Source organism: Acomys russatus, chromosome 16 (assembly GCF_903995435.1).
Source record: "Acomys russatus chromosome 16, mAcoRus1.1, whole genome shotgun sequence".
In the NCBI taxonomy this organism is placed as follows: domain Eukaryota; kingdom Metazoa; phylum Chordata; class Mammalia; order Rodentia; family Muridae; genus Acomys; species Acomys russatus.
In genome coordinates, this window is record NC_067152.1 from 24,801,543 (window position 1) to 24,862,795 (window position 61,253).

At 52.1% G+C, this 61,253-nt stretch overlaps 3 protein-coding genes across 3 annotated transcripts; 2 read left to right on the plus strand and 1 right to left on the minus strand.

The window, feature by feature from the left end:
- Positions 1–11,040: 11,040 nt before the first annotated feature.
- Erbb2 (erb-b2 receptor tyrosine kinase 2) lies at positions 11,041–35,759 on the plus strand. The gene is made up of 27 exons (XM_051158487.1): positions 11,041–11,312; positions 18,146–18,297; positions 19,425–19,638; positions 20,624–20,758; positions 21,169–21,237; positions 21,391–21,506; positions 21,649–21,790; positions 24,368–24,487; positions 24,723–24,849; positions 26,144–26,217; positions 26,326–26,416; positions 26,609–26,808; positions 27,283–27,415; positions 27,505–27,595; positions 28,196–28,356; positions 30,712–30,759; positions 31,804–31,942; positions 32,072–32,194; positions 32,379–32,477; positions 32,714–32,899; positions 33,041–33,196; positions 33,318–33,393; positions 33,578–33,724; positions 34,075–34,172; positions 34,349–34,537; positions 34,775–35,027; positions 35,133–35,759. The coding sequence occupies exons 1-27, from the start codon at positions 11,240–11,242 to the stop codon at positions 35,477–35,479; spliced, it is 3,759 nt and encodes a 1,252-aa protein (XP_051014444.1). The 5' UTR covers positions 11,041–11,239; the 3' UTR covers positions 35,480–35,759.
- Positions 35,760–36,736: 977 nt separating this feature from the next.
- Positions 36,737–37,853, minus strand: Mien1 (migration and invasion enhancer 1). The gene is made up of 4 exons (XM_051157834.1): positions 37,703–37,853; positions 37,492–37,589; positions 37,051–37,127; positions 36,737–36,966 (listed from the first exon to the last, which is right to left on the minus strand). The coding sequence occupies exons 1-4, from the start codon at positions 37,789–37,791 to the stop codon at positions 36,883–36,885; spliced, it is 348 nt and encodes a 115-aa protein (XP_051013791.1). The 5' UTR covers positions 37,792–37,853; the 3' UTR covers positions 36,737–36,882.
- A 9,583-nt stretch (positions 37,854–47,436) lies between these two features.
- On the plus strand, positions 47,437–56,104 carry Grb7 (growth factor receptor bound protein 7). The gene is made up of 15 exons (XM_051158489.1): positions 47,437–47,528; positions 51,545–51,701; positions 51,795–51,945; positions 52,077–52,233; positions 52,351–52,472; positions 52,813–52,890; positions 53,055–53,204; positions 54,238–54,348; positions 54,558–54,656; positions 54,831–54,911; positions 55,006–55,122; positions 55,260–55,320; positions 55,440–55,527; positions 55,631–55,724; positions 55,881–56,104. Exons 2-15 carry the CDS (start codon positions 51,550–51,552, stop codon positions 56,025–56,027), a joined length of 1,608 nt encoding a protein of 535 aa, XP_051014446.1. The 5' UTR covers positions 47,437–47,528; positions 51,545–51,549; the 3' UTR covers positions 56,028–56,104.
- The last annotated feature ends 5,149 nt before the right edge of the window (positions 56,105–61,253 follow it).

Below are 61,253 nucleotides of genomic sequence, written 5' to 3' on the forward strand. Positions count from 1 at the left end.
GAGTGCAGGCATTAAAGGCGTGCGCCACCACGCCCAGCTGGGGTTTATTTTCTTAACTGAGGTATCTGTATCCCAGATGACCCTAGCTTGTGTCAGTCTGACAAGAAACAAACAAAAACTAACCGCATCTCGATTTTCTAAAATTCAGAATTGACCCATGAGGTTCATTCTGAAAAAATTCTTTACTATAACCTCTCAACTCTGCAAGACCTGGCCGGCTGCTCTCTACGCCGGTGCCCAGATCCACGTCAAAAGCCCGTGTCTTCAGATCCTCCTGTTCTTGTCTGGCTTAGATCACCGGCCCTCTCGCTTTGCTTGTTTTTCTGTTATCAATTAAAGGCCATCTTTTGAGGGTGGCTGTTAACACTGGCAGGCTAATGTGCAGCGGCGTGTTTTTTCCCATAACGGATGGAGTCTTTCTTTCCTGTTGACCTTTGGCACTAAAGTAGAACTTTGGCTTTTTTTTTTTTTTTTTTTTTTTTTTTTTTTTGGTTTTTTGAGACAGGGTTTCTCTGTGTAGCCTTGGCTGTCCTGGACTCACTTTGTAGACCAGGCTGGCCTCGAACTCACAGTGATCCACTGCCTCTGCCTCCCGAGTGCTGGGATTAAAGGCGTGTGCCACCATGCCTGGCAAACTTTGCCTTTCTTGTAAGACACTTTGAGAGCCTTTCTCCTCCTCTTTTATTATTATTATTATTATTATTATTATTATTATTATTATTATTATTATTATTATTATCATCATTATATGAACAACTTAAAACTGTCTGGCATGAAGGCTCTTCCCTCACAATCCTGGTAACCTGGGTTGTATTCTCAGTACTCAGGGAGGAGAGAACCAACTCCACAGATTTGCCCTCCGACATCTACATGTAAGCTGTGGCACACACACAATGAACACATATGCACAACAATAAGAATACATAAAAACAGCCTGGCGGTGGTGGCACATGCCTGTAATCCCAGCACTCGGGAGGCAGAGGCAGGTGGATCACTGTGAATTCGAGGCCAGCCTGCTCTACAAAATGAGTCCTGGATAGTCAAGGATACACAGAGAAACCCTGTCTTCAAAAACCAAAATAAATAAATAAATTAATTAATTAAATTAAAAAAAAAAAAGAATACATAAAAACACTCTCAGGGATTGGAAAGAAAGAAAAAAATTCCAGTGGAGACTTCTGGTCTCTATCCAGCTGTTAAACCACTTATGGAGGCCATCCTTAGGACTGAGCTCCTGCATGAGGCCCTGAGAAACCAGAGCAAGGCAACATGGAGTTTGATTTTATGTAGCATTTAGCCTGAGGGACTCCAGCTGCTACTAAAAACAGACAGTCCCGGTGTACTTGAATCATCTTAGTAAAGAATTCTCTACTTTGATCCTTACAAAAAGGAAAGGGAAACCGTTGGGAGTACAGGTGAGTGGCAGAGCACTTGCTGAGAGTGTGTGAGGCCCTGAGTTCAACCCTAGGACCAGAAGGAAGGAGAGTGATCCCGCGCTGCTTTTCTCTTGTCCTGTTGCATTGTGCCGACTTCAGTCCGTGTTTTTTCTCTTGTTTTGTTTCTTTGTTTCCACTTTACAAGAGCCAAGGTTCACTAGTACCAGTGTGAGCCTGCGCTCTAGTTAAAAGAATGGGCCAGTCCGCTTATGAATCACGAAGGAAAGCAAGTTAGGTCTATGAGTGACTTCATTGTTATTTCGTATGTATGTATGTATGTATGTGTGTATGTGTGTGTGTATGTATGGTTTCTTTGTTGGTGACGGGGCTGGAGTGCACATGCTACAGTATGCTGAGGTCAGGGGACAACCCGTGGGACGTCCCTCCTTCCATCATATGAGTCTCAGAGATCAAACTCAAATGGTCAGTCTTGGCAACAAGTCCCTTTACCCACTGAGCTGTCTCTCCCTGTTTTGTTTTTGTCTTCTGGCAAGGTGCTGTCTCCTGGGACAGGTCTAGAATGTTGTCCCTGATAACGATGACCAGGTGTGCCCCAGGTGCTGTCTCCTGGGACAGGTCTAGAATGTTGTCCCTGATAACGATGACCAGGTGTGCCCCAGGTGCTGTCTCCTGGGACAGGTCTAGAATGTTGTCCCTGATAACGATGACCAGGTGTGCCCCTTTCTCGGGTCTTCAGCCTGGAGCGGCTTTTCATATCGCATCCTATTTACTTAACCCCCTTTCAAATTCATATTTGGTTTTCTGTGTGAGTCATAGGCTGAAAAGTTGCGGGCACATTCTTTCAGTCTGGCTTTATTGATCCCTACCGTGTGGCTGTCATTGCAGTAGTGATGGGAGAAAACAGATGAAGTGGCTCAGGGGAGGCCAGGAAGCCCCGGGTGAACGTGTAAGGGGCGGATGAAGCCAAAGAGGTTCTGGGTAAATATGTGTTGTCGACATGGCACAATAATGCCTCAGACCCACGGAAACTGGCAACCCTTTTCCTCTCCATGAGGCTCAGAAGAATGGCAAAGCTTCTCTGTGGCGGAAATACTACTGACCCTGCTGCCCTAGGAAGGCTTCCTACTGAGGCTGAGTAGGTCGTCCTTCTGCTGTACATACTAGACACATGGACATGTACAGTTCATGCCCAGCAGTGAGCAAGCGCAGCCCATCCCCCCTCCCAGATTTGCTGTAAGTGTGTCTGAGGGTCTGTTTTTTCTTCATTCCCTTATTACCTTAGTCAGGTTTCCAGGACTAAGCCATGCAGGACAGAGGGAGGTTCCCGGCACTCATTCAAGGTCCTGTGTTCAATCCCCAGAACTTTGCTTTGCCCTTAAAGAGAACGGTTCTGAGTCCTGGGAGGAGAGAGGGGAAGCCGACTGCGTGGTGTGACGAGGGCTCATAGCATGCTGGCCGCATTCTTAGAGCAAACACTGGGAAGCAGTGCACAGGAAGGGCTCCTGCTGCCGGCTCTACAAGGTGGTGGGAAGTGTGCTGAGCATTGAAAGGAACAAGTGACCAAAGAGAACGCTGAGGTAACAGCACAGCTAGGTCAATAGCATGCTGTGCTCTGTAGAGTAATTTGACTGCCATGCACATTTGCCATCTAACCAAGCTTTCTCTTCTGTGCATACCCACCCAAGTGTAACGTGCTAGAAGGCTAGGCTTGGTGGTGCTCACCTTTAACCTCAGGACTCTGGAGGGAAGCAGAGGCAGGTAAGTATCTGTAAGTTCAGAGGCAGCCTGGCTTATGTAGCAGGTTCCAGAGCAGATCCTGTCTCAAAAAGAAGGGGGGGGGGCAGTAAAAACTGAGTATCTGGCTAGGCATGGTGGTGCATGCCTTTAATCCCAGCACTCGGAAGGCAGAGGCAGGCGGATCTCTGTGAGTTCAAGGCCAGCCTGGTCTACAGAGTGAGTCCAGGACAGCCAAGGCTACACAGAGAAACCCTGTCTCAAAAAAACAAAACAAAACAAAACTGAGTATCTGTCACCAGACAATGAATTTTATAAATTGAGGCGATGTCTACAATGGAATGCGGACTAGAAATTCATAACAATAGGCTATAGGAGTCATGATCTGACATGTAAAAAATCTTCACAATGGTTTTGTTAAGTATAAAATGCAAAATGTACACGCACACACTTATACATTACTCAAGTGAAGAAAAAGAAGAGTACCTATTGTGCGTGTTAGTTTAAAGAGTATTATGTCAGGCAAGGTGTAGGGGCTCAAGGAGGAGGGTAGAGGTGTGTTCAAAGCCAACCTGGTTTACATAGTGAATTCTAGACCAGCCACAGCTACATAGTAAAACCATCTCAAAAAACTAAATTAATTATAAGTAAAGAATATATATATGTGTATGTATGTATGTATGTATGTAGAAATAATTACTGGCTTTGTGGAGAAGAAGGAAAACATAGAAGCAAAAGAAAATGCCACCTTTCCCCCCCACCCCTGCTTTTTTTCCCCCATTTTGAGACAAGGTTCCCTGTATAGCCCTGGCTGACTTAGAACTCGCTCTGTAGACCAGGCTGGCCTTGAACTCAAAGATCTACTTGCCTCTGCCTTTCAAGGATGAACGGTGTCCACCATTCCACCTAGCATAAAGGAAAATCTTCATTCTTGCACTTTTATACTTTTTAAACCATCTTCAGAAACCGCCTCTGAAGCTGGAGAGGTGGCTCAGTGGTTAAGAGCCATGGCCACTCTTCCAGGGGACTTGGGTTCAATTCCCAGCACCCACATGGCACAAAATGCTCCTGTCTCTGCCTCCCGAGTGCTGGCATTAAAGGCATGCGCCACCACGCCCGGCGAAATTGTGATTTTTTAAAAATATTATTTTCTTCTTCTTCTTCTTCTTTTTTTTTTTTTTTGTTTTTTTGTTTTTTTTGTTTTTTTGAGACAGGGTTTCTCTGTGTAGCCTTGGCTGTCCTGGACTCGCTTTGTAGACCAGGCTGGCCTTGAACTCACAGTGATCCGCCTGCCTCTGCCTCCCGAGTGCTGGGATTAAAGGCATGCGCCACCACGCCCGGCTTATATTATTTTCTTTTGCTTTAATTTAAGACAGGTCCCGGCTCCTCTGGAACCTGTGGCAGGGGGAAATCACATGTTCAAGGCCTGCCTGGGCTATAGAGTGAGTTCAAGGCTATTTTAGGCAATTTTGTGAGATTCTGTCTCAAAGTTAAATCAGTGAGTGGGCATAGAGCTCAGCAGTGAAGTGTTCAGCTAGCTTGTGAGGCTCTGGGTTCTGTCCTCAGAACTGAAAGAGGGAGGCGAGTGGTTGGTCGTAAGGGGCAAAGGGAAGATACCGCCACCTGAAACCAAAGCATCCAGGCAGGACTTCACGATTGCTAGAGGAAGCTCTAGAAGTTTCCTCACCTTCTCTTACAAAGCCAGAGACAGAATCCTCATTCACACCCACCCTGTAATCCAGTGCTTGGGGCCTCAAAGGGCTAAGCGGCACAGTGGAAGGGAGGGGTGGGGGGAACGGGACACACCACTCAGCTTATGAAACAAGGAATCCCAAAGCTGAGGAAGGGATGCCTCAGCAGGGCTCTCAGGAGACAAGCATGGGAGTTTCAAGGGTCATCATCTCCATGCCAAATCCTAAAATACCGATGAGAAGCCAGGTGTCAGCTGGCTACGGGGGTGGGCGGGGAGGGGGGGCTCGGAGGGTTGGGAGGGGTGGGGGGGGGGGGGGGGCGGAGATTGTAGCGTGGCTTGAGTTTAGGAGTTCAAAATCAGATTGGATGACATGTCAAAATCCTATTGCCACAGACACGGGAGCATTCTGTGCAAGTCTCTCATACTCCAGATGTGAAGTAGAGCCCGATTCAAGATTACAGGCTAAGTGGCTGAGGAAAGACTCTGAAAAGGGCTAAGGACGATTGCAAAGCAGCACAAACAGCCTCACAGACCAGTGCCTAGCACAGCCTTGCACACGTGGGTAAGGATGGATGTTACACACCTAACATACACATAAAATCCTAGTGAGTCCTTGAAGTTTGTTTGTTTGTTTGTTTTTTGTTTTGTTTGTTTGTTTGTTTTTAACGACTTGGTTTTGCTGTCAGGGCTTCATTTTTGTTCTAAAGCAGGTTTGAGTGACAAACGGAATTCCAGGACCTTGGGCCTGCATTCCTGAATGTAGCTGAGAGGGACTAAGGAGATACCAACAGGCCCAGGGTCCACCTAGTTGGAAACTGAGCACTGTCCTTGAGGTTAGAGGTTAGCTTGGGTTAAGAATCAGTCGTAGTGCTTAGGTGACCCCTATTCCAAAAAGGTCATCTTGCTGGGCACAGTGTGAAAACCAAAAACAAAAACCTTTTTAATTTTTTGATTTTTTTTTTTTTTTTTTTTTTTTTTTTTTTTTTTTTGAGACAGGGTTTCTCCGTGTAGCCTTGGCTGTCTTGGACATGCTTTGTAGACCAGACTGGCCTCGAACTCACAGAGATGTGACTGCTTCTGTTTCCCAAGTGCTGGGATTAAAGGCCTATATCACCACCTCAGGGATAAAAAAAGCCCATCTTTAGGGAAAAAATATTTTTCCCATCAGAAGCTTCTGAGTTATTTTCCTCTGGCACCAGAGGCTTTGTGCCTACCATGGGGACTCCTTCCCAGTAACTAATCCATACACACACTTTGCAAGTGGCACCTCAGTCCCAAGACTCCTCCGTAGTAGACCCTAGATTGTGGCATGGACCTCGGACTGTGGACCAGACTGTCCCCTCCCTTTCTCTGTTTGTTTTCAAGGCTCTGACCTGAGGGCTAACTGGTGAGGTAGGCAGAAGGAAGCATGCAAGCACACACCACACACACACACACACACACACACACACACACACACACACCACTTTCTGTGCCCCCTAGACTGGTCAATGATTGACTGGTACTTCACAGGCCACTGGTTTTAGACCCTGCCTTGGTGACCTTTAGAGGTCACCTCCAGAATCCAGAGCCCCTTCCTGTCGCTCCCACCCCACGTCAATGACCCCCTCTTTTCTGCTGCCCAGGATCTTCTCAGAAGCACCTTGCTTCAGGCCGCGTGTATAGTCTCGGTCTTCCAGCTCTCTCCCTGGCCTTGTCTCGCAAACGCTCAGCCTTCAATGGCCCTGCCTTTCCCCCCAGCCCTCCCCTTTTAGCCTTTGTCCCCAGACATCCTCTTTTCCTTGGCTTTCCTGCCAGGCCTTGCTAAAGCGACAGTTGAGCAGAGAATCAAATCGGCATCGCCCACCCGGCCCCCCTTCCTCTCCCCTTGTCAAACACCAGAGGTTTTTCCTTTTCCTTCTAGGCTCTGAATGCACTCTTTCTCTTGGAAAGGCTCAGCCCTCAGGAGCCTCCTCCCTAGGGCGTGAGTTCTGACCCCAGCTCCTCCTCCACCCTTTCTCCCTCCCCCCCCCACCCCCCCCCCCCCCCGCCCACCCCCCCCCCCCCGCCGCCTCCCCCCATCCCCTTGCCGGCTCAGCACCCAGGCCCCGCCCTCTCTGCTGCCCACTAGGGCTGAGCATTGTCTGTACTGCTGGACTTCTTCCAGGGGTCTGGGATGCACAGAACGTGGGCTTGCTTGCTGGAAGGAGGGGCATGGAGGTGTTACTGCAGATGGAGGGACCACTTCTGCTCCCCTACAGTGATCTAGGGAGAAGGATAGCCGAAGGGTCTCTTTTTTGAAGATAATGTTGAAGCCAGAGCTTCCTTGGCTCAGTTCTAAGCTCATCTATGTGACCTTGGAAAGTTGCTTTTACCTCCTTCGATCGATGCTTCTCGACCTGTGGGTCTCGACCCCTTTGACAAACTTCTATCTCCAAAAATATTTGCATTACAATTCATAGCAGTAACAAAAGTACAGTTATGAAGTAGCAACTAAAATAACTTTATGTTTGGGGGGGTCACTACGATGTGAAGGGCTATACTAAAGGGTCGCAGCGTTAGGAAAGTTGAGAACCACACTGGCTTAGAATCTCAGGGTGCTTTGTCTGCAAAATGATGAATAGTGATACAATCCCTGGAACCTCAGGGACTCCTGAGAGAAGAAATGTGTCTGCAGAGTGATACAGAGTTGGGGTCCAATCCCTAGCAGTTCGCTAAGGTGAGGGGGGTGTGTCTGGAAGATGAGGCCAGGGTTAAACACTCGATTTCACTGTGGCTGGGCTATTCTCCATTGCCTTAAGATGTCCTGGCTGGGGTTGGGGATTTAGCTCAGTGGTACAGCACTTGTCTAGCAAGTGCCCTGGGTTGGGTCCTCAGCTCTGGATGTCCTAGCCAAATTTCTTAATATTTTTGACCCTTGATTTTCCACCATCCTCAAATAGGGAAGTGTGTGTGTGCTTGTGTGTATTTCATTGTGTTATTAAGATCTTCGGCATCAAACTCCCAATCCTCGTGCCTCAGCTTCCCAAATGCCGGAATTCTAAGCGTAAGCCACCATAACAGCTGAAAATAGGATGGCTAATTTGAGGGGCCGCTATGGCATATACATGTATTTCTTGAACATTGCTGACAACAATCCAAGGAGTAAATCATTTGACACACCATCACCTAACACACACACACACACACACACACACACACACACACACACACACATCACTGCGCCAGTGATTTTCAACTTTTTTTTTCCAAGACAGAGTTTCTCTGTGTAATAGCCCTGGCTGTCCTGGACTTGCTTTGTAGACCAGGCTGACCTCGAACTCACAGAGATCTACCTGCCTCTGCCTCCCAAGTGCTGGGATTCAAGGCGTGCACCACCATGCCCAGCGCCTGGCTGGTTTTCAACCTTTCTAATGCTGTGCTGCAACTCTTGAATATAGTTTCTGTTTTTTAAAGATTTGTTTATTTATTGTGTATACAGTCAGTGCACATCAGATCTCATTATAGATGGTCATGAGCCACCCTGTGGTTGCTGGGAATTGAACTCAGGACCTCTGGAAGAGCAGTTGGTGTTCTTAAACACTGAGCCATCTCTCCAGCCCCTAAGATAGTTTCTTATTTTGTGGTGATCACAACCATAAAATTGTGTGTGTGTGTGTGTGTGTGTATCCCCACATGTGATTCACATGCATATTTTCTCTCTATTCAGTTTCTTTCTGCCCTTTTTCCTCATCCCCTGCTACCCATCCCATGCATGCCAGGCAAGTACAGTATCACCAAGCCACAGGTCCAGCCCTCTTGTTCTACTTCTTAAAAAAACAAAAATAGGCTGGGTGTGGTGGTGTGCATCTGTTATTCCAGCACTCAGGAGGCAGAGGCAGGAGAGTCTCTACAGGTTGGAGGCCACTCATTTCTTCATACTGAGTTCCAAGCTAGTCTACCAATTGAGACTTTTCTCATGCAAAACCAAGGCAAACCAAACCTTTGTCTCTGGCTTGCTGTTCTACTTTGGTAAAGACAGTAAGCTTCAGGCTCTTCGTTTTCGTAAATGTGCCTAACTTTGATTTAATAATGCTGTAATTCTTTCTCTTAGAGTAACTTCTAATTGATCCCCACAAACAGCACATCTGCCCTGAATTGCTAAATCTGAGATCATTTATTGAGCAATTATTATGTGCCAAGCACTACACTGCTGAGTGTCTTTAGAGTGTTTTCTCCTTTCTTTTTCCAAGTCAGGGTCTTTTTGTGTGTATCCCTGGCTGTCCCAGACTCATTTTGTAGACCAGGCTGGCCTCCACCTCTCAGAGATCCACCTGTCTCTGCCACCCAGAGTGCTGGGATTACAGGTGTGCGCCACTGCGCCTGGCCAGTGTTCTCTCCTTTGGCCCCTAGTGCAGTATGCCAGATCTTACAGATTTGCAAACTGAGACCCAGAGACGGCTAGTCACTTGCCCAAGGTCACGCAACTAGTATGTGATAGAACTCAGGTCATTTCCACACCAGAGCCTCATGTCCTCTGGCCCCTACTGTGGTAGTTCCTGCCTGGAACTGTGTTCAGAGATGACAGTCTGTTAAGCGAGGCCACTTCCTTTCATCACTCACCCCCAACAGATGCCTCTGATTGCATCTCGACCAGCACAGGTGTGTTCTGGACTGGAACATTCCAACCGATGCCACCAGGTTTAACAAATAAAAAAGGATGCAGGCTCAATTTGAATTTCAGATTAAACAACAGGTAATTGGTTGGTTAGCGTAAACACGTCTCCTGCAATGTGTTCTTGGAATTTCCGACACGGGGCATACCTTTCTTTCTCTTTGCCGCCTGTCACAAGGCTTCTAGGCAGTCAGGGTAAAAGCAACCAAGACAGAGGAGACATTGAACGAACTGAGTACCGGGGCAAACTCAAAGAAATAAGGATGGTGTAAAAACAATAGTATGCGCTTTCCTTTTCTTTCTGGCTTTTCCAGTCAGGGTTTCTCTGTGTTGTAGCCTTGGCTGTCCTGGATTCACTTTGTAGACCAGGCTGGCCTCGAACTCACAGCGATCCGCCTGCCTCTGCCTCCTTGTACTGCAGTATGGGCTTTTCTGCACTTGCTCTACCTTCCAAATAATGACACAGAGACCTATTACATTTAATCATAAGCTTTAAGCACCATAGCTGGGCAGATGTTCATCAATTCTAACCGGTCCACACTGGTCTGGACTCTTTCCCAGCCATGTGCCCTGTTATCTGTCGTCTAGTCTCACCCTGACCGATCCTGCTGCATCCGTGTCCTCATGGCCACGTCTTCATGGCAACTTTCTCTGTTCCACCTCAAACTCCCTAATGGCCTTGAAAGTCCTGCCTCAACTCTCCTACCCAGCTATCGGCTGTCTAGCCCTTAGGAATTAAGATGATGGAGAACATTTTTTTCCCATAACATCGAGACAGGAGATTCTTCAATAACAGTGACAGTGCCCACGTCCACAGGCTCTTGCCGAGGACCCAAGTTCAGTTCCCAGCACACAACTGCCCGTAACGGATTGAGTCCCACTCCCTCTTCTGAACTCCGTGGGCAACTACACTTATGCGAGCCACCCCAAACACACACACACACACACACACACACACACACACACACACACACACAAACACACACACACACAAAACCACAGGTAAACTCGCATAAAATGAAGTAAAAGTAAAGTCTTTTAAAAAACGAAAAAATTAAAAAACAAACAGGGGAAGCTGTTCTTCCAAGGATTAACAGAGTCCCCCTGCGCCGCCCCCCCCCCCCCCCCGCGACTGTCTCCTCCTAGTTCTATGGATTCCTCTAAAGAGCAGGCTGGAGATACCCAAAAGGATAAAAATGACATCTCAGAGCGTCCTCGAAGTCATTAGTTAGACATACTGCATCTTCTTCCCAGGCTGTCGATTTTACCTGAGGATGTGGCAGCCGACCTATTATTTGATATTAAGAGTGTGATGGAGTCAGATGCAAACGTCCCGGGAATGTTCAAGATAAAACCGGAGACTGCAAAGAGGGGCTCAAGGGACGCTCTGCTTTTAGGAAATGGGTGAGAACTGCAGCAAGTAAGCCAGGCGTCGGGGCACTGGGCAGGGCGCACCCAGGCCTGGGCCGGGAGGGAGAAAGTGAAGCTGGGAGCAGCCACTCCCAGCCTTGCTGGAATGCAGTTGGAGGAGTGGGGGGGCGAGCCGGGAGCGCGCGGCTCCCAATCACTGGCGGCGGAGGAGGTGGAGGAGGAGGGCTGCTCGAGGAAGTGCGGCGTGAAGTTGTGGAGCTGAGATTGCCCGCCGCCGCCGGGGACCCAGAGCCTAGGAGCGCCCCTTCCCAGGCGGCCCCTTCCGGCGCTGGTCTGTGCCTGGCCTCGCCGCGCCCCGCGCCCGCAGCCTGGTCCAGCCTGAGCCATGGGGCCGGAGCCGCAGTGAGCACCATGGAGCTGGCGGCCTGGTGCCGCTGGGGGCTCCTCCTCGCCCTCCTGCCCCCCGGAACCACGGGCACCCAAGGTGGGTCTGGCTTGGGGAGGGTGCGGGCCGCTGCGGCTGCGCCCACGGGCGGCCGGAGCAGCGGGGGCCCCGTGAGCGCTACAGCCAGGCGGTCCTGGGCGATGGGGCGATTCAGGCTGCCGGCGCCGCGGGCCCGGAGGGGATCAGAGCAGCTGGGGATGGGGCAGTCACCCAGAGGACCACACTGGAGGTCGGGACCGTTTCCCTCTGGCCACACTGCGGCTTACCCGGCTCAGAGAAGCTCGGGGAACTCCTGGGGAAAGTTCTCTGAAACTAGCCCGAAAGTTTTCCTCCGGAGGGTGTGTGGAGCGCTGTGCGTGCGTGCGTGCGCCTGTTTTCCCCCCTCTTCCGAGCCCCCTCATAGTTCTTCCAGTTGGCAGCCTCCGCCTCCGGACTGGACTGGGCAAGATGCCTTCGGGGTCCCCTCTGCCCTGCCCCTCCCCCTCCCCACCCCCTCCGGCCCTTTGGGTTTAGTTAGTTACTCCCGCTTCCAGCGGGGTCGCCGAGGAGGGGGCGGTGGGGAAAGTAACCCGTCCTGTGGAGCAGGGAGGACGGAGTGGCGGAGTCCGCAGTTGAGTTGCCTCCGGTACACGTCTGGGGTTTGGGGGGGGGGCGCAGCGGGGGGAGGGGCAGACATTTGTTTTGAACAAGTTTTTTTGTTGTTTTGTTTTGTTTTCCCCCTGTGCTGGGGATGCAACACTCCCACCCTACATCCCCCGTCTCGCGCGTGCTAGGCAAGCGCTCTACCACTGGGCTGCACACCCCACAATCCTGTTTTGAACAACTTTCCTCAGAGCCAGGTTAGGTACTGTGTGCTTTGAGACTCTGGGAACGCTTAGATCTTGAAGGGTGGACCGTGTGTTTTTCCTGCTCCCAGATAGTAAAATGGGAACGGTTCCTGGCCATTTGAGGGGAGGGCATCGAAAAGAAATAAGGTCAGCTAGGGGGTAGACCAGCTAGAGGGCCGGGTGGTTTTCTTGCCTGTATCTTCGTGTTGGGGGCTAGGAGTGTAACCCGGCAGTGTGTAGACTGACCCATATGTCCATTTTCTACTATAAGCGTAAAAGCTGATATACACGCTCCGTGTGGGTCAGCTCTGCCAGACTCCGTGGGTGGCGGTTTGCATGCATTCCTTCTTCGGTACTAAGAACAACTAACTCCACAGTAGAAATGTTAGTAGCCTTCTCACTGTCCCAGGGTGAAAACCTGGGCTGGAGAAATAAAGTCTCGAATCGAATAAGTGGTGGACCCCAGGTAGTGTGACTCTCAGCCATATATTTAAAATCATAATAATGATTCCACCTGGAACAATGTGGACACTGCTTCCTGAATCAGTGGGCTGTATAGAAGACACAGAAAGCGGGTTCTGGGAGCCGTGGATGCTGTTCTCCAGAGGCCAGGGAGCCAGGGCAGTTGGGGTAGCACCATCTGTGTGTCTCCCAGGGTTCATTCAGTACACCCCTGACCTTTCTGTGGAGGTACCCCTGTATGTCTGAGGTGTTTATGATGGTTGTATGTGTGTCTGGCTTTGTGTTGCCAAACAGCAATCTCTCTGCTGACTTGGGGACACAAGATGAACTCTGCCCTCTCTGGGAACTCCCTCAAGGTACTTGGGCTATATCTGCTTAATAAACACTGGGATTTGCCTTGCTGAGGAGGACGGCTCCTTTCTGTTTCTCAGGAGGACAGCCTCCTGACTTTCTTGCTGGGCAGAAGTTCACGCCAGGCCCCTTCACCTGAGTCTGGGTGTGCGGTTGGCCAGGGGTGGTCTTGTGCTCTAGAGCTAGAGTCTCGGGGGTCCGCTCTCCAGTCTTCATCTCTCCGGGTGCACTGCTGGGTGCAGAGGGACAAGACTGGAGTTTGTCCCAGCAGGAATGGCTAAAGAAGGCAGTGTGTCATCCAGCTGCCTTTAGCTCCACATCATGCCCCTGAACCGGTCTGGGGCAGCTGTGTTGGGGAAAGGAGAGCTGGGAAAGCCCAGAGAGTCAAGCTGTTGCTGGGATCCTCTGCACTCAGGGTTTTCCAAAGTGCAGTGAACACAGGTCTCTAAGCTTGCAGGGATCATCCACATTTCATTCTAGTGTGAGTCTCTCTAGACCCTTCCCTCTTTTTGCTATATGGGGGCTGCATAGAGTTCTTTTGCGGAGGACTCAGGGGTTCAGTTCCCAGTTCCCACCTGGTGGCTCACAAGCATCGGTAAACTCCACTTCTAGGGCACCTGATGCCTAATTTTGACCTCCACTGGCACCAGGCATGGGTGTAGTGCACTCATAAAGGCGGGCAAAATACCCATACACATCAAATAAAGTAAATCCTAACGAGGAAAAGGAAAAAAAAATATATTGCATTTCAAAGTCAAGTGGAAAGTCTTTCTCTTTTCCCCTGGTCTGTAATTACCCAGATACTGCTATATGCTTCTCGCTTGTCTTTTAAAAACTTCTGTGTGCTTCCCACATGGCAGATTCTTTTCCACAGGTGCCTTTGTCCCCTCTCTTCACTGTCCTCTGAAACAGGTGTACCGATGGAAAAAGCAAAGCAAAACAAACAAACAAACAAAAATGGAACCTCAGAGAAATGAAGAGACTTATCAGGGACCACTTAAGAGGAGGTCAGAGTTTTAGTCATCAAACAGGAATGGGCTAGAAAAGCCTTGGGGCTGCCTGGCTGTCACAAAGGGAAGTGCTATTTTGTAACTCAGTGTGGCCTTCCTAGCCCCTATCCCAGGCTGGAGAGGGTGCCAGGAGATGGGGGCCTGAGATCCCTTCCTGGCTTCAGAGTTAGTGGCCAGCCCATGCTAGCCTTTCTCTTTGGCCCCTCAGCAGTGTCAGGGATGGGGGTCAGGAAGCCGCCAGAGACCACTAGGACACACAGGCCTGTGGGAGTGATGTGGGGAGCTGAAGTGGAAGGGAACCCAGAGCCTGGGCTGAGAGGCAGAGAAGGGCCCAGGGAAGGTATGTTTGCACTTGAGTGATGGACTGGATGAGGAAGGAGAATCCCTCTCCTGTCCCAGTGGAGAGCTCTCCTGGTCTCCTGGGGAGACAGTTCTGCTATTTGCTAGGGCACCAGTCAGGCAGAAGATACGCCGGAGACTACATCCTTAGCAGTGGTAGACAGACAGTGAATCAATCGTTAAAGCTGCTGTTTGGGTTGCTGCAGGTCTGTTTACAAAGCTCCCTGTGTTTACAGAGTGCCTCTCTCTTCCTCCTGTCCTTTAACTCTCAGGGCCCTCAGAAGGGAGTAAGAGTTTTTACTGTCAAGTTGAGGTCAGTAAAATTTTACTGAGGGGTCAACTAAGTCGCAGTTGCTGTTGGCCTTAGAGATGAGTCTCTTCTGCACTGGAGGTCTGATCATATGCTCCCTATAGCTCAGGGGCAGCTAAGCTAGGCTTGTGGACAAAAGGCCCTGAGCCTAGTAGACTCTGCTCTGGCATCAGCTGCTGCTTCTTCTTCTTCTTCTTCTTCTTCTTCTTCTTCTTCTTCTTCTTCTTCTTCTTCTTCTTCTTCTTCCTTTTTTTCCTTCCCGAGGCAGGGTTTCTCTGTGTAGTCTTGCCTGTCCTGGACTCACTCTGTAGACCAGGCTGGCCTGGAACTCACAGCCATCCACCTGCCTCTGCCTCCCGAGTGCTGGGACCAAAGGCGTGAGCCACCACGCCCGGCCCTGACATCAGCTTCTTAGAGCAGGTGTGTGTGGCAAGGGAAGCCTGGTGTCACTTGACTGAGCTCTGGCCTCTGGCCTGGTTGGGGAGCTTTGGGCATGTAGGTAGTTTGCTGGCAGGGTTTATGAAAACCAAAGGAACTGTTGGCTTTCATACTGTGAGCCGGATAGCAGCTGGGGGGCCCAGCATACAGGAGGCCCTGGGTTCTAGCCTCAACACTGCAAATGAAGAAAAGAAAGAACACAGCTGGGGCCGAGGACCAGCTGGAAGGCGAGAACGCACAGGAGAAGTTCTAAGCTGGGGCTCAACCTGATGCACAGTGTTCAACAGGAGGGACCTGAAGGGCTGTGGCCAGCTCTGAGCAGAGGGATGGAATCTTGTCCCTCTTGACTAGATGTAATTCCCACACTCATTCATTCATTCACTCATTCATTCATTCACTCACACACTTCATTCATCCGTTCCATTCAGTAGATACTTGTCCGGAGCCCACCACAGTAAGCCCTGCCCTTGCTCTGAGATGGTCCTGCTTTCTACTGCTTTTGTCTCTGAGAATTGGAAGATGAGACTTCTGAAGGGGCACCTGTTCTGGAGGCAGGGAGCATCTCCAGGTAGATTTAGAGCCTTTTTGCCTCACCTGGAAGTTCATGGGACAGGACAGCTATGGGGACCGTGGGCAGAGCTGGTGGGGAGAGCGTGGTAAATAGTGGGGAGTGGATCGGAGACTTGGAAGGGGACCAAAGGTGGCTTTTGTGGCCGTAGGTCAGCAGTGTGTGTGTGGTCAGCTGGCAGCTTCTATCTTCCCTGGAGGGAGATCTCAGGGTACCAGTTTTCCCACCTGTCTGCAAACACTTTAAGACTCTTACTCAAATCAGATAAACAAGGTGGCTAGTGGGGCGTGGCTGCCACTCTTTCTGACCTTCTGCCTAGCCCCGCCACCCTGCCCTGCCTGAGCCTCTGTGTTTATTGGCCACACTGGAGAATTAGTGTGTTTTTATGTTTGTGTGTGGGGTGTGGCCTTGGAGTGTGTGTGTGTGTGTGTGTGTGTGTGTGTGTGTGTGTGTGTGTGTGTTAATGGAAGGAACAGGGCATCTGAGACAGACCTGGATTCAAATCGTTGCCCCATTGCTCTTGGTTTGGTTGGTTGGTTGGTTGGTTTTGTGGTGCTGGGATTGGAACTCGGGGAGGTTACGCATGCTCTGTGCATGATTTACCGCCAAACCAGCCTTTTGACCTTGGAAGATTAATTTCCTTCTTCGTAAAATAGAGGCAGCAGCCTCAGCCTCTGAAGTATACAGTAGGCACTCAGCTTGGCTACCATGGTGATGGCTATTGTTGTCTTCCTTTTGCTTGGCTGCTCCAGCTGGTGTGCCTCCCTCTTGGAGACGCCGCAGAGGGCTGCAGGGGGTAAACTGCCACAGGGGTGGGCCCCTGCTTTAGCTCTGCCATCCCTGTCCAGCTAGGCTGGACCTGGGATCTGGGCCTGGAGACAGCTGTGCATATAAGCAGCTGAAGCTGCGATGCTGGGGGAGGTCCTGGCAGCAGGGCGTTATTTTGGGCCTGGCTGCCACCCCTAGCTCCTGTTTCTCTTGGGAGCTGTGTGTGTGTGTGTGTGTGTGTGTGTGTGTGTGTGTGTGTGTGTGTGTGTGTGTGTGTGTGTGTGTGTAGGGGGGGGCATGATCAAGAAGCAGGAGGGTAGGGTGGGTAGGCCTGGCTGTCTCCCCCTCCATCCAGGAGGTGAGCCTGTTTCTGTTCCTTCCGCCCTTCCCTCCTTGCTTCCTTCCCTGTCTGCCTAGAGGACTAGGAAGAGAGAGACCTCTGTGGATGTTTATAGAAGTTTGTCAGCTTGAGGCTATAGCAGGCAGCCTGGGAGCCCAGGAGCTTGCTTGCCCCCAAGCATTCCTCAGATCTAGAGCTGGGAAGATAACTAGCATTTGGCTTTAGGTTTCATATAGCCTGGACAGCAGTGCCCTTGCAATCTGATCCCAAAGCTGGTCATTGCACTGTCTCTTGAATCTGCACACAGTCACTGGAAGGCAGAGCAGTAATCAATAGGGAGCCTCGGCCGCTCAGGCACCCATAGGCCTGTGTATGTGAAGACACCCTCCACCCGCCTCCCCCCCTTCCCCCTCCCACAACCTCCTGGGCCAGACGAACCAGGTGATTCATCTGCTCATCCGAGCAGAAAAACAAGTTCAACTGGGCACTTTTAATCTCTTCCCTGCTGGCAGGCTTGGTGCCAGTTGCAACCGGGAGCCCCCTAGCTGGGGTGCAGCTTCTCCTGTGTGGAGATTAAGTGGGACTGTCTGGTCTCTAGCATAGCAGCTTTGAGGGGCAGGCGGGCTTAGGGGCGACAGGGCAGCTTGGGGACCCCTTTGGCACTGGGCAGGTACACAGAACTGATGTAGTGCCTTTGCGGCAGGAGTTTTGTGGCACAGCTTCTGCCAGCTGCTTCTGGAGCCTTTGCCCCAGGTGGTGGCAAGGGTGAGAGAGCTGGTGTAGGAACTTGTGGATTGTGCCTCACCCCAGTCAGGATCTGCAGCGAGGTCCTCTCATTGGTGTCCTAGGCTTTTTCTCCCCTTGTGGATGGGTTCCAGGGGCTTCCACAGTGATGACCAGGCCCCTGGCTAGCCCTATGTCCCAGCAACGATTCCAGTCAACCCTCCATGCCCATGTTTTGGGTGGCACTGTGGGGGCAGTTGTCCTGAGCAGGGAGGTTGACACGTGGGTGTGTTGGAATGGCATAAGGAGAGAATGCCCAGAGTTTGTTTGCCTGGGATACAGATGGGGGTATCCGGAGGGGTCTGATTCATCAGTGCCTCTCTTTGGGGACTTTTCACCCTCACTTCTGGGACGAAGGGAGGCTTTCTTTGCCCGCTGAAACTCTTGAAACTCTTGTGGTAAGCCCTGAAGGGCTGACACACTGGGGCCCCTCTGGGTGCTCAAGGTGGCCGAGCTACAGAGGGCCTCTCCTCAACTTGCTGACTCCCCCCCCCCGAAAACACGAGAGCATCCTTCCCTTCTAGACCCCACAAATGCAGAGGCGAGGGAGGAAAGGCTGTCAGCCACGTTTTCTCTCTGTCTGAGAGGACGTGACTCCAGGGAGTGAGCGTGGGGAGGTGACCAGATTGGAGAAGGGCACCGGCAGTGTCCTGACCCGCATCCTCCCTTCCACCAGTGTGCACCGGCACAGACATGAAGTTGCGGCTCCCCGCCAGTCCTGAGACCCACCTGGACATGCTGCGCCACCTCTACCAGGGCTGTCAGGTAGTGCAGGGGAACTTGGAGCTTACCTACCTGCCTGCCAGTGCCAGCCTCTCATTCCTGCAGGTGAGACCTGGTCCTGCTGAGCCCCCTGATTAGAGGTGTGTGAGGAAAAGGGCCCCCTTCTCTCTTGTGGTTCCTCAGCCAGGAATGCTGAAGCAGTTGACTCTCTCTGCAGTGGCTGGCCATCGTTCAGTTGTCTCCGTCACTATTTCTTTTCTTTTTTCTTTCTTTCTTTTTTTTTTTTTTTCCGAGACAGGTTTTTCTGTGTAGCCTTAGCTGTCCTAGATGCACTTTGTAGACCAGGCTGGCCTCAAACTCACAGAGATCCACCTGCCTCTGCCTCCCGAGTGCTGGGATTAAAAGTGTGTGCCACCATGCCCGGCTCTATTTCTTTTCTTTTCTTTCTTTCTTTTTTCTTTGAGAGACAAGGTTTCTCTGTGTAGCCTTGGCTGTCCTGGACTCACTCTGTAGACCAGGCTGGCCTCGGACTCACAGAGATCTGCCAGCCTCTGCCTCCTGAGTACTGGGATTAAAGGCGTGTGCCACCACGCCCAGCCCATCACTATTTCTTTAGGGGTACAAGTTCTAGGTCCAGCCCTGTGAATGTGGTCTAGACCTTTAACTTCTGCAGGCCTCAGCTTCTCTATCAGTATATTGTACTAGCAGACATCCTGGGCCTTGTGAGGAATGCTAGAGAAAAATTTCTGAGGGAGAGTTGTATGTAGGGGAGAGGAGAGAGAGAGAGAGAGAGAGAGAGAGAGAGAGAGAGAGAGAGAGAGAGAGAGAAAGGAGTCCAGCCCACTGGGTTGTATCCACAGATCCTGGAGTGGGGCTGCAAGGAGCAGACATGGTCTTTAAAATCACAGACGCCATCTTGTACAGGCCCTGCCTTTCAGAGATGAAACTGAGACGTGCAGAGGGTGGGTGGGGCCCTGGCTTTCAACTGCCAGAGTGCTTCTGCACGCTTATCAAGACAGACAAGAATCTGATGAGGCCAGGTGAAGAGTGGCCTAAGGCTCTATCTTGGGCATGAGGGGACAAGACTGCAAGGGGTGACAGGGGGTGGGGGTGGGCGCCTTGCAAGACATAGCGCCACCCCTGAGTTAGCCTGGGGCCTTGTGAAGTGCAGGTGCTTTCTTAAGCCCAGAGTGAGCCTCACTGTCCATCCCCTGCCCTCTTCCCCGCCCCAGGACATCCAGGAAGTCCAGGGATACATGCTCATCGCTCACAACCAGGTGAGGCACGTCCCGCTGCAGAGGCTGCGCATCGTGAGAGGCACCCAGCTCTTTGAGGACAAGTATGCCCTGGCTGTGCTAGACAACCGAGATCCTTTGGACAATGTGACCACCACCTCAGGCCGAACCCCAGAAGGGCTGCGGGAGCTGCAGCTTCGAAGTCTCACAGGTCACTTTGCCGCCACTGCAAGCATTTCCTGGTTCTTGGCTGCTGACTAGGCCATTCTGGGTGTGAGGATTAGAAGTATGGTCCCCTCTGGCTGCATGCAGGCAAGCCTGAGCCTCCCTCTTTTTGCTACCCCCCCCCCATAAAGATTAGAAAAAGAAGGCTGTGCGGGGGTTCAGCGGCAGAGTGTTTAGTTAGGCTCCAGGTTCGACCCCCCGCTTCTTCAGGAGGTTGCAGCGTGCATCAGATCCTCGGTTTCAATATTAGAGTTCAGGCTGGGGTCCCCCCCCCCATCCTTGTCATGTAAAAGTCTGCAGTAAACAACCTGAGGAGCTGCATGTGTAGCCCCAAGCACGTAACACGCTGGATTTCAGTCATGGTATAATCCTGTACATCCTGCTAGTAACCCCTCCACTGTTTCTTCTGGCTAGGTTTATTTTGTTTTTCCGGTTTTGTTGTCTTTTGAGACATGATCTCACTACACAGCCCAGGCTGACCTTGATCCTGAAGCAAACCCCCTGCTTCAGCTTTCTATGCTTGAGTCACGGGCATGCCACCACCAGCCTTCTTCTTCGGCGTTATTCTCACTCTACAGGTGAGAAATCCGAGGCATACAGAGAAGACCAGTGACTTGGCCAGCGTTACACAGCCAGCCAGTGGTCACATGGGATTTTAGACTTTAGGACTTTAGGGATTTTTTTGTTGTTCTCGTGCTAGGGTCTGGTGCATGCGGAATGCTTGCTCTTCCACTAAGCTGTCTCCCTGCCTCAGAGCCTCTCTGTTCACCCCAACATGGTGTGCACAGGGTGAGGCAGAAAGCAAGCAAGGGGGGAGCTCCCTGCTTGGTCCACATGAACACCCCCACTCTGCTGGTCCCCATCTCCTTTCCCAGTCTCCAGCTATTCCCGTGTGTGGCTGCCACTGACTGGGAAGGCAGGAGCCCCCAGAGGAGGCCAGGAGGGGCCTGACTGTTTGCCCTTCCCCACAGAGATCCTGAAGGGAGGAGTTTTGATCCGTGGGAACCCTCAGCTCTGCTACCAGGACACTGTTTTGTGGAAGGACATCTTCCGCAAGAGTAACCAGCTGGCTCCTGTAGATGTAGACACCACTCGGTCCCGGGCCTGTAAGCCACGCCCATGTGACAGCACACCTGACTCAGACTCCTAACTTACAGCCCCATCTTAGCCCCCCACCCTACCCACTCCCTTTTCCTGCCCTTGCTGGTATCACTGTGTCCTCTCACTGCTTGTAGGCAGGACCTCCATCTATTATTGAGGTCTGTTTCCTTTTTGGGGGTGATTCCTGCTCCTCCCCTCACTGTGCATCTGCCCTTGGGCTCTGCTGACAGGTTCTTCCCACCATTTGCTCCTCGCTGTCTCCCTCCTCATCCTCCTTTTCTCTCCCTGCTTCCTTACCTTCCTCCTCTCAGCCCCCCCCCCTCCCCCCGCCCCTGCAGCCCCTCCCCCCCCCCCCCGCCGCTCTCTACCCTCCCTGCCTCCCTCCCTCACCATCTCCCTTTGCTTCTGCCCACAGGTCCACCCTGTGCCCCAGCCTGCAAAGACAGTTACTGTTGGGGTGAGAGTCCTGAGGACTGTCAGATCTGTGAGTCTGAGGGGAACCCTGATGGCCGGAGGTGGGGTTGGAGCAGGTAGACAGCTGGGAGTTGTGGGGTGACTTACTTGGGAGATGTCTCCCAGAAGGCAATGCTGCTTGAGGGTCTGGTACCCAGCCCTCATCCTGTCCTTTCACCGACAGTGACTGGAACCATCTGCACCAGTGGCTGTGCCCGATGTAAGGGCCGGCTGCCTACTGACTGCTGCCATGAACAGTGTGCTGCAGGCTGCACGGGCCCCAAGCATTCTGACTGTCTGGTATGTGCCTCTCGTTCCTGTGCCCCCCGGGCCAACCCTCCAGGATGCAAGGGGTGGGCATCTTTCCTGGCACTGGCCTGCTGCCATTGGCGCGCACCAGGTTGAAACATCACAGTGACCACCAGCGGCCTGTCTCTACCAGGCCTGCCTCCACTTCAATCATAGTGGCATCTGTGAGCTGCACTGCCCAGCCCTCGTCACCTACAACACAGACACCTTCGAGTCCGTGCCTAACCCTGAGGGTCGTTACACCTTCGGTGCCAGCTGTGTGACCACCTGTCCCTGTGAGTGCTGGGGAAAAAACCCATCATTTTAATGCCTTGTCTAGGGAAGGTGGCTTGTTTAAATAGGGACATGCTGTATTGTGTCCCTTTCAAGGCTGCTCTGGTCTAGCTGTCTCATCTTTTTCTTTTTCCTCTCCTTTCTTTCTTTTTTTAGTTTTGGTGTTTAGTTTTTTGTTTGTTTGTTTTTGTTTTTGTTTTTTTTTTTTTTTTTGAGACAAGGTTTCTCTGTGTAGCCCTGGCTTCCCTGGAACTTTCTCTGTAGACCAGGCTGTCCTCAACTCACAGAGATCTGCCTGTCTCTCCATCCCAAGTGCTGGGATTAAAGGTGTATGCCAGCACTTCCCAGCTTCATTCTTTTTCTTGAAAAATATTTTATTAGGGGCTGGAGAGATGGCTCAGTGGTTAAGAACACTGACTGCTCTTCCAGAGGTCCTGAGTTCAATTCCCAGCAACCACATGGTGGCTCACAACAATTTATAATGTGATCTGATGTGCACTGTATACTAAATAAATAAGTAAAATTTTTTTTTAGAGACAAGGTTTCTCTGTGTAGCCTTGGCTGTCCTATACTCGCTTTGTAGACCAGGCTGGCCTTGAACTCAGTGATCCACCTGCCTCTAAATAAAAATATTTTATTAGCTGGGCGTGGTGGCACACACCTTTATTTATTTTTTTTTTAAAGATATATTTATTTATTGTGTATACAGTGCTCTGCCTGCATGTACATCTGCAGAACAGAAGAGGGTATCCGACTGAATTGTAGATGGTTGTGAGCCACCATGTGGTTGCTGGGAATTGAACTCAGGACCTCTGCAAGAGCAGTCAGTGCTCTTAACCTCTGAGCCATCTCTCCAGCCCGGCACGTGCCTTTAATACCAGTACTTGGGAGGCAGGGGCAGGTGTATCACTGTGAGTTCAAGGCCAGCCTGGTCTACAAACCAAGCCCAGGACAGCCAGAGCTATGAAGAGAAACCCTGTCTTGAAAAACTAAAACTAAAACTATTTATTTATTTACTTATTTTTTAAAATTTATATTTATTTTATGTGTGTGTTTCTTTGTCTGTGCACTATGTGAGTTCATTGCCCATGGAGGTCAGAAGACTCAGATCCTCTGGAACTGGAGTCACAGACTGTTCTGAGCCACCATGTAGGTGCTAAGAACTGAGCCTACATCCTCGGCAAGAACAGCCAATGTTTTTAACTGCTGAGCTATCTCTCTAGCCCTTGCCCTTTTATTTTGTTTTAGGCAGGGTCTCTCTATGTAGCCCTGGCTGTCCTATAACTCACTCTGTAAACCAGGCTGGCCTAGACCTCAGAAATCCTCCTGTCTCTGCCTCCCAAGTGCTGGGATTAAAGATGTGCTCCACTGGGCTGGAGAGATGGCTCAATGGTTAAGAGCACTGGCTGCTCTTCCAGAGGTCCTGAGTTCAATTCCCAGCAACCACATACATGGTGGCTCACAAACATCTATAATGAGATCTGGGGCCCTCTTCTGGTGTGCAGACACACATGCAGGCACAATATTGTATGTAATAAATAAACAAATCTTTAAAAAAAAAAAAAAAAAAAAAAAGATGTGCTCCACCATGCCCAGCCCCTCCCAACCCCCTCTTAAGTCAGGATCTCAGGTAGCTTAGCCTGGCCTTACCTTGAACTCACCACATAGCCAAGAATGACGTTGAACTTCGGATCCTCCAGCTTTGCCCCTGCCGCGTGCTGGGGTCACAGGGCTGTACCCCCACTCCTGGGATTTTGCCTCATTCTGGACAGCTACATGGGTAACAAGAGCCTAGACTCGGGAGCTAGAGTGCTGGACTTGAACCCTGTCCCCTACCACTTAATAACAGTCTTACTGCTTTCCTCTTTCTGTGCCTCAGTTTCCTTACCTGTAAAATAGGGGTAGCAGTTGTCCTGTCCTAACAGTTGTGTCATGTCTGAGTGAGGTGCTGTTTGCGAATTTTTGAGACTGATGTCTAGTCTGTACTAAATGCTCTTTTAAAAACATGTCCTATTCTACAGACTGCATGGTGTAGGGCTTTGCATGACAATGACCGTACGCTTTGATGAACACGTAGGGACTGGGCTTGGACCTGGGGCCTCTTTCCTTCCTCTTATGGGAGGTAGAGTGGGTCTTTAGGTTCTGGCTACGCTTCCCTGTGGCCAGGGTGAGAGGATAAGTTTTGGAGCCAGATTGTTGGGGTGAAGGCTTGGTTCCAAGGTGAATACAGTGGCACAAACCTGTCACCCTCACACCTGGAAATTAGAGGCGGTAGGATCAGGAGTTCAAAGTCATCCTCAGCTACATAGTGAGGAAGCCTTTAAAACAAAAAAGTCCTAGTTCTGTTACTTAGTACCACAGTGATGGCTGTGATTTGCATAACTCTGTGCTTTCATCTCCCTCTGTGCAAAATGCTGGCCGAATAGGAGTGTTGTAGGGTTGTCCTGAGTTCAGGTGCGTGGAGAGGGCCTTCAAGGATTGCTTGGTAGTATTCTTCTTAGGCCTTGGCACAGTGGCCTTGCTTGTGCTGGGCTGGGAGGGGCCTAGGGTACATGGATTTGTATTTCCAATCTATACAGACAACTACCTCTCTACGGAAGTGGGATCCTGCACTCTGGTCTGTCCCCTGAATAACCAAGAGGTCACAGCTGAGGACGGAACACAGCAGTGTGAGAAATGCAACAAGCCCTGTGCTCGAGGTACCCGCCCCACTCCAAGACCAGCTGCAGTCGCTGCCTGCCGTTTTGTTTACCTCCTGGGTCCCAGTCCTTTTCTCGCTCTGTCCTGCCTACCCTGCCCCTCTCCAGATCGGTCCCCTGAGTTTCCCTTGCCCACATAGGGAAGAGACTTGTCACTTCGGGAGAGGACAGCAGCCAGGTCTCTGGTATGCCATGTGGTGCTGAGATGGCTTCTCTTGCCACCCTTTTCCTTCAGTGTGCTACGGTCTGGGCATGGAGCACCTGCGAGGAGCGAAGGCCATCACCAGTGCCAACATCCAGGAATTCACTGGCTGCAAGAAGATCTTTGGGAGCTTGGCATTCTTGCCAGAGAGCTTTGATGGGTAAGGGTACACAGGGGCCTGAGGGAGGGTCAGGGAGGATGCCAAGTTCTGAAGAGCCAGGTAAGGTGTAGCAGTAGCATCTCTGGGGACTCCCCTGGGTGGGAGGCAGGTAGGAGACCAGAGGGAGCCAGAAACATGGAGTTGCAGGTTACTTTTGTAAATACCATGTTATCCATAGACATGGACATACGTGGTGATCAAACCATCCAAATAAAGTCCAATACTCCCATCCCAGAGGGGATATTGTTAAAGTTCTGTGTGTTCTTCTAGCCTTCTGTATATTGGTGGACACAGAGTTGCTTGCATATGTGCCTGGACACCAGAAGAGGGCACCAGATCTCATTATAGGTGGTTGTGAGCCACCATGTGGTTGCTGGGATTGAACTCAGGACTTTTGGAAGAGCAGCCAGGGCTCTTACCCTCTGAGCCATCTCTCTAGCACCCCTCACCCCACCTTCTCCTTTCTATGCCTCAGTGCCCTCCTGTGTAGAAGGCAGACCATCGGAGTTCTATGCAGAAGGTGGTTATAAAGACTGAAAGAGTTAGTATTTGGGACCCTCTTAGAAGAGCGCTTGACAGATACTGGGGGCATTCCCCATGTTTGAATTGTAGAGTCTGCAGAGATCAGGATGTTATGTAGCAGCACCCCTGGTTTTTTTTTTTTTTTTTTTTTTGGTTTGGTTCTTCGAGACAGGGTTTCTCTGTGTAGCCCCAGTTGTATTGGACTAACTTTGTAGACCAGACTGGCCTCAAACTCACAGCGATCCGCCTGCCTCTGCCTTGCAAGTGCTGGGATTAAAGGCGTGCACCGCCACACCTGGCACAGCACCCCCGTTCGCTAATGGATACTTGGGTGATTTTCATATATCTTTCTTTTTTTTTGGTTTTTCGAGACAGGGTTTCTCTGTGTAGCCTTGGCCATCATGGACTCGCTTTGTAGACCAGGCTGGCCTCGAACTCACAGCGATCCGCCTGCCTCTGCCTCCCGAGTGCTGGGATTAAAGGCGTGCGCCACCACGCCCGGCTTCATATATCTTTCATACAAACAGTTCAACTCGTTTATGCCTCTGGCAACTGAAGCCAGTGTCTGTGCAGGCCATACTGGCAAATAAGACTTCAAAGATCAAAGGGCAGAAACATTGCTCTGCCTGGCTTTGAGTGTCAGGGTGGGAACAGCCGAGCTTGATGGGACTTAAGTGAAGGCATCCGTGAGGGCAGAGAGTGGTATGCCACGGCCTTCTGGGGCTCCCGCCCTCCATCTTCTTGCCCTACTGATGCCGCCTGATCCTTCTAGGAACCCCGCCTCCAGCATTGCTCCCCTGAAGGCCGAGCAGCTCCGAGTGTTCGAAACCCTGGAGGAGATCACAGGTGGGCTCTGCCTGTCTGCCTGCCTGCCTGCCTGTCTGTCTGTCTGTCCTGCTCCACAGAGGGGGCGGGCAGGAGATCTACATACCCAGCCCCGTCCTCTGCCTGCAGGTTACCTATACATTTCAGCATGGCCAGACAGCCTCCATAACCTCAGTGTCTTCCAGAACCTTCGAGTCATTCGGGGACGGATTCTCCATGAGTAAGTATGAGGAGAGGGGAGCATACATAGGAGGCACCGGTGCCCTGCTCCCTCGTGACACAGCGCAGTAGCTTTCATACGAGTTTGCAGTGTGCACTGAGGCAGGAGGAGGGTGGAAGTGACCCTTTGGCGCCCAGAAATGGGCCTTAGAGCAGATAGCTTCTTGCAACTGGAAACTCCCATTTTCCACAGCGGCGCCTACTCTTTGACACTGCAAGGCCTGGGAATCCACTCTCTGGGGCTGCGCTCACTGCGGGAGCTGGGCAGCGGGCTGGCACTCGTTCACCGCAACACCCATCTCTGCTTTGTACACACTGTGCCTTGGGACCAGCTCTTCCGGAACCCCCACCAGGCCCTTCTCCACAGTGGGAACCGGCCTGAGGAGGAATGCGGTAAGACAGGAAACCCAGCACTGAGGACCAGTACACCGGAGTATCAGTAGCCTCTGGCGACGGCCTCCTGAGGCCTTTACAAACGTCCTGTCCTAGAGCCCTTGTGTTGTTGTTTTGAGACAGGCTCTCACTATGTAGCTCTGGCTGTCCTGGAACTCACTATGTAGACCAGGCTGTCCTCAAACTCAAGAGATCCGCCTGCCTCTCCCTCCCGAGTGCTGGGATTAAAGGGGTGAGCCACCACGCCCGGCTACAGCCCTGCTCATCACTCGCCTGTGGATGGCTTAGCCTTGTGGCATGGCTTCCACCTGCGTCCTTCCACGCTGCCCAAACATCCATCCCGTCCCTGTTTCGTGAACCTGCATGTCCTAGGACCGGCCCCTACCCCTTCCGCCTGGAGCATGCTCATAGCCTTTTTGCCTACACCTGGGCCTCTCCTCACACTTCCGTCTACTGCTGTTCCCCTTCCTGCAGGTCTTATGGGCTTGGCCTGTGACCCACTGTGTGCCCATGGGCACTGCTGGGGGCCGGGACCCACCCAGTGTGTCAACTGCAGTCACTTCCTTCGGGGCCAGGAGTGTGTGAAGGAGTGCCGAGTATGGAAGGGGTATGAGTGGCAGAGGAGTGGGTGGATGGCTGGAGGAGAACACGGGGTATACCTCCCAGGCCCCCTTACTACACCCGCCTCTCTCGCAGGCTCCCTAGGGAGTATGTGAGTGACAAGCACTGTCTACCGTGTCACCCCGAGTGTCAGCCTCAAAACAGCTCAGAGACCTGCTTTGGCTTGGTGAGGCGCTGGTGGGCTCAGGGCCTGGGGGAGGGGCAGGCGTGGTGGTGAGGGTCTGGTTGCCTTAGGTAAAATATTCCCAGAAGAGGTTTCGGCTCAGGCCTGGGCAGCAGGAGTTGGAGGGGAAGGTCAGGGAGGCTGGGATCAGCTCACATTGTGCTGGGGACACTGGGATGCTCTTTCCTGCTATTGACACTGGAGCCCTTTAGTCTGGGAATGAGGTCCCGAGAAGGCCTGTGTCTTTGGCTGTGCTAAGGACCGAACGCAGGCCCTGTTTCCAACCTCGGTTTTCACTTGTATGCGGTAAATGTTGTAATAGTTCTTCCCGGTTGGGGTGTGGTGAGAACAAAATTAAATAGGATTTGGCACAGTGCCCAAGCGAGATTAAAAAAAAAAAAACTTTGTACATAGTAATTGTCACTGGTCACACCTTAGAGAACTCACGTCCCTTTCTGGTCCCTCCATTTCCTTGTGAAGAGCAGGGATGTTGGCTCCACTAAGAGGGAGGTGATTTTTCTCATTGGTCAGGGACACGGGCCTGATTTTGCTGCTATAGGGATGGCAGCCCTAACCCCCTACAAACCCTTCCTCTCTACCCAGGAGGCCGATAAGTGTGCATCCTGTGCCCACTACAAGGACTCGCCCTTCTGCGTGGCTCGTTGCCCTAGTGGTGTGAAGCCAGACCTCTCCTACATGCCCATCTGGAAGTACCCGGATGAGGAGGGCATATGCCAGCCGTGCCCCATCAACTGCACCCACTCGTGAGTGGAGGGACTCTTTTTGGTAGAAAGGAGGGCTCTCATGAGAGGAGGCTCTTTGGGGCTGATTGCGCAAGGGGGTTAAGACCACCTTCACACACACACACACACACACACACACACACACACACACACATTTTGGGTTTTCGAGACAGGGTCTCTCTGTGTAGCCTTGGCTGTCCTGGAGTCACTTTGTAGACCAGGCTGGCCTCGAACTCACAGTGACTCCCAAGTGCTGGGATTAAAGGCGTGTGCCACCACGTCTGGCCTTTCTTTCATTCTTTAAGAGTCTCTAGTGCTGTGATAAACACCAGGGTCAAAAGTAACTTGGGGAGGAAAGGGTTTATTTATTTAACTTGTACCTCTACAACACAGTCCACCATCCAGGGAAGTCAGGGCAGGAACTCAAGATAAGACTCTAGAGGCTGGGAGCTGGAGAGATGGCTCAGTGGTTAAGGGCACTGGCTGTTCTTCCAAAGGTCCTGAGTTCAATTCCCAGCAACCACATGGTGACTCACAACCATCCATAATGAGATCTGATGCCCTCTTCTGGTGTGCAGGTGTACATGCAGGCAGAATACTGTATGTATGATAAATAAATAAAAAAAAAAAAAAAAAAAAAAAAAAAAAAAAAAAGAATCTGGAGGGGAGGCTAGGGCTGGAGAGATTGCTCAGTGGTTAAGGGCACTGTCTTCTCTTTCAGAGGTCCTGAGTTCAATTCCCAGCAACCACATGCTGACTCACAGCCATCTATATATACTGGGATCTGATGCCCTCTTCTGGCATGCAGGTGTACATGCAGATAGAGCACTCACATAAAATAAATCTTAAAAAAAAAAAAAGGATGTTGGGCAGTGGTGGCACACGCCTGTAATCCCAGCACTCTGAGGCAGAGGCAGACGGATCGCTGTGAGTTTGAGGCCAGCCTGGTCTACAAAACAAGTCTAGGACAGCCAAGACTACACAGAGAAACCCTGTCTTGAAAAACCAAAAAAGCTGGGCGGTGGTGGCGCACGCCTTTAATCCCAGCACTCGGGAGGCAGAGGCAGGTGGATCGCTGTGAGTTCGAGGCCAGCCTGGTCTACAAAGTGAGTCCAGGACAGCCAAGGCTACACAGAGAAACCCTGTCTCGAAAAATCAAAAAAAAAAAAAAAGAAAAGAAAAGAAAAACAACAACAACAATAAAAACCCAAAACAAACAAAAAGAGTAGCCAGTGCAGATTGCTTTGCCTGCATGAAGATCTGTGCACCGTGTCTGTGCCTGGTGCCTGTGGCAGCTGGAAGAGGCAGTCAGATCCCTTGGACCCGGAGTTACAGAGAGGTGTGTTGGGAGCCACCGTACGGATGCTGGAAACCAAACCCAGGTTTTCTGGAAGAGCAGCCAGTGCTCTTACCTCTCGCTGGGCATCTCTCCAGCCCTTGTTTCTTTTCTTTTCTTATCTTTGGTTGTTCAAGACAGGGTTTCTCTGTGTAGCCCTGGCTGTCCTGGAACTAGCTCTGTAGACCAGGTTGGCCTCCAATTCACAGAGATCTGCCTCTGCCTCTGCCTTTAAAGGCGTGAACCGCCTTTTGCCCACTTTCTGTATCCTTTGCTCTAAGTGCGTCTCCATCTACCCCTCTCCAAACGTCTCAGTGCGGGGATATTGCTCTTGCTTGCTTGCTTATTTATGTATGTATTTATTTATTTTATTCCCCCCTCCATCCCCCAGACCAGTTTCCCCTCTCTCCTCTCCTCGTAGTCCCTTGTCACCCCCCAATCCACTCTTCCATTTCTCCTCAGAAAAGGGCAGGCCTCCCATGCATATCATCCAGCCATGGCATAGCATGTTGCAGTAAGACTAAGCACCTCCTCCTCCTCTTCTTCTTCTTCTTTTTTTTTTTTTAAACAGTATGTTGCCATTCAGCTCCACATACAAAGGGACGTCTGTGCACAGGCCTTCTTGTGACATGGTGTTGGCATGGAAGTAGCGACTGCTGGGGCAGAAGTGTTGATATTTCATTGCTTGGCTGGTGATGCCAGGGCCTTGTAGACCCTCTTCCACTAAGCTACAGCCGAGCCCCGTGGGTGTAACAGGTCTTGCCATGCTCTCTTCACACATGCCATATACCCCGGGCCTCTTTCATGGAGGGAATAGCTGACTGTCCAGCCTAGACAGTGTCTGCCTTTCCTGCCCAGCACAGGAAATTATAGGAGCGTAGGGGAAGTGGGCTCCCAGACTGTGGGCCGGCACAGAGCAAATTGGTGACCGGAACCCAGTTTTTCTGATTGTCACAATGGGGATAATGCTGCCACACCAGCCCCACGGGAATAGTAGGAGACTATTCCTGGGGTTGATGGTGGCACTCTTTCTTCTGCAGCTGTGTGGACCTGGATGAACGAGGCTGTCCAGCAGAGCAGAGAGCCAGGTGGGCCTGAGCCCCAGAGGTTCCCCATCACCCCTGGAGAGAGGGTGACCTAACAATACCACACATGCCTCCCTCCTTACCCCATTTTTTTTTTCTATCTATTGGCTTTTGTTTCAACAAGTGGAAAAAGAGCTGCTCAGGATGCTTCGGGGTAGGGGATGCTAGGAAGTGTGGTTCCCTGGGGACACGTGCCAGGTTCACGTTGCTGGGACTGCAGATAGACCGAGAGTACAGTGGCAGTGCACAGAGCCTCTGAGTATCCTAGCTGGGCAGCTGGAGGCTTCCAGGATGCTTTCGATGCACTCAGGTTGGAGGGTCAGGCAAGTTCAGGGTAGCTGAGAGCTCTCTGGTGTGTGCTGTGAACCGTACCAGCGCAGAGTGGGTGTACACTAAGGCAGTGAGGTCCAGATCCGGAGGGTGGAGTTCTTGACCCCTGGGCCACAGGACTCCAGGATGCTAGAGCGCTTTAGGAAGGAGCTGCTTTTTGTCTGGGAAGCAAACACTAGGTGTTTGTTGTATGACAGATATTGACATGCATGTTGTCCCGTGCAGAGCAAGATGGGCTATCGGGGAGCAAGGATAGGTGGGGGGTACCCACCTATAACCCCAGCCCTTGGGAGACCGAGGCAAGCAGCCTGGGCTATATAAGTGAGCAAGTTGGAAAACTAGATAAACCAACCGATAAATGGTCTGGTGAATATCGAGGGGTCCTGTGTGTCCTACGATGAATCATAAACAATTGTGTCGTGTTGAAATAGGGGTCCTGGCAGTGGGAACCCTAAGTGCAACAGCAGCAAGGCAAGGAAACCGTGGAGAAGATTTTGACTAGTACCTGAGAGTCTTAGGGTACACATACATGCTTCCTGGACCCCATTTCTCGTGCCAGAAGTCCCCAGGGGTAGGCTGTACAGTGCATATTAACAAGGTCTTTGGTGGGTTTTCTCCCATGAAGTTTTTGAGCCAAGGCCCATTCCTGCCATGGCTTCTCTTCGAACTTCCTCCTTAGACTAACCCCGGATCTCTGATTCTGGGCTCTGTTTCCAGCCCGGTGACATTTACCATAGTAACTGTGGTGGGCACCCTGTTGTTCCTGGTCATAGTGGTGGTCGTTGGAATCTTAATCAAGCGAAGGCGACAGAAGATCCGGAAGTATACAATGCGAAGGCTGCTGCAGGAAACTGAGGTGAGGTGGGGCATGGGCCTCCTGGTATGTCCCGTTCCCCCCTCCACCCCGTTTACCGCTCCCTCCCCGCCCTCCGCCCCCACTGTCTACAGCTTGCTTGGCACTTACCCTATCTACCTCTCACTCCAGCTAGTGGAGCCACTGACGCCCAGTGGGGCCATGCCTAACCAGGCACAGATGCGGATCCTAAAAGAGACGGAGCTAAGGAAGGTGAAGGTGCTTGGATCAGGAGCTTTTGGCACTGTCTACAAGGTCAGCAGGAGGGGGCCGGATTCTGGCATGGGTAGATCTGGAGGAGGGGCTGTGCCTGCAGGGGCGTGGCCAAGAGGAGGGGGCGGGGCCTATCTGGAAGGTGGGGAAGGCACCTCAAGGAATGGCTGGGGACCAGCTAGATCTGGGCCACAGGCCTGATTCAAGTCCTTTTCTTTCTATGTAGGGCATCTGGATCCCAGATGGGGAGAACGTGAAAATCCCCGTGGCCATCAAGGTGTTGAGGGAAAACACATCCCCTAAAGCTAACAAAGAAATTCTAGATGTAAGCCCCTTCCCCCTCTCCTTTGGGAACTGTGAGGACCCTCTGCTGTAGCTCTGGGCTGCCTTTTCTTCACTGGGGTTTGAGATGGACCCCTAAACCTTGACTTTTAATCTTCCTATTTGGGGGGCCCTGGGTGTAGCTGGTGAGGGGTGGGTGAGGGTCTCTGGGAAAGGAGGAGTTATAGTGGGTGGGGATAGATGGGTTCCTCTATAGCCTCTGTGTACCCTTGTCTGCAGGAAGCATATGTGATGGCTGGTGTGGGTTCTCCTTATGTGTCCCGCCTCCTGGGCATCTGCCTGACATCCACAGTGCAGCTGGTGACACAACTTATGCCCTATGGCTGCCTTCTGGACCATGTCCGAGAACACCGAGGTCGCCTTGGCTCCCAGGACCTGCTCAACTGGTGTGTTCAGATTGCCAAGGTATGTGCTTGGGGGCACCTGGCTCTCCCTGTGGGTCCTTTGGGTACAAATCCCTGTCTTCATTTGGAGCCAGGATGGGGATGGGGAGTGTCGCTAAGGTGAGATTTAGACTCAAGTTCCACACTGGTGCCTGCTGTCCAGGGGATGAGCTACCTGGAGGACGTACGGCTTGTGCACAGGGACCTGGCTGCCCGGAATGTTCTGGTCAAGAGTCCCAACCACGTCAAGATTACAGACTTTGGGCTGGCACGGCTGCTGGACATTGATGAGACGGAGTACCATGCAGATGGGGGCAAGGTTGGAGGCGGGAGAGGTGGGGTCGGGGGATGGCTTGGTATCTGGCCTTTAGGAGGACTTGGAATAGGTAGGTCTGCTCCCCTACCACACCCAGGCAGGACTTTTTGCTCTGCATTCCCAGGTGCCCATCAAGTGGATGGCATTGGAATCCATTCTTAGGCGGCGATTCACCCATCAGAGTGATGTGTGGAGCTACGGTGTGTAGAGGCGGTGGTGGCCATGATGGCGTAGGGATGGAGGGAAGAGGAGGAGGGCTGCTTATGGCCATCCTGTGGGGAGTCTGTGCCCACCTGGGGAGTAGAGGAGATGGGTAGACCAGTCTTTCCCTCTGCACACCCACACTTCCTCTGCTCCCCCACACCTAATGCCTGTCTGTCCTAGGCGTGACTGTGTGGGAGCTGATGACTTTTGGGGCCAAACCTTACGAAGGGATCCCGGCCCGGGAGATCCCTGATTTGCTGGAGAAGGGAGAACGCCTACCTCAGCCTCCAATCTGCACCATCGACGTCTACATGATTATGGTCAAGTGTACGTGGCAGGGCTGAACCTCAGGCATAGAGGAAGGGTGGTTACGGACCATGTGTGGGTGAAGAGCGGGGTGCGAATGGGCAGGCTCAAGTGTCCCGGAAGGAGCCTCAGAGGTGCTTTACCAATTCACAGTAGACGTCCTGAGCTGCCCAAGAGGACAGCTTTGAGAGGAGAAATGCTCCAGGGTTCTAGCTCAGGGCCCCAGTGTCCAGCTGTGCTCCACCGTGTGAGGACTTTCAGCCAGCCAGGGTTGTCTAGGCCAGACTCAAGGGGGAGCAGGAAGGAGCCAGGCAGCTGGTTCTCAGATGGGTCCCGGGACAAGGGTGCCACTGAACTCACTCCTGACTCAGGTTGGATGATCGATTCTGAATGTCGCCCGAGGTTCCGGGAATTGGTATCAGAATTTTCCCGCATGGCGAGAGACCCCCAGCGCTTTGTGGTCATCCAGGTACTAGGCCCTTCCCACACCAGCCCTGTCCTAACAGCATCCTCCCCCTGCAGGGATGGGGAAAGAGAAGAGACTCCTGCATGCCAAGTCCCCGAGCCCAGCCTCACCTCTAGCCTAAGCTCGGTGAACCCTTCGAGGCCAGAAAGGACTCACTTTGTGTCTTCCTCCCTCCCTAGAATGAGGACTTGGGCCCATCCAGCCCCTTGGACAGTACCTTCTACCGTTCACTGCTGGAGGATGATGACATGGGTGACCTAGTAGATGCTGAGGAGTATCTGGTACCCCAGCAGGGATTCTTCTGCCCAGACCCTGCCCCAGGCACCGGGAGCACAGCTCACCGCAGGCACCGAAGTTCATCTACCAGGGTCAGTGCCCATCTCAGAGCTGTCAGGGTCCCGTCCCTTGTGCTCCCCCACGTTCACCTCTCTGGAAGGTTCCATCGCCATTGCTGCTTTCCAACCCTTGGGACCCCACTTTCTCCATCATGACTGTCATACTCCCGAGATGGCCTGTGTTTTTCTCCTGGGACCCTGTCATTCCTCTCCAAGTCCCCCACCCCTAGACCCTTGAGCAGCTTCCATCACGACCCTCTCTTACCCCAGAGTGGAGGTGGCGAGCTGACACTGGGCCTGGAGCCCTCGGAAGAAGAGCCCCCCAGGTCTCCGCTGGCTCCCTCAGAAGGGGCTGGCTCTGACGTGTTTGACGGTGACCTGGCAATGGGGGTAGCCAAAGGGCTGCAGAACCTCTCTCCACATGACCTCAGCCCTCTACAGCGGTACAGCGAGGACCCCACATTACCTCTACCCCCCGAGACCGATGGCTACGTTGCTCCCCTGGCATGCAGCCCCCAGCCCGGTATGGAGTCCAGGCCTGAGAGATTGGGAGGAGGGGAGTTGGGGGACCCTCAGGCCACACCCACTGAGGGGCCGTGGTGGGGCTCTTATGACTTCTCTCTTGCAGAGTATGTGAACCAGCCAGAGGTTCGGCCTCAGCCTCCCTTGACCCCGGAGGGTCCTCTGCCTCCTGTGCGCCCTGCTACTCTAGAAAGACCCAAGACTCTCTCTCCTGGGAAGAATGGGGTTGTCAAAGATGTCTTTGCCTTTGGGGGTGCCGTGGAAAACCCTGAGTACTTAGCACCCAGAGAAGGCACTGTCTCTCAGCCCCACCCTTCTGCCTTCAGCCCAGCCTTTGACAACCTCTATTACTGGGACCAGGACCCATCGGAGTGTGGGGCTCCACCAAGTACCTTTGAAGGGACCCCCACAGCAGAGAACCCTGAATACCTGGGCCTGGATGTGCCAGTGTGAGGTCACGTCTGCAGAGGCCCTGTTGTGCCTTCGGAGAGAGGAAGGCCTGACTTGTCTCCATCACCAAAGCAGAGAAGAGGGTCCTCTGGCCACATTGCATCCAGGGCAGCTGGCTATACCAGGAACCTGCCCCGAGGACCCTTCCTTGCTGCTTGAATCCTGTGGTTAAGAGGGGCCCACCTGGCTGGAAGAGGTGCCATCCTGGACAGCCTCAGTGGATTACAGACCCTGCCCTGACAGACTATGGGGCCGGCGGGTATCACAGCCATGGCTCCTCACCTGGCTCTCTTGGATCTGAGGACTGAGGAAAGCTCAGCCTAGAAGTATCCCCAAGGGAGTATCTTGGGAACAGGACACCCCACTAGGACTGAGACGTGTGTATCCCAAGAAGGGGCCACACTTGCTCCTAGACCAATCTGTACAGAGTGTATTTTGTTCTGTTTTCACTTTTTTTTTTTTTTAAGATGAAACAAGGACACTGTGGGAGAGTGGCTGTTATATGGAATTTGGGGAGTGCTGTCCATCTTTCTCCATTTGCAGTGAGAATCGTAAATTAGCTGGACCCCAGCCTGTGTCTGAGAGCGGTTCCAGGCTAGCCTTTATTGCTCACCTGACACACACTTCATTCTGAGTATGTAGAGATCTTTCAAAAGTCTGAGGTGGTTTGGATCTGGGGTCGAGGGACTAGGAAGTCAGGATTCCTTCCCAAAGGCCCTTTGACAACAGGAACATTCTCCACTGGACACAGTCCCTCCAAGGCCACCCCTGTCGTCTCCCTCTCCCCCCCCCCCACCCCATGAGGTCCTTACACTCCTAGTGGGAAAGTGGAGTTTAAAGGGAGCATGTCACATGACCTATTGTCCTTGCCTTAGAAGTGTCTGTCCAGAAAAGCCCACCCATAAGGTGTTAACAGGGCCAGACTGACCTACCTGTGTGCTCCCCCACAGGTTGGACACGGACACATGGACACACACGGCACAAGTGTTTGTAGTTACTCTTTATTGCCAAGAGCTGACACTCCCAGGACTCAGGGAAAATACGTTACAGCAATCATGGCTGCGTTTGGCAGGTATTGCCAAGCTGGGGACAGGACCAAACTGCAGAGGGCACAGATCCTGGGGAAGGGGTGTGAGGTGGTAGTGGAAACGTCCACAGAGAACATCTCTTCTCGGCCTTCAAGACCATAGAAATGTCTAGTCCCCCTCCTCTTTGTGCCCAGAGAGGCAGCATGGAGACTATAGAAATGTCTAGTCCCTCCTTGTGCCCAAAGAGGCAACGTGGAGGTCAGGGTCTTAGCTACCTAGAGCTAAGTGAGGGTCAAAAGGTGGAGGGAGCTCCTAGCCGAAACACAAGGGAACAAAAGGTTTCAACTCCAGAACCAAGCTTCCAAGAATCATGTGCAGTCACAGGATGACACAGGGAGGCCGGCTGTTGGTGATCTTTTCCAAGGGCTCGCCATTGCTGGCTTTTCGGATGGCTTCTATGAGCTAGAGGGCAGAGCAGAGCGCAAGTGTCATACATAGGCGAGGAGGAAGTGTCTCAGCCACCCTCCCAAAGCTGCAAATACTCACGTCTTTCTCATAAGGAAAACCCCCGCTCTCCAATTTGGAGAACACCAGGTGTCCATTGATCTCAATCTCGAAGGCCCCTGGTGGGAAATAAACGCAAAACTGAGCTATGAACAGGCAGAAGTTTGCCGGGGGGGGGGGGGGGGGGGGGGGGGCGGGGGGGGCGGGGGGCGGTCCTTGGCACTACTGAGGCGCAAAGCAGGGCTGTTCCTGGTTTCAAGTGACACTATTTGAGACCCGGTATTCAGATCCTTACGCCTTTCAGCCCAGGCCTCACCATTACGCCAGGAGGGTGCACTCACTCCAAACCCACACTAGGCATTTTTTCACTATATGCCAGACACAGCTAGGGGCTTTATATACAGCATCCAGTGTCAGCTCTACAAGATAGGAGAGTTGAGGCTTTATAAAAACACTGGACTCTGCAGGCTCTGCGGACCTCACCTGTCCCCCCGTGTCGCGACTCAATCTCGATACCCGGGTACTCCTCCTTCACGGCGCTCGCCAACTCCAGGTAGGTAGCCTCAAAGCCGCAGGGCTCGCTGGGGAGAAGAGACGTGGGGTGAGCTAGGGTTCCGGGGGTGGAGCCTCCCGTGGACCCACCCCCATCTTGCCGGCGAACACTGGGGGCTCCTTTTCAGCCGGAGTGGCTCACCAGTACTCCACCACGATGTGGACTCCACTGCCTGCTTCCACCTCCCCGGGAGGGGGCACTACGGACACTTGTCCCGGCTCCTCACTCATCGCTGCCTGCTCCGCTGCAGGGCTACTTCCGGGTGTGACGCCAAGCCAAGGTCACGTGAAGGGGCGTGCCACGGGCGTGCCCAGACCTCGCATTGCGACTGGGCGCCCTCTGCAGTCAGCGGCTATTGCCACACCTTGGTCCTGTACCAAGTGAGTATCCGGGGCCAGCTAGGTGAACCTATTGAAAGATTCGCTGGGTTTTGAGAGCACTGAGGGCACTGGATTTCTTCGGTGTCCGTTGCTCACTGGATGTCCCGGATTTGCCTACAAACGAACTGCCTCTGATTGCAAAGCTCTTTCCCATTTACAAAAGACAGAGACAATGGGGCAAGCGACTTAGGATGGGGCTGAGGTAGCTGATGGTTTATGATTTTTGCTATTTCTCCGTAGCCTGATGATGGCATTTGAAACCACCCTATAGTTTCATCTCCAGCTTTTAAAAAACAAAACAAAACGCTTTTAAGAATATTTGCATATATGTGTGTGAGTGTGAATTTATGCATGTGAGGGCGTCTTTCAAAACTATTACATTTGGGGTTTTGTTTTTTTGTTTGTTTTTCAAGACAGGGTTTCTCTGTGTAACAGCCAAGGCTGTCCTAGACTTACTTTGTAGACCAGGCTGGCCTTAAACTACCAGAGATCCACCTGCCTCTGCCTCCCGAGTGCTGGGATTAAAGGCGTGCGCCTGCCTTTTTGTTTGGTTGGGTTTTTTTTTAGAGACCAGTGTTTCTCTTGTAGTCCTGGCTCTTCTGGACTTGCTTTGTAGACCAGGCTGGCCTCCAACTCAGAGATCCGCCTGCCTCTGCCTCCCGAGTGCTGGGATTAAAGGCGTGCACCACCACACCCAGCTACATTTCTTTATTAATTTGTAGGTGAGTGGGTATCGGAGGTGGGGGCTACGTGGCAGCATGCTTGTCAGAGTACAGCTTTCAGGAGTTGCTCTCCTTTCATCATGTGGGTCCCAGGAACTGAACTCAAAAGTGTCAGGCTTTGTCTCCAACATCTTTACAGGTTAAGGTGCCTGGTCAGCCTAATACTCCAGTTCTTTTGACTCTGAAGTGCCAAGCAGAGTCTTTTCCAAACTTTTGCGACTTTTTCCTGGACTACAGAACCAACTGTAGGGTAGAGGAAGTTCCCGTTCTTCAGACTGTGCCTCCTCACCACCGGCACCCACATCTTATCCCAGACGCTTGCTGGAGGCCTAATATCACTGTACTCCAGTTTGTAATTCCGGAAGTGGAGGCAGCCTGGGTCCTCCCTGCCCCGGCCTTCCGTGAACCCACCACTACAGTATCATACATAACAAGACGCCCATTCTGGTGTCTCTTTAAACTGTTGCTTGTTTGCTCAGTTCTGTCATCATCTCATCCAATTATAGACTATTTCCATCGGTCTAATGAGATCTTTTCCTGTTTGCTTCAAGTCCACCCAGCCTCCACCTCTAGCCCCAAGCAATCACCGCAATGCTCTCCATAAACTTTTTTGGATATTTCACATAAATGGGACCTTACAACATGTGGCTTTGCTCTGTTGTATGAGAGCAGGCCTCCATCCAGTGGTGAGCACCAGGAGTTCCTTTGTTATTGAGGAATGGTATTTCGTTCCATTGTGTAGATAGAGCACAGTTTATCTAGCTATTGACATTAGTTTGTGTGTGTGTTTTTTTTGTGTGTGCGTGTCTGTCTGTTTTGAATAATGCTGCCATAAATGTCTTGCAGCTGTCTGTGTATGGATGAGTGTTGCCTTTTTTTTTTTTTTTTTTTTTTTTTTTGGTAAGTTCCTAGGAGTAGAATTATTGGGCTGCCTGGGAAATTTATATTTCACTCTTTTTTTTTTCCCCCCAAGGTAGGCCTTGAACTCACAGAGATCCGCCTGCCTCTGCCTCCCAAGTGCTGGGGTTACAGGTGTTCAGCACCACACCCGGCTGTTTACATTTAACTCTTTATGGAGTTTTTTCTCGAAGTGGCGGTGTCATTTTACAATGCCAACAGCAATACAGCACGCAGGGGTTTGTTTCTTCATCACAGATATTGGTTTCTTTGATGACAGCTACCCTACTAGGAAATGCTACTGGCCGTCTTTTCAGGTAGTCATCAGTCATTCGGACATACTACTCGGAACAGAAGCATTTATTTCAACTTTTTTCCTTCTTTGAGACAAGGTTTCTCTGTAGCCTTGGCTGTCTTGGAACTTACTCTGTGGACTTGGTTGACTTTGGACCCAGATCCACCTGCTTCTGCCTCTTGAGTACTGGGATTAAAGGTGTACACCACCACTGCCAGGCCAATTTTGTTTTGTTTTTGAGGTAAAGTCTCACTGTATAGCTCTGGCTGGCCTGGAACTCACAGAGAAGCCTCTGCCTTGTGAGTGCTAGGATTAAAGGCTTGTACCACCATGCCCAGTTTATAGCCCAGTTTAATTGGGTTACTTATCTCATTATTATTGCTATCTAAGATATGTGTGTGTGTATGTATGTATTTACATATGTATGTATTCTCCATACAATATCTCAAATGAAATAGATATTTACAAATATTTTCTCTTGGTATTTGCAGCACACACACACACAGACACAGACACACACACACAGAATAAACGAACATGTGACTCTTTAGAAAATTCTTTGCTGTGCCAGGCAGTGGTGGCACACGCCTTTAATCCCAGCACTTGGGAGGCAGAGGCAGGCGGATCGCTGTGGTTTTAAGGCTGGCCTGGTCTACAAAGCAAGTCCAATACAGAGAAACCCTGTCTCAAAAACAAAAACAGAAAATCTTTTGCTAAAAGGCCTGCAGGGAAAAGAGGAGCTGTGGGCAGGAGCATCTCTGTGATGAGTGAACTGGAGACCTAAGTCAGGGTAGGCTCAGGAGGGGTGGGGGTGGAGGTGGGGCAGCAGAGAGAGGTGGGACTCTAGGGCTGAAGAGATGGCTCAGAGGTTAAGAGCACTGTCTGCTCTTTCAAAGGTCCTGAGTTCAATTCCCAGCAACCACATGGTGGCTCACAACCATCTCTAATGTGATATGATGCCCTCTTCTGGCGTGTAGGTGTACATGCAGGCAGAACACTGTATATATAATAAATAAATCTTTAAAAAAAAGAGAGAGAGAGAGAGAGAGAGAGGAACTCTAGCAGAAGACTGAAGGGGACACTGTGACTAGACAAGTCTAGTAGAGGGAGGGAAACACCAACCCCCCACCACAAAAACTTTACTCAAAATTCACACACTTACAAGATGTGCATGGATGCAGACAGAGCAGAGATGGAGGGAATGTCCAACCAATGCCTGGCCCAACCCGAGACCCACCCCATGGGAGAGAGCCCACCCCTGACACTGTTAACGGCACTCTGCTACGCTTGCGAACAGGAATCAAGCAGACTCATCCTCCGAAAGGCTCCACCCAGCAGCTCCTCGAAACTGATGCTGAGACAGCCATGATGCCTAGGGAGCCTTTGGAAAAGTAGAGGGAAGGAGAAAAGACCTGGAGTGACAGGGGTGTCAAGAGAAAACCAACAGAGCCAACTAACCAGGGCCCAGAGGAGCCTGCTGAGACCGAAGCACCACCCGAGGACCTTGGCCCCCTACACAGATGTAGCTGATGGACAGCTCAGGCTTCATGTGGGTCCCTCTCGGACATAGACTCTCTTGCCAGCTTTTCAATTACTTCCTCCTTGCGGGACTGCCTTGCCAGGCCACAGGGGAAGAGGACACACTCAGTCCTGATACAACTTGATGAGCGGGGGCGGGGGTGGGGTGAGGGGGTGGATGGGTAGGGGGCTCCCCTTTTCTGAGGAATAGGGGAAGGGGATGGGGAAGAGAAAGGGAGGGTGGGACTGGGAGGTAAAGAGGGATGGAGCTATGACCAGGATGTAAAGTGAGTGAATGAATGAATAAATAAAAAATCCTTTGCAAGCTGGCAGTGGTGGCGCATGCCTTTAATCCCAACACTCAGGAGGCAGAGGTAGGTGGATCTCTGAGTTCGAGGCCAGCCTGGTCTACGGAGCGAGATCTAGGACGTCAAGGGCTACACAGAGAGACCCTGTCTCGGAAAACCACAATTAGATGAATAAATAAATAATTGTTTGCCTAGCCCAAGGCTGCAGATTTTCTCTTATTGTGATTTACTTATCTATTTTTGCTTTTGATACTTTATTGAGCTTTTTAATCTAAGGGTTGTAAAGGTTTAGCTCTGATACTTAAATTTATGATCTATTTGTTCTTGCTTGGTTTTGTTTTTGAAACAGGGTCTCTCTACATACCACAGCTGCCCTGGAATTCTCTAGGTAGACCAGGCTGGCATTGAACTCATAGAGATCCTCTTGCCTCTGCCTCCTGGGTACTGGAATTAAAAGCATGTGCCACCACTGCCCGGCTAAGACCTATTTTTTAACGATTATTTTTATTTACATGTGTCCGTGTTTGTATGTGTGCATGCATATGCCCGTGGAGGCCAGAAGAGGGCATCGGATCCCCTGGAGCTGGAGTTACAGGTGGTTGTTAACCTTTGGGTGCTCTGAAGAGCAGCATGTGCTCTTAACCACTGAGCTATCTCTGTAGCCCCTTAAGATCTACTTAGAATTATTTTGGGGCATCATGGGAAGTAAAGAGCTAAATTAATCTTTTTGGTATGTTGTTGTTTTTAAATTATTTGTATTATTAGTACTATCAGTATGCCTGGCTGGCAATCAATGCAGACACCAACACTTGTCACATTTTAAAATAGCCTTAGTTAACCTGGGGCAGGGCAGATATTAATCCTCTAAACTACTTGCTATGGTGGGGCAGGTATGAGATACCCATCCCAGTCCCACGCCATCTGCTTCTAATAATGTCTATCACGTTGCCTCCCACCCATAATCCCATACACTAGCTAATGTTTTTCATCTGGGCCAAATCTCCATCCACACCTGCCACGTGCTTCTCTTCCATCTTACCCATGGCGGCCTCCTTCTCCTCCTCGGGTCTCTCTCCTTCCTCTCCTGGCGGTCTTTCTTCTTCCCAGGATTCCCCCTTCTCTGAGCCGGGGAACCTTGGCCACACCTATCTCCTTTGCCCTGCCCAGGTGGGATGGATTTTTATTAATTAGTATCAAAATACATCAGACCATCCCCCAACAGTATGTACGTATTAAATGGTCACAGTGCTTCATTGATCTCTGTAAATGGTTCCTTGAACTTTGTTGTTGTTGTTGTTTTGGTTTTTTTGTTTTGTTTTGTTTTGTTTTTCAAGACAGGGTTTTTCTACAGCCTTGGCTGTAGAGATCCACATGCCTCTGCCTCCTGAGTGCTGGGATTAAAGGTGTGTGCCACTGCGGCCAGCAGGCCCTTGAACTTTTAACTTTACAGTGATACATATTGTGATTTTTTTGTTGGTTTGGTTGGTTGGTTGGTTTTTTCGAGACAGGGTTTCTCTTGGCTCAGGGTTAGCCTTGGCTGTCCTGGACTCGCTTTGTAGACCAGGCTGGCCTCGAACTCACAGCAATCCATTTGCCTCTGCCTCCTGAGTGCTGGGATTAAAGGCATGCGCCACCACCACCTGGTTTATATATTGTTTTTTCAAGACAGGTTTTCTCTGTGTAGCCTTCACTATCCTGGAATTCACTCTGTAGACCAGGCTGGCTTCGAACTCACAAAGATCTGCCTGCCTTTGCCTCCTGAGTACTGAGATTAAAGACGTGCACCACCATTGCCTGGCACAGTGCTGTATATGTGATAAAGATTCAATAGAAGCTGGACTTTGATGCTTGGTAGTTTAGCTATAAAGTGCATTTTCCAATCAAAGTATTTTTAAAATGAAAGTATTTATTATGATTATATGCATGGGTGTGGATACCACTACCACGGTGCTCCTGTGGAAGTCAGAGGTCAGCAGTCAATTCTCTCCTCATCATGTGGTTCCTGAGAGATGGACTCAGGTCACTAGGCTTGCAGCAAGCATCGTTACCTGCTGAGCCATCTCCCAGGCTTCCTCATCAAGGTATTTTGTGATGGCACAGGTCTATAACTCCAGTAGAGGCAGGAGGGTGGCTGCAAGTTCTAGAGCCGCTTAAGTGAAATAGGGAGTTTGAGGCCAGCCAAAGTTACATATCAAAACCCCAAGAGAGTATTTTGGAGTGGTTTTTTTTTTGGGGGGGGGGGGTTGTCTGATTTTGTTTTTGTTTTTTCTTTTTCTTTTTTGTTTTTTCGAGACAGGGTTTCTCTGTGTAACCTTGGCTGTCCTGGACTTGCTTTGTAGACCAGGCTGGCCTCGAACTCACAGCAATCCACTTGCCTCTGCCTCCTGAGTGCTGGGATTAAAGGCATGTACCACCACCACCTGGCCAAGATGGCATTTTGGAAAACCAAAAAAAAAAAGAGCCACAGAAACGGCTCAGGGGCTAGGAGCACTTGCTTCTCTGGTTCAGTTCAGTTCTAGTTCCAGGTTCAGTTCCCAGCACCTACACAGCGGCTCATAACCATCTCTAACTCTAGTGTCAGGGGGTCTGTTGCTCTCTTCTGGCCTTCCTGGGCACTAGGCAAGAACGTGGTGTACTTAAACCTTACACACAGGCAAACACACACACACATAAATAAAAATAAATAAATCTTAAAAATAAAACCCAGTCAGGCAGTGGTAGCACATGTTTTTTATCTCGGAACTCAGGAGGCAGAGGCAGGCAGGCGGATCGCTGTGAGTTCGAGGCCAGCCTGGTCTACAAAGTGAGTCCAGGACAGCCAAGGCTACACAGAGAAACCTTGTCTCAAAAAACCAAGCCCCGCCCCCAAAAAAAAGAAAGAAAGAAAAACCAATGCAATGCGACAACAAAAACTAGATTTTTATTTGTTTTGTTTTGTTTTCTTTAAGACAGGGAGGTTTCTTTGTGTAGCTTTAGCTGTCCTGGAATTAGCTCTGTAGACCAAGCTGGGCTCAAATTCGCAGAGATCCTCCTAGGTTTTATCCTGTTGTAAGAACATTGTAGAAGGGATGGGATAAACATTGAGATGTAACAAGAATAAATTAATAAAAAAAAATTAAAAAAAAAAAAAAGAACATTGTAGAACAAGGGGCATCACTTCTATTTTAGTGTTGGATATGGTCTTGTGATGGAGTACCTCAGGCTGGTCTTGAACTTTCAATCCTCCTGAGTACTGGGATTACCCATTCAGTTTGTGGTATCTTTTACCCTAAATTCAAATTAGCTTATACATATTTAAAGTTCATTCTCTGTGGGCACTTGCTGCCAAGCTTGGTGGCATGAGTTTAGACCCCTTGAACCCAAGCCGGGTGGTGGCGGCACAGGCCTTTAATCCCAGCGCTTGGGAGGCAGAGGCAGGCAGATTTCTGTGAGTTCGAGGCCAGCCTGGTCTGCAGAGGGAGTTCCAGGACAGGTAGAGCTGTTACAGAGAAACCCAGTCGGCGCAGGCCTTTAATCCCAGCGCTTGGGAGGCAGAGGCAGGTGGATCTCTGAGTTCGAGACCAGCCTGGTCTAAAATCCTCTGAGTGTGCCTTCCCTCCAGCCCAGCCTTCAATACCCTGAGGAGCCACAGTGATCTTTCAAAATGCAGCCCTGCCTGTGTGTCTCCTTGGGCCCAGACACAACCTGTAGGGTCTGGCTTCTGCCCACCACTCCCGCCAAGCTGGACAAACAGGATGGATAGCTTTTCAAAACCTGGTTTGCAAAACAGCCACCCGAGGGCTTGTCCAATACCTTACATTCCTGGGGCTCTGTCTCAGAGATGGCGACTCTGGTGGCTGAGGAGGGGCCGAAGGGTCTGTTTTTTCCATTAGCGGCTTTAGGGACTTGAAGGCTGTGTTCCCTCCTTTTAAGCACTGCAGTAGGTTTTTCTCCACCTCTACCTCCTGCCCAGGCTCACCTGGATGGCCACTCTTCCTGTCCGTCCTGCTCTCTTAGCTCTGCATTCTGTGGTCCCAGCCAGCAGCTGCTTCTGTGCTTGTCCACCCACCCCCCAACCCTCCCCCCCCCCCTGACCTCTGGTTCCCACTCACAGGCAGTTCCTCTCCAGCTTTGTTTTCGCTTCCACTGAAAGGCCTTCCCAGCCTCCCCATGAGTCACTCACCTGGCAAACTTGTCACCTGTCATTTCTTATTTGTATGACTCTTAAAGGTCAATCTCCCTGACTGGGTTGCAGCAGGCCAAGGGCGGGTCTGTTTTTGTTGCTTTGCTGTGTGTATCCAGCACGCAGGCACGGATCTGCTAAGGTGCCTCGGTGGTTGGATTTGAGTAAATCCGTGCTTTCGTTCAAATTGCTTCCTGGTCCCAAGTAGCCTTGTGCCCTTCTTTCTTTCCTACTGTCTTTCTTTTTGTTTGTTTGGTTTTGGTTTTTGTGAGACAGGGTTTCTATGTGTAACAGCCCTGGAGTTGTGGACTCACTTTTTAGACCAGTCTAGCTTTGAACTCAGAGAGATCCGCCTGCCTCAACCTCCCGAGTGCTGGGATTAAGGCATGCGCCACCATGACTGGTTTGTTTATTTGTGGTTTTTTTGGTTTTGTTTTTTCTTTTCTTTTTGAAACAAGGTTTCTCTGTATAGTCTACACTGTCCTGGAACTTGCTGTGTAGACCAGGCTGGCCCCCAACTCACAGAGATCCACCTGCCTCTGCCTCTAGAGCTTAACTGCACGTGCCACCACAACAGGCTTTTCACACTCGTTTTTTTGTTTTGTTTCAAGCTAAAAGTTAAGTCTGTGCTTCCTCAGGGCAGACCCCTTATCAATCCAGTGGCTTGTTTGTTTCCTTCTCTGTCACCCATAGGAAGCTGGGGGGGGGGGGGCTGCTGCCTTTAATCCCCGACCTCTCAGGCTCTCTTCCAGAACTAAGGATGTTTGCTGAGGGCTGAACCAAAAAGCTGGAGGAACTGCTGTAACTGGAGTCTCCTACGCCAGGCCAGGCCGTAATGGTGGCCCGGGTCACCGTGGCCCCTCCCACTAGGCCACCTTTTCACTCCTAGATTTGAAACTGGGAAGGTGACACCCTGGACTTGGCTCGGAAGGGAAGGTATACCTTGGGTATCTCAGCAGGGCCAGAGCAACAGCCTGGGTGACTAGACAGTGGCTGGAGGTCAAAGGGCAGGGCACCTCTTCAGGGTTCCCTCTTCAGCCCAGTGCCCTTTGCCCTAGGGGGTGAGATCCGTACTGAAGCCGGCTCCCCTAGCTTGACCAACGAACAGGCCATCATGGTGGGGGCGGGGGAGGGACGAATGGGAGTGGGCGGGGCCATCTCTGTCTAACAAACAGCCTCCAAACACCCGTCCTCAGGTAGTCAGGATTCTAGAGTTTTCTCTTTCTAGCCTGTTCTCTTTGCCTCTTCTGGCCTCTCCCCAGGCACCTGCTCTCTCTCTCTCTCCCCTGGCACCTGCTGCCCAGTAGGAAGGGCCAGGGCAATCCCAGGCAGTGCTCTGTGAGGAGTCTCCACCCCTCCTCCTGCGCTTCCTTCTCCAGGGCGCCTCTGAGGCCCCGCCCTCACCTGCCCAAGATAATTTTAGTTTCCCTGGGCCTGGAATCTGGATACGCAGGGCTCTCTCTCCATATTCTCCCGCCTCAACACCCAAAGGCTGGATACCCTCCTACCACCTGTAGAGGAGAGAGAAGAGAAGAGAAGAGAAGAGAAGAGAAGAGAAGAGAAGAGAAGAGAAGAGAAGAGAAGAGAAGAGAAAGAATTTGAAATCAAATCCAAGTGTCTGGTATCCCTAGACAGTCCCAGACTTCGGACCCGGTGTCCTGCCCCTTCTGCTGGAGTTCTTTGCGGTAAGCCGACCGAAATCGGTCTCAGACAATCAGTTCCTATCCCCAGCTTCACTGGGGCCTCAGGTTGTGCCCGCCTCGGGCGGATCTGGCCCACTGCCCGGGTAGATGGCGGGGAGGCTGACAGGCTCCCCCCTCCCCACTGAATGTCCTCGCTCCATGAGGTCAGGCCAGAGGCGGAAGGGGGGGAAAGGGGGTGGCGGCGAGAAAGGGGGGGTGGTATTAAGGCCTGGAGTCTTTCTCCCTAAACCGGTGGCCCCAGGCAGGTGTGCCGGCATCCAAAGTCTGGGTAAGGACGTACGCGGGAACTTCATCTTGGGGGTGGGACAGTCAGGTCTTGGTCCCTAAGGAAAAATTCATTCTCCTGCAGCTCTCTGGCGAGTCACTGCGTTTGTTTGGTTTCGTTTGTTTGTTGCTTGGCATCTGAGTCCTTCCCCTTCCTCACCTTCTCCCCCCTCCCGCCCCGCTCCGCTACCCCCCTGCCCCGACCGCCTGGACTTTTCATTTCTCTCCCTCACACTCGCTTATCTCTCTCAGTGAATTGGTGAATGGGAGGTAAGGTCTCTCAGTCACATTCCTGAAATCTGGGCTTTCCTGCTAAAATGGATTCTTCCTACCCAAGGCCAGGTAGTAGGGTGTGTGTGTGTGTGTGTGTGTGTGTGTGTGTGTGTGTGTGTGTGTGTGTGTGTGTGTGTGTGTGTGTGTGTGTGTGTGTGTGTGTGTGTGTGTGTGTGTGTGTGTGTGTGTGTGGGTGTGTGTGGTGTGTGTGTGTGTGTGTGTGTGTGTGTGTGTGTCCTGCTAAAACGGATTCTTCCTACCCAAGGCCGTGTGTGTGTGTGTGTGTGTGTGTGTGTGTGTTTTCCTGCTAAAACGGATTCTTCCTACCCAAGGCCGTGTGTGTGTGTGTGTGTGTGTGTGTGTGTGTGTGTGTGTGTGTGTTCCTGCTAAAACGGATTCTTCCTACCCAAGGCTGGTTAGGGTGTGTGTGTGTGTGTTCCTGCTAAAACGGATTCTTCCTACCCAAGGCCAGTTAGTGTGTGTGTGTGTGTGTGTGTGTGTGTGTGTGTGTGTGTGTGTGTTTTGCCTTTCACTACCTTGCTGAACTCAGTTTACTACTGAGGTTTCCTTTTGGAGGGTTCCCACTCGGTTTTTTCCATCTTGTAGTCCCACCTCAGAAGTACAACCCCCGCCCCCAGTGGGCTGAGGAACCCTCCCGGCTGGCTGCAGATGTAAGCGGACAAAGAAAATTGGAGGGGTGGGTGCTATGAGAAGGGGCTGGAAGGGAGTGTGTGGCAGGCACGTGGGCCTGTCCGAGGCTGAAGCTGGGCAAACATCGAGGGCCAGGTCTGGGTCTACATGGCAGGATGGGGACAGAGTGCACCTGAGCCAGATGCTGGGATTTTCAACCATTTCTGCCCAGGCAGTGCTTTCTGGGTCATGAGTTTGCCTAGCTTGGACTCTGCTCTCCCCCTAAAATGTGGTGTGTGTGTGTGTGTGTGTGTGTGTGTGTGTGTGTGTGTGTGTGTGTGTGTGTGTTACACTTTCCCGAAGGCAAAATAATGATTAACTCTACTGGGAACTCGAACATTCTTCTGAAATTAAACATTAAAAGACTTGTCCCCCCCCCCCCCCCCCCCCTTTAATTCCACTGGGTGTTTTTTTCCTGTAGAGTGGGCGGAGCATCAACTTCGGGTCAACTAAGGGTTTCCCCCTCACCTGGTCCAGGCACCCTTGAAAGGTTAGGCCCCCCTCTTCTCTCTCCAAGTCCTGATGGAGGTTGCTTTGGTGTACTTGACCAGAACCTCATCTCAGGCTGCCCAGGCCACAACCCCTCCCCTAACGTGGGAAGAGTGGATGGTGGCCTTGTTTGCTGTGGGCCCCAAACTCGCCCTCGGGGCTCTCTAGGTGGGGCAAGATTCAGGAAGTAAACAAGGCAGCAGGAAGGGTAGGAGAGCGGGTGGGGCTGGAGCTGCTGGGGCTGGAGAGCCCGTGGCCCAGCTGAGAGGACAAGTTGGTTGGGAGACCAGTTTCTCCAAGGGAAGTTTGCTTAGACCCTAGTTTGAACGTATCAGATCTCTTGGGCAGGGGCTGCTCTCTAGTGCTGCCCATCTGGAGGATAGGGTGGAGGGTTCTGGAAACTAACCCTAGTTTAGTCTGCACCTGGGCTTCTGACATCAGACTGTAATCGGACTTGAATCTACTTCCCCTCCCTTCTAAACACCTGTCCTGCCTGGTGTTGTTTTCTCACTTTGAGGGCAGGCCACCCTTGCAGACCCTCCTTCCTGACCCTGTCTCTCTCTTGAGAGGTTAGGGGCCTTCAAGTGGGTGGCGGTGCTGATGTCCCTTGCTTGTGTCTTGGGGATGCTGTGTCAGGTGTGCCTTGCTTGCTCTACTTGGCTCTCCTGGGCAGTGCTTTGCTATGTGCGCCTACCTGTCCTCTTGGGTACTTTTAACTCCACTCCTGCCTAGTGGTACCCCTCAGGTCAGGAACACCCAGAATGTGGTCAGAGACCCTTCTCCACAGAACAATACTCAGAAGTCCCCAGGGCCAGATGCATCCATCATCATCCATCCTGGGGGTAGTTAACAGTAAAGAGAGTCTTTAGTTCTAGACCCAGAGTAGGCGGAGCTGCTTGCATATCACCAGGAGGTGGGCTCCAGTCCAGTAGGATCCAGGCCGGGCGTTTCCTCTCTCCTTCCTGAGCTATGATGGGCAGAGTGATGGTTGTGGACTAGAGGTGGGCAGGTGATTATTCCCACCTGGGCTGGACACTGGCCAAGGGTGGGGAGGGTGATGTCAGAGGAGTCTCAGGCGGCCCCTCCCCACATCTTCATCTTTCCCCAGCCCGCACCCCGTGTTCCCAGACTACCTGTAGGCTGGGGAGTCAGGAGATGGAGAGCAGAGGCAGGTTGTTTGTCTTCCTTCTCAGCCAGGAAGTCTTGTGGATGAGTCAAGGTTGAATGAAGAGCCTGGGGCATAGCTGTCCTGCCCCGCCCTGACTCACCTGTCCCCCCCCCCCCCCCCCCCCAATCCCTGCACGCAGTCACAGAAGGGTCAGTGTTTGTCCTATCCTGGTGGAGGGAACCTCACAGTCCCAGTGCAGTGTCTGGAGAACAGAGATGTGGCTACTGGGATTGGCATTTTGTCTGAGCCCTTTCAGGCTCAGCACCAACGGGCTTCCTGGTTCCTACAGAGACGGGCCTGGAACTCCCCTCACCCGCCCCCTGCCCCAAGATGTCTTTGCCTGGTCTCTCCTGCCCTTACTTGTCCTAGCTTCTCTGCACCCGTGGGCGCTAAGGCATAGGTGAGACTCTAGTGTGCGTGCCAAGTGCTTTCAGACCAGAGAAAGGGAGATGGCAGGTGCACAGTAATGGGGGCAGAGTTCCCAGCACAAGGCTGAGTGTAGTAAGTCCAAGAGGACTTCTCATACGTAGGGCACGGCTTTAGCATTGAGGCTTCTGACGGAGGTTGAGCAAGGTTGAGGGGAGCCTGGAAAGGCACACAGAGTTTTGTGGCTGCTGGGGTAAGAGCCCCCAAGCTAGGCCTTCTGCTCTCATCCCCCAACGTGAGGTCATTCTCCAGCTCTCCTGATTTCTGCCCTTCCCCACCACCTTTCTCTCCGGGTATCACTCATCACTCGGCCAGGTGTTACCACAACAGGCTTGGCAACTGCATCTGGCAACAAGGTGCCAGGACAAAGTGCCGGCAAAATCTGGGGCAGAGCCCAAAAGAACGAGCAGCCTTTGCCCTAAACTGGTGGCTAGGGGCATGTGGTACGGAGCCTGCCCGTTCCAGCCCCTGAGCTGCTTTCGCTGGACGCAGAGCACCAGCATTGGAGTCCCAAGCAGCAGGCTGACAGGCCCTGAGTACGCGCATGTGCACTTCCTTCCCAGGATCTCAGCGTCTCTTTCTATAAAGTGGGCATGTGTGGTTGGTTCTCTGAGGGTTCAGAGCAAGCTGCAGTTTGAAGGGATCAGTGGCAGCACATGACGTCAGCAGGTCTGCATTTTCTTCTTAGGTGCCATGGAGCTGGATCTAAGCCCACCTCATCTCAGCAGCTCCCCAGAAGATGTGTGCCCAGGTCCTGGGACCCCTCCTGAGACTCCTCCACCCCCTGATAACCCTCCGCCAGGGGATGTGAAGCGATCCCAGCCTTTGTCCATTCCAGACAGCAGGTAGGATGGGGCAGTGGGGTTGCATTGGTAGAGAGGCCTGGGAACAGCGCTGGCTAACACGCAGGGCCTTCTGTCCCTCACTCTTTGCCACAGGAAACTTCGAGAAGAGGAGCTTCAGGCAACTTCTCTACCCTCCATCCCCAACCCGTTCCCCGAGCTCTGCAGCCCACCTTCACAGAAACCCATTCTTGGGGGTTCCTCTAGCACCAGAGGCTTGCTTTCTCCAGACTCCAGCCGCCTCCATGTAAGTTGTTTTGGAAGGGATGAGGGGAGGGCTGCTCCAGGGCCTCTTTGGTGTAGGTGGGGTATCTTGGTCCCTGAGGACAAGTCAGACAGTAGAATCACCCCAAGTCACCTGCAGTTCCTGGGGTACAGGTGGTGAAGGTGTACAGCGAGGATGGGGCCTGCCGGTCTGTGGAGGTGGCAGCAGGCGCCACAGCTCGCCATGTGTGTGAAATGCTGGTGCAGCGAGCTCACGCCCTGAGCGACGAGAGCTGGGGCCTGGTGGAGTGCCACCCTTACCTAGCACTGGGTGAGTTGGGGTACAAGGAGCTGTGGGGCCATGTCTTACATCTTGGGGCCGATAGGTGGCTCATCCATGAGGCTTAGTTCATCCCTACCAACCCTGGCTTTTCACCCCTGATCGCAGAGCGGGGTTTGGAGGACCATGAGTTCGTGGTGGAAGTGCAGGAGGCTTGGCCTGTTGGTGGAGACAGCCGCTTCGTCTTCCGTAAAAACTTCGCCAAGTATGAGCTGTTCAAGAGCCCCCCAGTGAGTGTGTGTGAGAAGTTGGGTGCATACACACACACATACACACACACCACACACGTGCATACACACACCACACACACACCACACATGCACACACACACACCACACATGCACACACACACCACACATGCACACACACACACCACACATGCACACACATACACCCCACCACCATACACACACATACACACACATCACACACACACACACACACCACATATGCACACACATGCGCGCGCAAACACATGCACACACGTATATATATGCAGGTGCGCGCGCGCGCCCTCTGGACACCCAGCCTGGACTCTTGAGCCTGATTTCTGACTCCTTTCTTCCCTAGCACACCCTGTTTCCAGAAAAGATGGTTTCCAGTTGTCTGGATGCACAAACAGGCATATCCCATGAAGACCTCATCCAGGTGAGGCCATCCCGTGTTCTGCTCGTCGCTGCCATGTGCAATCCGTGTGTTTGTCAGCGTCTCCCTTCACCATGGTGACCTTGCCTGTAAAATGGTGACAGTCACCACCTCCAGCGGCCTGAGAGGAGGCTGTCGTTTCACCTTCTGCTCACATCTGTCCTCAGAACTTCCTGAATGCTGGCAGCTTCCCCGAGATCCAGGGCTTCCTGCAGCTGCGGGCGTCAGGCCGGGGGTCAGGTCGAAAGCTTTGGAAAAGATTCTTCTGCTTTCTCCGTCGATCTGGCCTCTATTACTCCACCAAGGGCACCTCCAAGGTGAGGTCTTGAGGGGTCTGCTCTAGCCTGTCATGGACATCTTTCTCAAAGGTACTCCTAGACCCTTCTGCTCCTGGGCCAGGGCGTCCTCAGCTGCTCTTCCTTCCCCTCGGGCTGGCTGTCTCCAAGCCATGCCTGCACCTTTCTACCCCAACCCTTTTGGCTCACCTACCCCAGGAGTAGCAGTGGAAAAGATGGGTGACTTGAATCAGCCTCTGTGTGTGTGTGTGTGTGTGCGCGCGCACACCTGTGTGTATGCCACTGTGTGTGTATGTTTATGAGTGTATGTGTCTGTGTATGTCTGTGTGTGTATGAGTGTGTGCCTCTGTGCCTCTGTGTGTGCATGTTGTGAGTGTGTACGTCTGTGTGTGTATGAGTCTTTGCCTGTGTGAATGTGTCTCTTGTGTGTCTCTGTGTGTGCCTCTGTATGTGTATGTTGTGAGTGTATGTGTCTGTGTATGAGGGTGTGTCTATGTGAATGTGTCTCTGTGTATCTCTGTGTGCCTCTGTATGTGTCTTTGTGTGTGTCAGTGTATGTTGGTGTGTCTCTGTATGTCTATGTGTGTGTCTGTGTGCCTCTGCGTGTGTATGCTTGTGAGTGTATATGTCTCTGTGTGGGCCTGTGTGTACCTGTGAGTGCCTCTGTGTGTGTGTGTGTGTATGTGTGTGTCTGTGTATGCATGAATGTCAGCAGTCTGCCTCAAGCGGGCCTCCTCAGAAACTGTCTACCTTGTTTTTTAAGACAGGTCCCTGTTGGGACCTAGGACTCAGATTGGGCTAGGCTGACTGTCCCCACACTGGGATTAGAAATGTACAGCATTACATCTAGCTCATTAGGGGGGCGCTCGGGATGTCACTCAGGTCCTCATGCCTGCCCAGCAGGCACTTCACCAACTGAGCTGTCTCCTCAGCCTCTATTTGCTGTGTGACCATGGGTCACCTTGCCTCTCTCTGGTCCTGAAATCTCCGTACTTACTGGGACACCAATATGGAGATGGGATTGTACCAAGTCCTACTTTCTCATGCTGCCCAGGACCCGAGGCACCTACAGTACGTGGCAGATGTGAGCGAGTCCAATGCGTATGTGGTGACCCAGGGCCGGAAGCTGTATGGAATGCCTACTGACTTCGGCTTCTGTGTCAAGGTGAGGGCTGTGGCCTGGCCTGGGCTGAGGGAGAGTGAGAGCTACCCAGGTTCAAGCATCTTACCTGTGGCTATTGAATGGCATCTTGGGGAACGCACCCTCTTCTTCTCCATCTACCTCGCCCCTTTGGATAGTCCTTGGGTCCTTCCCTGCCCCGTGGCAACTGGGCACAGAAGGAAAAAGAGGACAGCCCACTTCCTCTTCCTCAGCCCAACAAGCTTCGAAATGGCCACAAGGGACTCCACATCTTCTGCAGCGATGACGAGCAGAGCCGGACCTGCTGGCTGGCTGCCTTCCGGCTCTTCAAGGTGAGCCCCCTGGAGTGGCAAGGAGATGGCCTTGCCTGAGCGAGGGGATATAGCGCTGCCTTTAGGAAGTCTTTCCAGTGAAGACTTCACCGTAGCCCGGCCTGAGGGATGCCGTGCCCATCTCCTAGGTTCTCCTGACCGCAAACCTTTTTTTATTTTGTTCTCTGCCTCCAGTACGGGGTGCAGCTGTATAAGAATTTTCAGCAAGTCCAGTCTCGTCACCTACGCCTATCCCATTTGGGGTCTTCGCCCTTGGTGAGTGTTCTCAGGGGTACTGGGAGGGGTGGGCATGCAGACGCAGGGCTGCTGTTTTGACCCCCCTCCCCTCCACATTCTGTCCTCTCTCCAGAGGAGCGTCTCCGATAATACCCTGGTGGCCATGGACTTCTCTGGCCGTGCTGGCCGTGTCATTGAGAACCCCCGGGAAGCTCTGAGCGCTGCCATGGAGGAAGCCCAGGCCTGGAGGGTAAGGGCCTGTGTGCATCTGTGAGACTCGTGGTACCGGCTCCCAATGGCCTTCATGGAGTGGGACCAAGGAAGAGGGTTTGGGGAGGTGGTGGTTGCCCATGGCATCCTGACTCCCATGTCATCTCCTTCTTGCAGAAGAAGACAAACCACCGTCTCAGCCTGCCCACCCCATGCTCTGGCTCCAGCCTCAGTGCAGGTGGGTGGTGGTCTGGAGTCCCCAGGGTGGGCTTCGTTGCTTGGGGTCGGAGGGTGGGGTGGGGTGGGGGAGGGGGTCCCTTCCCTGAATGACCAGCATCTCTTCCCCTCCAACCCTAGCCATCCACCGCACCCAGCCCTGGTTCCACGGACGCATCTCCCGGGAAGAAAGCCAGCGGCTAATCAGACAGCAGGGCCTGGTGGATGGGTAAAGGGGCTGAGCTGGGTGGAGTAACAGATCTGGGGACCAATGAGGTACTAGGGCAGGTGCAACTGGGATCCCTGGTAACGCTGCTTTGTCTCCCCCAAAGTGTATTCCTGGTCCGGGAGAGCCAGCGGAACCCACAGGGCTTTGTTCTGTCTCTGTGTCACCTGCAGAAAGTCAAGCATTATCTCATCCTACCGGCGAGTAACTCCCCTACTCCTGATTTGTAGATGGGATACATGGCCCAAAGCCCCACTATGCACCTCCTTTCTCTCTATATAAGAAATGGGGCGGGGGGCCCAGGCTGCTCCTCTGCTCCGGACTGCTCCCTGACCTGCCTTTTGGCCACACCACAGAGTGAAGATGAGGGCTGTCTCTACTTCAGCATGGATGATGGCCAGACCCGCTTCACAGACCTTCTGCAGCTGGTGGAATTCCACCAGCTGAACCGAGGCATCCTGCCCTGCTTGCTGCGCCATTGCTGTGCCCGTGTGGCCCTCTGAAACCACAGGAGCCACGAAAGCCCATGGGGCTGCCCGCCACCCTTCTGTTCAGTGGACTTGGTGCAGGTGGACGGGATGATAAGTAGTTGAAGAGCTCCCCCCCCCCACTTTATCCTGTTTGTTTTACCTCCCTCAGGTAACAAAACATCTCGCAGCCCTGTCCATCCCTGACTCCTGTCCCTGAGGGAGGCATTGTGGTCCTCTCCCCTTTGCGGAGCGCTTTGCGGAGCACTCCTGAGACACTGTTCCAGTGAGGGGCATTATGGGAGGAGGAGGGGCAGCCCGGGTAGACTCATGCCCCGCCCACACTCTGTTCAGACTGAGAGGCCAGTTGATCTGTTCTGTTTTATACTAGTGACAATAAAGATTATTTTTTGATATACCCATGAGTTCTATCTGGCAACAGCTGACGACAAGAGAAGAGGCAGAGGCGAAGGCCTTGGTGAACCGGAATGTGCCCTGAGTACTTTCAAACCTCACTGTGCACCCTGACACAGCCAGGATGAATGAATGATGGGCAACAAAGGACTGTGCTCTTCTTTCATTCTTTTTTACGGGGTTTCTCTGTGTAACCCTGGCTGTCCTGAACTCACTTTGTAGACCAGGCTGGCCTCAAACTCACAGAGATCCACCTGCCTCTGCCTCCCAAGTGCTGGGATTAAAGGCATGCTCTACCACAGCCTGGCTCTCTTTCATTCTTAAAAAACAAAAACAAAAAAATATTATTTTTTAATCTTATTTATAAATCTTATTTTTAAATTAGGTGTAGGTCTGTGATTATATGACTATGTGCCTGTGTGAGTGCAAGTGCTCAAGGAGGCCAGAAGGTGGCGCTGGATCCCTTGAAATTGTAGTTTCAGACCCCTAACAGCTGTGTGATGTGCATGGTATAACCAAACTCGGGACCTCTGCAGGAGCAGTACATGCCTTTAATCACTGGGCTATCTCTTCAGGCCGAAAGGGACTGGGATTTTCTGACAGAGCCTAGATCTTTTTTTTTTTTTTTTTTTTAATTATGTATTTATTACATATACACCGTTCTACCTGCACATAACTCCTGCAGGCCAGCAGAGGGCACCAGATCTCATTATGGATGGTTGTCAACCATCATGTGGTTGCTGGGAATTGAACTCAGGACCTCTGGAAGAGCAGCCAGGGCTCCTATCCTCTGAGCCATCTCTCCAGCCCCCCAGGAGCCTAGATCTAACAGAGCTTGGGAACTGCAGACTAGCCGGATGCGGTGGTACACAAGCCAGATGTGGTGGAATTAACACTTGGGCAGCGGCACAGGCTATATGAGACACCCCCCCACCCCTCACCCCATCTCACCGCCTCCCTTCCCCTCCCCCCCCCCCACAAACAAAAAGGAAATGAGTCAACAGTCTCAGACTAGTTGGTGGGCAGCGGGTCCTGACAGACTGACAAACACCAATGCGGAGACAATGTCCTCACTTCCCACAAGCCTCTGTGTCTTACACCAACCTCTCCTCCTCCTTCCCAGGCCCTAGATCTAGATCTGCTTTCTGTCCTTTCATAGTCTCCCTCACCAGGAAAGTCCAAGAGGGGATGGGGGAGCTTCTCTCTCCAGCCCAGCTTCAGCTTCCAGATAGATTTGTACAAAGTGCGGCCTCACCCTCTGCTCGAGCAGGCTGCCTTTCTTCCTGAGTTTCCTGCTTTCACCTAACCCAGTGGGAGCTTTATAATAAGTGTACCCACCTGCACCTCCTGCTGGAACTGTATGTAGAGACACACCTTTCTAAAATGTGAACCCCAAAAAGGACCGAACTTGACTCTGATTCCATGGATTTAAAACAGGTTTACCAGAAATACAAGGGCTAGAGGGACACATAGGGACAGTTACCGAAATCTGGCCTGGGAAACTACAGAAGGGATCTCTTGGTTTCTACTTCAACAACAACAGAAATAACAAGAAAAGCAAAGCTGAGGAATCTATGGATTCTAAGAAATCTAGACGTGACAGCCAAATGATTCAAATCCAAACTCACTGTAAAAATACATTGATGAGCACTTGGGGGACATTTTTACTCTAAAGATATTAGAGAACATACTTAAAATGATAAGTTATTATGGTAATGGCATGATAGCTCTTTATTTATTTATTTATATTTTTCTGAGACAGAGTTTCTCTATGTATCCCTGGTTGTCCTGGAACTCGCTTTATGGACCAGGCTGGCCTCGAACTCACAGAGATCCCAAGCAAGTCTGAGCTACTTGGAGAAAGACTATCTCAATTAACATAAAACAACGGGGGGGGGGGGCGGGCAAGTCTGGTTTGAAGTACCACAGGAGAGATGACAGGATGCCTTGATCTTCCCAAGACACAGTCTCTATGTGTATTCCTGGCTAGGCTGAAATTTGCTCTGTAGACCAGGCTGACTGGCCTGGAACTCAGAGATGCACCTGCCTCTGTGGACACCTCCCACCATCCCCCCAAAACGTGTCACCATGCCCCAATTGGCTTTATTCCTTAAAAGATCCAGACTGGTTGATGCCCTCGCTACTTCAGAAAGTTTTCACAGCTTTAAAAAACAAAACAAAACAAAACAAACAAACAAACAAAAAAACCAGAGATCCTTTCTAAACCTTTGAGACTGACTTAGCACTAGGTAAGGAAAAAACAGTTCCTTGGCCAGCCACATCACTGTCCTTGTTCAAGTGCTAGCTCTAGGGTGAACTGGGAGGGCAGGACAGTAGGGCAACTGGTTCTGAGTGCCAGGTCTGTGCACATCCTGCCCCCCTTCCCTGCTGGCTTCTGAAAAGACTTTCTTCTGCAGCCTTGGTCTCTCTGCAGTGAGGTTGGCCTGAGGTGACCTCAAAGGTCCAGGCACTTCAAGGAGCACTTAGGCCAAGTCCAGCAAGCACTGGACAACATCCCACTTGGCTAAAGCCAGGCTAGGGAGCTTAGAGCCAGGCCTGACAAAAAGAGGCAGAGACTCCTTTCACACTCCAGCCTGCTGCTGCTTGCTGGCACCTCCCCTGCAGAGCTCGCTGTAGCCCAGATACTGGAAGGTGGCTGAACACCTCACGGCTTTTCTGCAGGACTTGAGCCAAAGAGCCATTGCCTTTCCCAGCTGGCCACTGGCCACAGCCTCCAGAACTATCCCTTCTCCTGGCTGCTCCTCAGGCTTGGAACTGGGAGTGTACTGTCCATGGATGCCCAAAGCCACTCCTGAAGTATTCATGCCAAGGTCCTAGGAAAGGGGCCAAGATGAGTCACCTTTTAAGCATGTCAGAGGACTTAGGCTGCCCCAAAGGAAAACCCCGGAGTCTCCTCAGCACCTGAGGTACTGGACAGAAGAGCATGTCCCTTCTATGTCAACCAGCCAGTCAGAATCTCTGAGACCAACCTGGGAGTGACCCACCCGGGGTCACAGACAAAGTTCGAACCGCCAGCCCAGGCTGCAGATGGTAGATGCCAATTTTTCCTGCCCTGGGGGAGGAACTGGAGGGCTAGGGTTCTAATGAATGGCATCTGCCACTGGTAGGAGGAGAGAGCCTTTTCCTGCAAGCTGTCCTCTGACAGCCACTGCATGGCATGTGGTGCACAAATGAAAAAACACGAGGGATTTCAAAGTGGCTCAGAGGCAAGGGTATCTATCAGTGATGGAAACGGCCTTGTGATTGGAGTTTGAGGGAAAGCTGTGTGGGATGTGCTGCAGGCACACCACGCACATGTGATTACAGAAAGCTTGCTTGTACATCCTTTAATTTGCCAGTTTCTTTCTTTCTTTCTTTTTTCTTTTTGTTTTCCTGGTTTTTTTGAGACAGGGTTTCTCAGTGTAGCTTTGGGTGTTGGGACTCTCTTTGTAGACCAGGCTGGCTTAAAACTCATAGAGATCCACCTGCCTCTGCCTCCTGAGAGCTGAGATTAAAGGCGTGCGCCAGCATGCCTGGCTCAAATTGCCGTCTAAGGCCACATCTTCCAGCATGTGGCAGAACCCCCTCCCCTTCCTTCTGGGTACCTGCCCACTTTCTCCCAAAGGATTCCAGCATATTCAGCCTTGCCTACTCTGGTCTACCTGGCTCTCTAACGGCCATCGGTCTGTATATAGGTTCCACAGTTTTGGGTTCCCTCTGCCCAAGTCGTGGAGGAATGAACTTGGTAGCTGCCCCGCCCCCCCATCCCCCCCCCCCCGCCACCACCCATCCTCCCACCCCCCGCCACCACCACCCCGTACGAGGGGGAGGTGAAGGGACCTTGAGTGGGTTTAGTGGATAAAGGAGAGGCTCCAGACTAGTGAGACCAAGTTGGGGTCGGAGAGTGAATGCAATCGGGCTCTCGCCCCACAGATATGTGCAAGGTGATCGGGCGCCCACGCTGCCCTTCTGCCGCCTACTCGACGTGCAAGAGGATGCAATTGCTGACAGCCTGACGCTCTTTGAACGTTGCAGGTCGAGGAGGACCCAAATACGTTCTTCCGTCCCCGGATCTTCCGTAGGGTCTAGCGTGACGTCACAGTCACGAATCCTTGCCCGCGCAGCACCATGCCAGCAGGTGCGCGCAGCGACCTGGTGTTGGCGCTCTGCGGGTCCTTGCGAGTTCCAGGGCTAGTCCAGTCACGCGGCTGCAGTGCCACCCAGCGGCCATCCCTGGAACTGTGGGCGTCGCCTCCCGAGGTTCCCCAGTTGCCTGGGGCGCACTTCCCCTGCCCCTCCTCGGTTTCAAAGCTGCGTGGTGGAGCAGGGAGCTCCTATCTTGCTGCTGTGCCCGGAAGGGTGGGGCGCGGCGCAGCGGCAGCGCTGATCTGTGACCCTGGCAGTTTCACTTCTGGATCTCGCTCTGCTGGGGCTAGGAGAGAAGGACCTGGGTGGGGGCGACAAGGGCGGTACCTGCGGGCAGGAGGGGTCTAGTGCTCGGGACCCCTGGGTGTCACGCGACCCACGCCTTCCTGTGCTTCCCCACCGCCCCCAGGGCTCCATTCTGCAGTCCCCAGACCTGTTGCGTGTCCGCAGCGGCCGCCGCCCTGTCAGGGTTGCAGACCCCCAAAGAGGCGCCGGGCGGCGTGGGCGGTAGAAGGGGAGAACTGTGAAGCCGCAGGCTCGCAGGCTCGGGGTTAAGCTGCTGGCTGCTGGGACGCTGGGCTGTTTCTCAGAAATGCAGCTGCCCCTTCCCTCACCTCCTCGGCTCCCACCTTGCGCCTCATCCCTTCTCTCATCCTTACTGCACTCTCTCCTAGGTTCCCAGACCCGAGAATCTGTGTCCAC

Coding starts and splice junctions, on each gene's coding strand:
- Erbb2 (XM_051158487.1), top strand. CDS start 11,240: ATGGAGCTGGCGGCCTGGTGCCGCTGGGGGCTCCTCCTCGCCCTCCTG. Junction 28,357..30,711: donor CCCATCAACTGCACCCACTC/GTGAGTGGAGGG, acceptor TTTCTTCTGCAG/CTGTGTGGACCTGGATGAAC. Junction 32,900..33,040: donor GGTGTGTTCAGATTGCCAAG/GTATGTGCTTGG, acceptor CCTGCTGTCCAG/GGGATGAGCTACCTGGAGGA.
- Mien1 (XM_051157834.1), bottom strand. CDS start 37,791: ATGAGTGAGGAGCCGGGACAAGTGTCCGTAGTGCCCCCTCCCGGGGAG. Junction 37,590..37,702: donor CACATCGTGGTGGAGTACTG/GTGAGCCACTCC, acceptor TCTTCTCCCCAG/CGAGCCCTGCGGCTTTGAGG. Junction 36,967..37,050: donor GTTTTCCTTATGAGAAAGAC/GTGAGTATTTGC, acceptor TCTGCCCTCTAG/CTCATAGAAGCCATCCGAAA.
- Grb7 (XM_051158489.1), top strand. CDS start 51,550: ATGGAGCTGGATCTAAGCCCACCTCATCTCAGCAGCTCCCCAGAAGAT. Junction 52,891..53,054: donor CCCATGAAGACCTCATCCAG/GTGAGGCCATCC, acceptor ATCTGTCCTCAG/AACTTCCTGAATGCTGGCAG. Junction 53,205..54,237: donor CCACCAAGGGCACCTCCAAG/GTGAGGTCTTGA, acceptor CATGCTGCCCAG/GACCCGAGGCACCTACAGTA.